The sequence below is a fragment of the Cervus elaphus genome, chromosome 22, assembly GCF_910594005.1.
Source record: "Cervus elaphus chromosome 22, mCerEla1.1, whole genome shotgun sequence".
Taxonomy (NCBI): Eukaryota; Metazoa; Chordata; class Mammalia; order Artiodactyla; family Cervidae; genus Cervus; species Cervus elaphus.
In genome coordinates, this window is record NC_057836.1 from 39,617,576 (window position 1) to 39,689,664 (window position 72,089).

A 72,089-nucleotide genomic window follows, 5' to 3' on the forward strand; every position below is an offset into this window, starting at 1 on the left:
TGGTGGGCTACAGCCCTTGGGGTTGCAAAAAAGTCAGACACAACTGAGCAACTAAACAGCAACAATATAATCCACAGCAGTGGTTTTGAGCAGAAAGATATGTCTGTTTGTGTTTCTAGCAAATATTTATTAAACACAGGCTGAAGGGCAGGTTCTGGAGACACAAAAGTGAAGGAAAACAAGATTCAAGACCTCAGCCTATGCATAGCCTTCATGTAACAATGGATTGATTATAATAACAAGGGAGAATCCTTTCTAAATTTAGAATATAAGATGAAGAATTTTTGTCTATTGTTTAATTTAGCCTCTAATACATGAGAATTAAATTGAAATAGAAGTGAATAAAGAGAAACATTTCTTCAATTTTTCATCTAGGGAAAAAAGGCTATATTTCTGGAGAACCTGATATTTATATTACAAGTTGTGGGAGTGGATACCTGAGCTTGATGGGCTACATCCTTTCCTCCATCCCTCTCCTCCCCCTGGTGACAGTGGTCCAGAATGCTGAGTCCTCAGTGGGATATGGAGGAAAATGTTCTACTTTGACACCAGAAGGGTCATGACTCGGGTCACCAGATGAGGCACAAACCCTTCAGTATGCTCTTAAAAATATCTGGTTTGCTTAGGAAATCGAAAACTATGTGAATCTCACTAACCTCTTCCTTTTTTTCCTAACACTGGAACACTTGATCTGCAGAGAAAGAAGAGTGCAATTGATGCTTAGTTGAAATTCAGTGGCAGGAAAAACATTCAACATAAGAGGAAAAAACCTCTAAAATATTCCATTTTCCTAAATTGTAAGATATACTTCACTGTATTCATGTGCGTGATAGTCATCACAACTTGAATCAAAACAGGTATTTTTCCCAAGGTCTTGGGTTATAAAAGTGTTTTTATTGTTAAATAATCTGATCAAGAGATTTCCATCAGGAATTCTGTATCTGCTGGCATATACTTGAGCTGGTCACTCAGACTCTTGAAATTTAAGCACTTTGATGATTAAGAAATAGGCCTGACACCTTCAGGGACATGAGGCATAGCTTGAAACCTGCAAACCAAAATATCTTTGTGCTTATATACTTTTTTTTCCTCTTAATCCTTAAAACAACTATGAGATATAGTGCATATTATATCCATTGTTACATATAAGGAAACTGAATCCAAGAAATAAATGACTCACCTGTAGTCACAAATTTGCTAAGAGGAGGGACTCTCTTATGAGTGAGTCACTATGAAACACAGGTGGGTTCCATTCCAAAGCCCTTATTTACTCTTCCCACTTTCCCCCTCAGCTTCTCTCCTCCTCTTTCTAATAAGAAAAATCAGGCCAACATTTTCATTTTTCAAAGGAGTCTCACATACGTGGTTTTATTTGATAACCACAGCTTCTCTGGATGATAGGAAAAGGCCATGATAGTTTCTCTGTAACAGAGGTGTGGAAACAGCAATTCAGAAACTTTCCCAAGGTCACAAACCTTTGAAATGTCAAATTAGGTGTTAAATTCAGTTTTTCAATCCCCTCTTCAATGTGATTTTCATTGTATCTCATTTTGAAACATCAAATTGACCCTAACTTAATAACACCTATATTTTTCTTTCACATTTGATACCAACCAGAGTTCTTAGCCTTCCCCCATCATTAGAAAATGACTAGAGGCCAGACAAGTGGCAGTTCACAGGTAGCGCTAAGTGGTAAAGAAATATCTGCCACAATGCAGGAGACATAAGAGACTCAGGTTGGATCCCTGGGTTGGGAAGATCCCCTGGAGGAGGGCATGGCAACCAACTCCAGTATTGTTATCTGGAAAATTCCACGGACAGAGGAGCCTAGCGGGCTACAGTCCATGGGGTCGCAAAGAGTCGGACATGGCTGAGTGACTAACACATACTCCTCTGAACAGCCAAAAGGCTGTGGAATTTTCCAGGTAACGATATTGGAGTGGGTTGCCATTCTCTTCTCCAGGGGATATTCCTGACCCAGGGATGGAACCCAGGTCTGCTGTATTGCAGGCAGATTCCTTACCATCTGAGTTACTAGGGAAGTCCCTAATAAGGACATTTAGTCTTTTTGTCTCTTTGTATCTTTTGTCCATAATTTTCCCCAACTGAGCATTTATGCAGTTATTTTTAGTCTCATATAGTATCTTTGCATTTTGTGGCTCGGAGAGGTTTGTCCAGGTACAAGCCTTGCAGCACTGCAGCAAAGGGTCTCACTCTCATCATCTGTGTGTTCTTGAGCCCTGAGTGTTCTCTTAAGGGTGATTTCCTTTCTGGTGCAGGCATGGACATTCTTGGGTATAAGGGTACAAATATCTTGGCCAAGCATGTCTAAATCTGAAACATATCAAAGCCAGTCAGAGGCAAGGCTGTTATTAGTAGTCCAGTCAGAAAGAAATTTGAGTCAAATTTATTTTTGTTCACTTTAATGTCTTGAACATTTGATTGGTTTCCACAGTGTTTTCCACTGGACTCTCACTTTGATTTTGGTTCTCCACATTCTCTACTTCCACTATTTTGGAGAGCAAATCTTTGAGCATATCTGGATCATTTCCTTCTGGATGTTTTGAAAGAGACAAGTGCAAAATAAAATATATGCACTTGTTTATGGAGTTGGCATTGCTTTTCCCAAGACTGAGAGCACTGCAGCTGTTTGTCATCTATGAATATTTCTAAAAGCCTTTCTCTCCTGTTGTCAGCACCAGTGCCAAGATTCAATTGCTCCATATTATTCCAGGGTCACCTCCTATCATTGCAAAATATAGTAAGTGATTTGGAGGTTCACTTAGGATGCTAGAGTTAAGAAGTAGATATTCAACTACCCAATCACTCCTGAGTCTAAAATATCCTAGCCAGTCCTTTTAGAATGCTTTTAGCAAGGCACTTTCCTTAAAGCAAGCACTTTCATCACTCATCTCACCATCAGTGAGATACATAAAATGAGAGTGGTGATTGAGGGCTTATGAATTGTTAGTGCTTCCTCCTTACATATATTACCTTCACAGTCCTCACAACAACTTCATCCTCACAATGCATGGTAAGTATTTTTAATCCTCATTCTTCAGAGGCAGAAACTGGGGCTCAGAGACACTAAGTAAAACTGTTAAGACTGTACATTTATAATGAGATGGATGAAACTGGAGCCCATTATACAGAGTGAAGTAAGCCAGAAAGATAAAGACCATTACAGTATACTAACACACATATATGGAATTTAGAAAGATGGTAACGATAACCCTATATGCAAAACAGAAAAAGAGACACAGATGTACAGAACAGACTTTGGGACTCTGTGGGAGAACGCGAGGGTGGGATGTTTCGAGAGAACAGCATCGAAACATGTATATTATCTAGGGTGAAACAGATCACCAGCCCAGGTTGGATGCATGAGACAAGTGCTCGGGCCTGGTGCACTGGGAAGACCCAGAGGGATCGGGTAGAGAAGGAGGTGGGAGGGGGGATCGGGATGGGGAATACATGTAACTCCATGGCTGATTCATGTCAATGTATGACAAAAACCACTACAATATTGTAAAGTAATTAGCCTCCAACTAATAAAAATAAATGGAAAAAAAAAAAAGACTGTACATTTAGTATGTGGAAGGATCACAATTTGAAACTAGGTCTAAAGTCAATGATTCTAAAGTCATTGTTCTAACTATTAGGCTACATAGATACTATGCAGCTCTGTACTGTATTGTACTCTACCATACTATTTTAGGCTATCACACTCTACACCAGACCACTCTATATTGCACCATACTACCCTGTGCTATAGTCGTCGTTGTTTAGTTGCTAAGTCGTATCCGATTCTTGCAACCCCATGTGCTGTGGCCTGCCAGGCTCCTCTGTCCATGGGATTCTCCAGGCAAGAACACTGGAGTGGGTTGCCATTTCCTTCTCCAGGGGATCTTCCCAACTCAGGAATCGAACCCACATCTCCTGCTTAGCAGGCGAATTCTTTACTGACTGAGCTACAAGGGAAGCTAATTGTGCTATAGTATATTATACTACATATATAATATTATAATATATAATAAGTATAATATAAAATATAAATATGTGCTATAGTATACTTTATTATACTATAGTGTAATACACCACACTAAGATATAATATATAAGAATATACTATGCCAAAATATATTGGCCATATAACTATATGAATATTATATTTCATTACACTATGCTATGCTATTTAGTATAATTTAATAATTTATATGAGCATCTTTGTAACTGGAACATGCACACAAGGTCATCATGGAAGAGATGTTTAACATTCTGGAATGGTCGGTTGATCACATGGTACTTAGCATTACGTGGCAAAGCTATAGCATTGGAAAACTTGTTGCCCAGGAGATGTCTAATGCTTCCTTCCATGCAGGAAACACCACAATTCTTAACTAATGTGAGGTCCATATTCACTTTGGTCTCCAAACTGAAAGATTTGGGGAAAACTCTTTCACCAAAATTATATTTTTAAACATCCATAATTTTAACAGTTTTGGAAGAACATATTCTAGTCTGGAACATGTAAAAGTATACTGCATAAATAACTCTTTTTATAATAAGGAAATTATTCTAAAGTAAAAAATAATTTACCCAGAGTTATGCGACCTCAGAAAATCAAGTTTGTGCTTTCTTTTTTCTTTCAGCTGTATCCAAATGTATATTTTTAGATGTTAAAATGATAGCACAGATACAATTTTATATTCAGCTTTCATCATATCAAGTTTTTCAAAGTATTTTAATAGAAGGATAAAAGGTGTTTCCAGTGGTCAAAGATGAAAGAGTTGGTAATGAGGCTTACCTAAGACTTGCATATCTTCTGTACCTAAAACCTATAAATACAAAGAAAAGAAAATCAACTTCATCTAATGTGTTATTTCCTTTTATTTAAGCCACAAATTTAAAGCCATATTTATACTGAGTGTAGATGAAAGCAGACAAATAAAGCCCAGCAAATAATTCCAGCTCTTCTAGTCATGAAAACTTTGACTTGTCCAAAGTTACCCATTAGCCACCTGAGTAAGTTTCACTGCCAGCCGATAACCTGTGATTATTCAGGAAATACCCTGAGAGCCAGCCAGGAAGGTATACTGAAATCAGAAGCTTCTGTCAAGTATAAGAGGCACATCAGCATATGTGTGTAAGTGCTGGAAGGACAGAAACAGCAGAGGTAATCACAGTCAAAGGAATATAGTCAAATCCTTCTTCTGCTCTTTAGACAAAAGCGAGTGAATAGATGAGCCTACTCTGTATGCTTAGTGAAGCTGGAACTTCATGGCTATGTGTGTTGTGTATCCTGTGACCATTTGCTCATCCTTCCCACAAACAGGAGCTTCCTGGGTAAACATTTATGTGAACATCCCAAAAAGTGCTTGAAAGTGAGTTAATAAGCATGTTAAAGTAGCTTAGGATATGAAAGAGCTAGAAGGGGAGTGAATAATGTCTCCTCAGGGAGCTCTCAGGGAGCCAGAACTGAGCCCCAGGGAACTGGTACCAGGTCCAGTCAGAAGCTGATATCTTCACTAATCATCTGGAAGAGGAAATCAATGGCTCATTAATAAAATGCACAGTTGAAGTGAAATGATTGATTGGATGTAAGAAAGCAGAGAAATTAGTGATGTTGATAAAATGAGATGCAACTTAGGGAAATGCTTGCTCATCTGTAACACAGAAAATCAGCATGTGAAACTCATTTAATAGGAGCAATCAGCTGGGAAAGCATCACTGCCAGTGGAAGCCTGGAGGTGATGCCAGGAAGGTTAGACAGGAGGTGGGAGGCCCAGCCAGCATGATCACAGTTTGGAAAGACCTCACGACAGCCAGACAGTGTTCATGCACTGTGGCACAGCTGGCCACAGATCCTGACACCAAGCCATAGCCTCTGAAGTCCACTCTGCTGCTACCTGTCCAGCCTGTTCTATGCCTTCTAGCTCTGGCTAGAAAGATGGCTCCATGTAGTCTTCCCCTTACTGCTCTGCGTAAGAAGTTGATGATGTCCAACACTTTGCTGCTCTGGGGTCGATATCCATGCCAAGGGCAGAGGTGTGACCCAGACCCAGGATTGAAGGTTAGGAGCATTCCTGGGTAGACCTGGGAATTGCAACCTGATCTCTGGCCTACAGCTGATTATGAGTTTTCTGAGGTAAAGTTAGAACCAACCAAGGCTCAAACTACTTTGCATTCCAGCACTTATAGGAAGTAGATCCCAAAGTCTCTGCTGTTTGCTACTGTGCATTGTATCCATCAGCTGATAAGCATACCCTAATTTTTCTGAATAAATTTGCATTTGGACTCATGCTTGTCTTGTAGTTTTGTGCTGACCTTGCTCCATCAGTTCCCTTATTAACCGTCACTCTGCTGGGCTCTTGCAGAGACCACTGCTCATTAGTTGAGAACAACAGTGTATGCTGTGGACTGGGTAAGTGGAAAATAAAACCTCTGGATCCTCATTAATATGTGTAAGCTGTCTCCTCAGTACATGGGACAAGAATCACTGCATTCCAAAATTTTTCCAAATCAAGTTAAATTTTGCATGCATTTTCATTAAGGATATTTAATATCTTAATTTACAAGAAGGTTGAGGGATATATTCAATCCAGAAAAATGAAGAAGGGCCTTTGGTCTTGTGTCCATCATGATTAGGACTGGAAAAGGTCAGTTTTCATTGGAAGGTCTGATGCTAAAGCTGAAGCTCTAATATTTTGGCCACCTGATGTAAAGAGCTGACTCATTGGAAAAGACCCTGATGCTGGAAAAGATTGAGGGCCAGGAGAAGGGGGAGACAGAGGATGACTATCACTGACTCAATGGACATGAGTTTGAGCAAACTCCCAGAGATTGTGAAGGACAAGGAAACCTGGTGTGCTGCTGTTCATGATACCTATAAGAGTTAAACATGAGTTAATGACCGAACAACAACAAATGTTGTCCCAGAGGTCTCTGAGACTGTTCTCATTTCTTTTCATTCTTTTTCTTTATTCTTCTCTACAGCAGTTATTTCCACTATTCTATATTCCAACTCACTTATCCATTCTTCTCCCTCAGTTATTCTATTGTTCCTTCTAATATATTTTTCGTTTCAGTTATTGTATTGTTCATTAGTGTTTGTTCTTTAGTCCTAGGTCCTTGTTAAACATTTCTTATATCTTCTCAATCCATGCTTCCGTTCTATTTCTGAGATCTTGGATCATCTTTACTATCATTATGAATTTTTTTTCAGGTAAATTATCTATTTCCTCTTCATTTATTTGATCTTTTGGGTTTTTACCTTGCTCCTTTAATCTGTAACATATTTCTGTTTTCTCATTTTGTCTGTCTTACTGTGTTTGTGATTTCCTTTCTGCAGGTGGCAGGATCCTAGTTCCTGTTTCTTCTAGTGCCTGCCCCCTGGTGGGTGAGGCTGGTCCAAGGCCTTGTGTAGGTTTCCTGATGGGAGGGACCGGTGCCTGTGCTCTGGTGGATGGAATTGAGTCTTGATTCTCTGATGAGCAGGACTGTGTCAGGTGGTAAGCTTTGGGGTGTCTATAAGCTTAGTATGACTTTAGGTAGCCCATCTGCTATTAGGTGGGGCTGCGGTCCTTGTCTCGCTGGTTGTTTGGTATGGGGTGTCGAGCACTGGAGCCTACGGGCAGTTTGATTAAGCCAGGTCTTGGTTTGAGATGGAGATCACCAGACAAGCTCACACCAATTAATATTCCTTGGAGCTGGGAATTCTATGTCATCTAGCATCTTGGACTTGGTGTTCTTACCCCAGAGGTTCAGACCCAACCCCAGGAAACCAAGACCCTGCAAGCCATGTGGTGCAGCCAGTAAAAACAAGAAAAGAAGAGAAGAAAACAAACAGATTTAAAAAACCAAGACAAAATGATAAAAGAAAAAACAACCAAGGACAACATTACATGCAAAAGAAGGCCAAAACTAAACTAACAAACACAAAAAAACAGAACAAAAACATAACACAAGCTAAAAAAAAAAAAAAAAAAATGAACATTAAATAAACATGCAAGAACAATAAAAACAGTACAATACAAAATGAAGACAAAACAACAAAAAAAAAGTAAACATAGAAAAAGAATTTTAAGTTAAATTTTTTTAAAAGAAAAAAGTAGGTAAAAATATGTAAAACTACAACAGAATAAAGAATAGTAATAATGCTATTTTCCTGAAGTCTCTGCTGTCAGTGTCCTTGTCCCCCCAGTGAGCCACAACCAACCTCCACTTCTCTAGGAGGCCCTCCAATATTTCTGGGTAGGTCTCTGGACCCACCAAGAGCACTGTGGGGCAGCTCAGACTCTGACCTTGTCCATCTCCTGTTGTGAACTTGCCCCCAAAGTCCACAGCTGCCAAAATTAGACTGATCTCAGTTGTGGGAGTACTTACTGTCCATTCAGATACTCCACGGATCCAGGATTTACAAAACAGCTTGTGTGGCTGCACAAAGAGATTTCTGTCCCTCTTCCTTAGTCACACAGCCCCTGAGACTCAGCTTTGGTTTGGGCCCCACCTCTAGGTGTGGGCCACACTCAGGTGTCTGTTCTCTACCCAGGTGAGAGGGGACAAAAGCAGCAGCTGGTTGGAGCTCTCGGGCTGATTGGGGAACTTATTCACACAGGCTGGGGAGGAATAAGGCAGCCACAACGAGGGTTTGTGCAAAGACCCTGAGGTGGCAGAAATTGACAGGAAAATGACAGATTGGGACATGCTCGCTCTGGGGGAGTCCCTCCAAGTACGCACAGAGGCAGGAGCTGTCTAAAGGGCAAGGGGTTGTAATGGCCCCTTGCACATTCAACAGAGATGCCTTGATTCCTAGGTAGACTATGCTTCCTCTAAGAGCATTCCTGGCCATGGAGACCCTCACTCCCATCCCCTCAGGTTGTTTCTGTATAGCCAGGAGCAGTCCTCTCCCCAGATCCACTCTCCTAACTGCATGCTTTAGCACTCGGCCCCCACCAGCACTGGCAGCTTCCTGTCTCAGGCTGGGGTGCCCAGGGCTGATTCCAGAGGCAGCTTTGATGGTGGCAGTGCTCAGGACTCTGGAGCTTGCATGGGTTGAGGAGACCTTGGCTTGATGTTTGGGTGTACCTCCTCAAATGGGATGCCCTCCCAGTGCCCACAGAGGCAAGGGGCCAGCAGGTGGAGAAGGGAGTTGCAGGGGTGACCCCATGCCTTGCACACTACTCAACAATGGTGCCTTGATCTATCGTGCTCCAGGTTTCTTCTGAAAACGTTCCCAGTTGTGGAGCTTCTTCTTCCTGTCCCTCAGGCTTTCTCTTCACAGCCAGCAGCTGTCCCCTCCCTGGGTCCACACTCTAAACCCCACTTTCCAGCACCCAGCTCCCGTCTGCATCAGGAGACACATAACTCAGGATGTGGTGCATAGGTCAAGTGGCATAGATCATATGTACAGTTCTTACTTTGTCCTGCCTTCCACAGACGGGCTGCTTCATTTTCCTCTGAGCCCCCAAAGTTTTCCCTTCTGCACCAGCTGACTTCCTCACCATGAATGGGCTTTTCCGAGTGTGGGAACCTCTCCTCACCTTCAGTTCCCCACCAGCAGTGCTGGTCTCCTTCCATTTCCTCTTTTCTTTCTTTTTTCTATTTTTTCATTCTAACTAGTCAGGTGAGGATTTTTCTCATCCTTTTAGGTGTCTGAGGTCTTCCACTAGTGTTTAGCTGGTGCTTTTTGAGAATTGTTCCATTTATAGGAGTATTCTTGATGTTCTTGTGAAGAGAGACAAATTCCATGTCCTCCTAGTCAAGATCCTTCTGGTAGCCCTCACATCACTTTAGTCCAGACGTCCTTAACCTTAATCCCTCTTTATGGCACTGAGTCCAGGATGAATATTCCTTCTTGTTTTGTGACATAAAGAGATCCAGCTTTGAGAATGCAGTGATGTGGAGGATGTCCAATATGAATTTCAAAAAATCTGGCCCAGCTGTGATGAACTTAACTTGAGAGGACCCTTCTCTTGGTTTGTCTTTGCTACTGGAACCAGAACTGTGTGTGCATGCGTGCTAAGTCATTTCAGACATATATGACTCTTTGAGACCCTTATGGGCTGTAGCCTACCAGGCTCCTCTGTCCAAGGGATGTTCCAGGGAAGAATATTGGAGTGGGTTGCCATGCCCTCTTCCAGGGGGTCTTCCCGGCCCAGGGATCAAACTGTGTCTCTTATGTCTCCTACACTGGGAGGCAGGTTCTTTACCACCAGCACCACCTGAGAAGCCTGAACCCAGAACCATTGCTTGTCAAATCATGACTGTATGACCCTTCCAACTTTCAAGAGAAAAGATTTAACATTTCAAAACTCCTTCAGCTTTTGTTTCTGTTGCTCATGATATTGAGAGGGTAACAGGCAGGAAGGCCAGGGGTCTCCAAACGGAGGAAAGAGGCTGCAAGTGCCAGACATTTTTATCTCTCCTAAGCGGCAGGAAGAAACAAACCAGCAATATGTTTTTCCTTGTCTATACAAATTTAAAAGGAGGTTTCTCTTAAAATGCTGTGTTGCCATGACACTTGGTCTCACCTGAAGCTAACTACTCTCAAACCGTGAGTTAACCAATACATTTCTTTTTCTTATGGAAATGTTGTCTTAAGCTATGTTAATGTACCCCAGACTCTATCTTCAAGTTGGTTCCGCCAAACGGCCTAACTTACTTACTCAGATATTGTTCCCTAATCTATGTAAAGGAAACTATTTGTTGGTAATCTGCCCTTCTACAAGATTCAAGGCAATCATTTTATGGCCAGGGATGAATTATCTGGTGCCATTCTAAATTTTATGACATTCCTTTCTTTTCATTAACAGACTGTGAGTGACTACATAACATACAGCTAAAGACTAGGAGGGGGGTACTCTTTTGCCCCCTTCTGATGCCTATGTCAGAAGCTTTCTCTATCTCCTTTACACTTTAATAAAACTTTATTACACAAAAGCTCTGAGCGATCCAGCCTCGTCTCTGGCACCGGATTGAATTCATCTCCTCCGGAGGCCAAGAATCCCGGCGTCTTATCGTTCAGCAACAACCTTTCAATATGAAGCCTCCACTCTAGTCAGACCACAGCCCAGTTCTCTGATTCCTGCTGCAGTGTCTTTCCCTTGGAGCCGTCACAGTTGCTGCTGCTGAGATTACATTTAATGGCAGCCTCCATTAACCTGACAGGATCCAGTCCTCCCAAACTGAGAGAAGAGGCTTAAGGCGGGAAACTGAAAACAGCCTTTATATTCCTGGCTTTTCCTGCAGGTAAATCTCTCAGAAAATTGTTGCTTTATTGTTTCCAGGCACTTGGCTCATATTATACCAACAAGCCTGGAAGGTTCTATCAGCCAATCCATCAGCTTTTACAGGATGAGGGCTTCTGGGAAACATGAAAGTCACTCAGCAAATTGGAAATGTTAATGACATGGTCCATGTAAACACCAAACTTTGGACATTTCCTTCTTGCAGCTTCCTCTAGCTAAAAATGACGTGAAACACTGTTGTGAAGGCAACTTTTAAAATAACTACATGTGAGTGTGTTTGTGTGTGCATGTGTGTCTGTGTGTGTGCTCCAAGTGGAGAATGGAGCCAAAGCCTTGGGGAATTTTAAAAGGAAATGAATCATTGTTTTCTCTCTGGAAACTGGATTCTATAAAACCCAGGATTATTATAATCTTTATTGCAGTAATGGGTCATCAGATATTTCCCCCTTTAAAACTATCTTATTTAAGCACTTTTTAGTTTTTCTCCATGTATCTGAATAGCATGAGTTGTCCAGAAAACAATGTCAATAATTTAGCTGGAAGATAAAAGCTCTAAATTTGGAATATGTTGAGAATTTTTAATATATAATGAGGAATGAACTATTATTTCCCTGAATAAAATCCACCATCACAAGGTAGCAAAAGTTCCTAAACTTCACCTAAACTGTCTCTGGTGTACGTTGTACATCAACTGCTATAAAATGCCCTGGCTTGCCATTTAGAAATTAAACTACTTCTTGGCAAGTAATTCAATACTTTGGATTTCCTTGAGGAACATAACAGGAAAAAACTGGGAAAGGCTACTTGGTAATTGGGCTTCCTTTATAGCTCAGTTGGTAAAGAATCTGCCTGCAAGGTGGGATACCTGGGTTCAATCCCTGGGTTGGGAAGAGGCTACCCACTCCAGTGTTCTGGCCTAGAGAACTGTTGAAAAGAGTTGGACACCAATGAGCAACTTTCTCTTCACTTAGTAATTATGTTGTCATTTTTGCTGCCTTTATTCCCATAAACACAAATTTTATCCTAATTCTATAATGATGTGCCTACATGTTTGCTTCCTGTATGATTCCTTGTCCACAGCAGGCACAGTGAACCTCTTAATTATTCCAATGCAGCCACAGTGAGCTTATGCCAGAAAAAAAAAATCAGAAACAAGAATTTCACACAGGCAGTTGATAGCTCCAGCTGTTGTAATTGTAAACTAAACACTAGTTGTTTTTTAAAAATAAATTGTCTAAGTTAGTATGTCATTATTGCTTCATACATTGTTAACAAGGGTGACTTGCATTTGATTTTTAAGTGTATGTTCACACAGCTTTTGGGAAACTTTCAACAAATTGTCTACATACCTAAAGAAGTTTGCATGTTTTATTTCCACTCAGAAGAAAAGAAAAAAAGTATTTTTATTTGTATAATTTTTATTAAAATGAGGTTTTAAGATGTTTATGAGGATATTTTACTCAGACTATATGGGATATGTGTGGTAGGTAAGAAGAGCTACTAAGAGATAAAAGTCTGATAGTTGCTATCAAAATGGTTTCAAAGATATTTTCTAGTTCCAATCACCCATAGTAATGGGGAGAAGGGGTAATATAGTGGAATGAAGACATCTGTAGTTTGAAAATATTCTTATTAAGATACAAATTTTGCTAAAGAGGTTGGTAAACAACATCTTTCAAAAATTAATTAAAATAATTATAGATAACATCTTCATTTGTTCATTATTAGGTTAAATCTTATGAAACTAATATTTCCAAAGGTCAGAAATTGTCAAATATGGGAAATTTTTCTTATGTTAAGCCTAATATTTTCTTCTTTTCATGTATCATTATGTATATCCTTGCTATATGTCAATATTGATGTGAGTTTATAATAAAATACAACTATAATAAATCCATAGCACAAACTGTGAAAGAACAAGGGCTATGTAACAAGGAAGTGGTCATTGTTTTGAAAATTCAGTCTAAGGGCAGCTTCCACAATCAAACAGAAAATCTAACTCAGAATTTCCTGGAAGCCAAAACAAAACTAGAACCAAAATTACATAACTCTTACCTATTAAAAGTACATAGATATTCACAGATGAAAGTCAAACTTCCTAGCTGTTAAGAGAAATATAGCAAGTGTGTGCTCAGTTGGGTCTGACTCTTTGCAACCCTACGGACTGTAGTTTACCAGGCTCCTCTGTCCATGGAATTTTCCAGGCAAGAATATTGGAGCCGGTTTCCATTTCCAACTCCAGGGGATCTTCCTGACCCAGGGATCTAACCCACGTCTCTTACATCTCCTGCATTGGCAGGTAGATTCGTTACCACTAGTGGCACCTGGGAAACACTTTCACATTAAAGGTATTTCTAAATTTAATGCCTAATATTTTTATAATGTTTTGTAGTTTATAAATATTTCTCTTAGTAATTTGATTGAACTTAACAAATCAGTTGGGGCTTCCCCAGTGGCTCAGGGATAAAGCATCCACCTGCACTACAGGAGACTGGGATTCGATCCCTGGGTCAGAAAATCCCAGAAGAGGGCATGGAAACCCACTCCAGTATTCTTGCCAGAGAATCCCATGAACAGGGCAGCCTGGCAGGCTACAGTCCATGGGGGTCGCAAGGAAGAGGACAGGACTGAAGCACCTTCACACCCACCCACACAATGAAGCAATCGGCATGTTGAAGAATGTGGAGAGGAACTGGAAGTAGTGCATTTCTGCTTTTGGATGAAGAAAGGAGGGCCTTCCCCTGGCATCCTCTGATTCATATACTCACTAAACTACTTTGGTTTCTAAAGTATGGTTCCAAATTGGAAAAAAAGCATTCATATTGTGAATTATTAAATTGATTTTCAAATAAAAATTAAACTAATGAGCACTGGGCCAGTTAAGTTGACTTCCCCCACCCAAGAATCTGGATAAACTGATATCATATTTCCAGATTTGTTGAGTTGGGAAAACAAATTAGGAAATGCAAGAAGGTAAAAGCAAAGTTGGAAATTTTTTTTATAGATTTAGTTCTCTATACATTCCTACACCACATTACAATATCAACATGTGTTAAAGAGAATAACTTTCACTTTTATTGAGATATAATTGACACATAACATTGTATAACTTTAAGGTGTACAACATTTTGATTTGCATATTGCAAAATGATTACTGCCATAGCAGTATCTAACACCTGTATCATGTTACATAATTACCATTCCTTTTCTGTGGTAAGAACATGTAAGATCTAATCTCTTAGCAACTTTCAAGTATATAATACAGTATTATTAACTATGATCACTATGCTGTACCTTGCATCACCAAAACTTATTATAACTAGGAGCTTGTACTCTTTTCCCCTCTATCCCCCACCTCCACCCCATGGCAGCCACCATTCTAGTATCTGTTTCTATGAGTTCAGCATTTTTAGATTCCTCATGTAAGTGACATCACATGGTATTTGTTTTTCTCTCTCTGACATTATTAACTTAGCTTAATGCTATCAAGTTCAATTCACATTGTTGCACACAACAGAATCTTCATCTTTCTCATGGTCAAAATATATGGATATAGATATACTGGAATGTACAAGTAGGAAGTGAAGAGATACATGGAGTAACAGGCTAGTTTGGCTTTGGAGTACAAAATGAAATAGAGCAAAGGCTAACAGAGTTTTGCCAAAAGAACGCCCTGGTCATAGCAAACACCCACTTCCAACAATACAAGAGATGACTCTACACGTGGACATCAACAGATGGTCAATACGAAAATCAGATTGGTTATATTCTTTGCAGCCAAAGATGGAGAAGCTCTATACAGTCAGTAAAAACAAGACTGGGAGCTGACTGTGGCTCATATCATTAACTCCTTATTGCAAAACTCAGACTTAACTTGAAGAAAGCAGGGAAAACCACTAGGCCATTCAGGTATGACCTTAATCAAATTCCTTATGATTATACAGTGGAAGTGACTAGATTCAAGGGAATAGATCTGACAATCAGAGTCCCTGAAGAATTATGGACAGAAGTTCATAACATTGTACAGGAGGCATTGATCAAGACCATCCCCAAGAGAAAGAAATGCAAAAAGGCAAAATGGTTGTCTGAGGAGGCCTTACAAATATCTGAGAAAAAACAAACGTGAAAGACAAATGAGAAAAGGAAAGATACCCGTCTGAACACAGAGTTCCAAAGAATAACAAGGAGAGATAAGAAAGGCTTCTTAAGTGAACAGTGCAAAGAAATAGCAGAAAACAATAGAATGGAAATCTATAGAGATCTCTTCAAGAAAATTAGAGATACCAAGGGAACACTGCGTATGAAGATGGGCACAATAAAAGACAGAAATGATATGGACCCAACAGAAACAGACGACATTAAGAAGAGGTGGCAAGAATACACAGAAGAACTGTACAAAAAAAGGTCTTAATGAGCCGAATAACCTCAATGGTGTGATCACTCACCTGGAATGCGAAGTCAAGTCCACTGCTAAAAACAAAGCTAGTGGAGGTGATAGAATTCCTGCTGAGTTATTTCAAATCCTAAAAGATGATGCTGTGAAAGTGCTGAACTTAATATTTCGGCAAATTTGGAAAACTCAGCAGTGGCCACAAGACTGGAAAAGGTTAGTTTTCATTCCAATTCCAAAGAAGGGCAATGCCAGAGAATGTTCAAACTATTGCACAATTGTGCTCATTTCACATACTAGCAAGGTAATGCTCAAAATCCTTTAAGCTAGTCTTCAATAGTATGTGAACCAAGAACTTCCAGACGTACAAGCTGGATTTAGAAAAGGCAGAGAAACCAGAAATCAAATTGCAATAGAAAAAGCAAGAGAATTCAAAAAATAAATCTACTTCTGCTTCATTGACTATGCTAAAGCCTTTGACCATGTGCATTTCCACAACAAACTGTGGAAAATTCTTCAAGAGATGGGAATACCAGACCATCTTACCTGTATCCTGAGAAATCTGTATGCAGGTCAAGAAGCAACAGTTAAAACCAGACATGGAACAATGGAGTGGTTAAAAATTGGAAAAGGAGTATGTCAAGGCTGTGTATTGTCACCCTGCTTATTTGCACATCATGCAAAATGCCAGGCTGGATGAATCACAACCTGGAATCAAGATTGCAAGGAGAAATATCAACAACCTCAGATATGCAGATGATACCACTCTGATAGCAGAAAGTGAAAAGGAACTAAAGAGCCTCTTGATGAGGGTGAAAGAAGAGAGTGAAAGAGTTGGATTAAAACTCAACAGTCAAAAAACTAAGATCATGGCATCTGGTCCCATTACTTCATGGCAAATAGATGGGGGAAAAAATGGAAACAGTCACATATTTTATTTTCTTGGGCTCCAAAATCACTGCAGATGATGACTGCAGGCACGAAATTAAAAGACTCTTGCTCCTTGGAAGAAAAACTATGACAAATGTAGACAGTGTATTAAAAAGCAGAGACATAACTGCCAACAAAGGTCCATGTAGTCAAAGTTACGGTTTTTCTAGTAGTCATGTATGAATGTGAAAGTTGGACCATAAAGAAGGCTGATCACCAAAGAATTCATGCTTTTGAACTGTGGTATTGGAGAAGACTCTCGAGAGTCCCTTGGTTTGCAAGTAGACCAAACCAGTCAATTCTAAAGGAAAGCAATCCTGAATGTTCAGTGGAAGGACTGATGCTATAACTCCAATACTTTGGCCACCTGGTGTGAAGAGCTGACTCATTGGAAAAGACCGTGATGCTGGGAAAGATTGAAGGTGGGAGGAGAAGACAGAAGATGAGATGGTTGGAGGGCATCGTTGACTCAATGGACATGAGTTTAAGCAAGCTCCAGAAGATAGTGAACGACAGAGAAGACTGGCATGCTGCAGTGCATGGGGTAGCAATGAGTCGGACATAGCAACAGCAACAGATCAATATCTCTATTTGCTGAGCTTTATCCACTCAACTTTGACAAACACCACTTGAGCTGTTTCCATATCTTGACTATTGTGAAAAACAATACAGTATACATGATAGTGAAGATATCTCTTCAATATCCTATATTCATTTACTTTGAATAAAGCCAGAAGTGTTGCCAAATAGTATGGTTTAGTTCTATCTTTAATTTTTTGAGGAATATACATACTGTTTTCCATAGAGGCTGCACCAATTTACATTCCCACCAACAGCATATGAGAGTTTCCTTTTCTCCACATCCTCACAACCAACCCCTGTGTCTTTTGTCTTTTTGATAATGGCCATTCTAACAGATATGAGGTGATCTCTCATTGTGGTTTTGGTTTGCATTTTGCTGATGGTTCGTGATGTGGTACACCTTTTCATATACCTGTTGTATATTTATATGTCTTCTTTGAAAAATGCTTATTCAGTTCCTCTGCTAAATTATTAAATTTTAATTTTTTTGCCATTGGGTTATATGAGCTCTCTCTTATCCTATATATGATTTGCACATATGTTCTCCCACTCCACAGGTTGCCCTTTCATTTTGTTGCTGATTTTATTGTTGTGTCAATTTTTAAAATTTGATGTAGTCCTATTGTTTATTTTTGCTTTGACTGCCTTCGTTTTGGTGTTAAATCCAAATAATCATCACCAAGGCTTATATCAAGGAGTTTACCACCTATGTTTACTTTAGGAGTTTTTTGGTTTCAGGTTTCACACTCAAGTCTTACTGATTTTGAGTTGACTTTTGTGTGTGATGTATGGTAAGGATTCATATTTTTGCATGTTGTTATCCAGTTTCCTTTTAAAATAAATATCTTTTATTGAAGAGACTATCTTTATTGTATGTTCTTGTTTCTTTGTCTTACACTAATCAACACATGCATGGATTTATTTCTGGGTTCTCTGTTTTTTTCTATTGATTGATGTGTGTGTGTGTTTATGTCAAGACCATGCTGCTTTTATTACTATAGCTTTTGCGTACAGTTTGAAATTAGGATGCATTATTCCTCCAGCTTTGTTCTTTATCAAGATTGTTTTGGCCACTCAAGCTCTTTTGTGGATCCATAAAAATTTTAAGGCTATTTGTTAGATTTCTGTGAAAAATGCCACTGGAATTTTGACAGGGATTGCATTGATTCTGTAAATTACTTTGGGTAACATAGACATTTTGATAATATTTTTTCAAACCATGAGCATGGAAATATATTTCCATTTATTTGTGCATTCTTCAGCTTCTTTCACCAATGTCATGGTTTTCAGTGTACAGATTTTTTATCTTCTTAGTTAAATTTATTACTGTTTTATCCTTGTAGATTCAATTGTAAATACAAATGCTTTCTTAATTTCTCTTTATGATAGCTCATTGTTGGCATATAGAAATACAACTGACTTTTGTATATGGATTTTGTATACTGCAACTTTGCTGAATTCATTCATTAGTTCTAACAGTTTTGGTGGAGTCTTTAGGGCTTTCTATATATGATATAATGTCATCTGAAAATAGAAACTTTCCTTTCTGATTTGGATGCCTTTTATTTCCTTTTCGTGCCTCATTGCTCTGGTTAGGACTTCCAGTACTGTGCTGATTAAAAGTGGTAAGACTGAACATCCTTGTCTTGATCATGATCATAGAGGAAAAGACTTCAGTTTTTCACCATTGAGCATGATGTTACCTGTGGGCTTATGATATATGTCCTTATTATATTGAGGTATTAATACATTTCCTCTATGCTCAGTTTGTTAAGATTTTTATCATGAGAGGATATTGAATTTTGTCAAATGTGTTTCCTACATCTATTTAAATGATCATGTGATTTTTAATCCTTTATCAGCATGGGGTACTACATTGATTAGCTTGAGTATGATAAACCATTCTCTCATTCTTGGAATAAATTTCACTTGAGAATGGTATATGCTCCTTTCAATATATTGTGGAATTCAGTTTGTTACTGTTTTGTTGAAGATTTTTGAATCTATGTTCATCAGGAATATTGGTCTCTAACTTTCTTTTGTTATAGTGTCCTTATCTGGTTTTTGTATCAGGGTTATGCTAGTCTTGTAAAATTAATTAGAAAGTGCTTCCCTCCTATTCTAATTTTCGGGAAAGTTTGAGAAGAATTGTTATTACTTTTTCTTTAAATGTTTAGTAGAAGTCATCAAAGAAGCCATCTTGTCCTAGGCTTTCATTTGTTGGTAGGTTTTTTATTTTGGCTCTATCTCCTTATATATTTCCATGCTCATGGTTTGAAAATAAGTAATTAGTCTGTTCACACATTCTATTTATTCATGGCACAGTCTTGGTAGATTGTACATTTCTAGAAATTTTATCTATGTCCTCTAGGTTGTCAAATTTGTTGACATAATTTCTCATAGTGGTCTTTTAAAATCTCTTGTGATTGTGTGGTGTCAGTTGCAATGTCTTTTCCTTCATTTGTAATTTTATTTATTTGAATTCCATTTTTCCTCTGGTAAGTCTACTAAAGATTTGTCTCTGCTTATCTTTAAAAAAAAAAAAAAAAAACACTTCTTTGTTTCATTGACTTTTTCCTATTGTCCTTTTAGTCTCTATTTTATTTATTTCCTCTCTGACCTTTTCTGTTTTCTTCCTTCAGCTAACTTTGAGCTTAGTTTTTCCTTCTTTTCTACTTTCATATGGTGTATAGTTAGGTTGTTTATTTGAGCTGTTTATTTCTCTTTAATGTTTTGTGGCCGAGCATATGATCTATCCTGGACAATTTTCCACACGTGCTTGAAAAGAATGTGTATTCTACTGCTGTTGGATGGAATGTTTTCAAAATGTCTTTTAGGTTCAAATGGGCTAATGTGTAATTTAAGTCCAATATTTCCTTCTCTGAAGGATCTATCTATTGCTAAAAGTGAAGTATTGAAGTTTCCTACTATTATTGCATTGTTATCTATTTCTCTCTTCAGTTCTGGTAGTATTTGCTTTATATATTTAAGTGTTCCAAAAGACAATACTTTCTGATGTTAATGAAATGCTTCTATACAACCAATAGCTTTTTCTGTGTGTTCAGATAAATCATTGGCCTCTATAAGTATTTAAGTAGAAAAGTAAAAAACATTCATAGTTTTAAAACTATAATCCTTTTAGTTTATTATCTCAGCAACACGGGACTATTGTCATGTTTAGATAAGAAATCTTGAAAGAATTGCCAACCATTGAACCAAACATATAGGTGACACATTAAGTATTTCACTTCCTTTTGAGTCAACAAGGGAAGTTATATATTCTGACTAGATGAAGGGCCTAAAGAATCTGAAGAAACAAAATCTATGTGTTTAACAATAGAAACAATGTTTTCCCATCAAGGTCACTAATATCTCCAAAATATTCTTCTAAAGATCTATTGATTGATCAAAAGTTACAAATACATATAATTTATTTATATATTCACAACATATGTAATACAAATATAAAAACTGGTCACTATCCAAAGAGTAATAATCATTTACATCTCTGACAAAATTCATTTGCCTCTCTATGAATTAAAATAATTTGCATTACTATTATTTTACTGCAAAATATAGTTTTAAAATAGCTGAAAATGATGAAAGGTATAAAATCCTACAGAATCAGATTATTTCAACCAGGATACCTAGACAATGCACATCATTTGATTGAAAGGACACACAGTAATTTTTTTCCACTTCAAAATCTTTCATATTTTTTCCTGAAAATTTTAATTACAAATTAAAAGACTTGACAACACACCTCCATGGGCTATTTCTCAACCAAAACCAGTGACAACAAAAATGTTCCCACCTCCATAATGCCTAATTCTCTACCCATGACTGTTACTAAATTTAGGTTAAATTTGCAGATTGTTATTTAAATTTTAAATTTGGAGGAATATTTTAAAATTTAAAATTATCGGCTTAACCAGGAAACAATTATAATTATTCTACTGATAGCTTGATGTCTTGAACAAATCCGTACCTCCTTTTCTGCTTATTTTCAACAGGTAGTAAAGAATGTCACAAAGACTGGTGCAAAGTAAAATATTCTTCTGCTATCTTTCCTATCATAGACCTTATTCCTTCCTTTTATTCTGGTATCAAAGGGTATTTTGCAAGATTAGGTGGAACTCAGCTCCAATAGTCCTAACAATATCAGCAGGATCTTTCTCCCAGAAGAAATTTGAAGCTTCACATAGTTCTTCAATTTGTGTCTGATTTAGGCATAAGTCACAGGTATGTCTGTGTCCAATTTAGCCAAATCTGATTATGAATAAGGGAGCTCTCAGAGATTTTAAAGACCACTTAATCTGACAATTCAATTATAAAATGAATCCCTCCTTATTACTTTGGCTAGTGTGGCATTACAGAAGATAAAAGCCATGTTTCTGTGTCAAAGGACCAAGGGTACCAATTATTGGTTGGGTGACCAGAAGCATCATGTGAATTGAATGTGAATGGTTTGTAAATTTTGACAGAAGTATCGTGTGAATGGTTGCTGGAGTGGGTCATTTGTTGACTTTGAGGGATAGGGATGGCATAGTAGAAGAATTTACTGTCAAAGTGTAAGCACCTGTATCTAAAAGAAAAGTATAATTTTGCCTCTTAACAGTCAGTGACAATTCTTTTTGTGAAGTTGTATTACTCAGGGTTCCCCAGAGAAACAGAACCAATAGGAGATAGATAGATGGATAGATAGATAGATAGATCAATAGATAGTTTATGCATACACAGAGAATGTAAGAAAGAGATTAGTTATTAGCAATTAGCTCACATAGTTATGGAAGCTGAGCAGTTCCATGATCTCTTCCCTGTAAGCTGGAGACCAAGGACACCAGTGGTGTAGGTCCAATATGAATCTGAAGGCCTGAAGACCAGGAGAGCTTATGGTGGGTGGTATAAGTTTCGGTCTGAGGGAAAGATAAGGCAAATGTCTGTGTTCAAAAGTCAGGCATAAAGAGTGAATTCTCCATTTCTCTGTCTGTTTCTTCTGTCCATGCTCTAAACAAATTGTGTGATTCCCATCCATATTGCAGAGGGAAATCCGTTTTATTCTCTGTACCGATTTAAATGCACTGTGTGCAAGGAAGGCAAATCTGTATCAAGAGTGTCTATTTTAGTAAGAACAAACACTGCCCTTTCACAAAAGCAGCAGCCCAATGTAATGAATCCACCACTGGGTAGCTGGCTGATCACTCTGAGGAATGGTGCATGTCAGGGACTCAGTGTTGATCTCTGCTGCTGATTGTATACTCAGCAGGGACTGTAGCCAGGTCAACCTTGGTAGGTGGAAGTCTATGTTGCTGAGCCAATGCATACCATCCATCCCTGTCACCATGGCCACTTGTTCATAAGTCCATTGGGTGATGACAGGATTGGCTGAGGAAAGAGGCTGATTGAACTACACAGAACAGCTCATTCTATCGAGTGAATTATTAAAATCCTTCTCTTCTGAGTCACATGTTGGTGAGCATTCACATGAGACACAGAAATCTTCACATTTTTTAACTCATTCAGAGAGGTTTCCCCAATCATATTCTTTCTAAGTCCCTGACCATCCTGTCAAACCACTGGTCATAGGCCATGAATCAGTGCACATCTGCATGTCTTGTCATTTCTCCTTTCAAGCAAAGTGAACAACCAGATGAACTGCCTGAAGTTCCACTGAGAAGGAGGATTTTTCTTCATCACTGTCCTTCAGGGATGTCCCAGAAAGGGGTTATAGTATTACAGCCATCCACTTTTAGGTGCTGCTTGCATATCATGCAAAATCTATAAACTATGTCCTAGTCTTTTCTTCTTCTGTTAACTGATCATACAGAATTCCCCTTGTGGTCATGAGAGCAGGTAGAGAGAGAAAAAACAGTATAGCAGGAGTGGGGATCAAGGACATTTGGGATGCTTCTTCATGTAACATACTTAGGCCTTCAGGGCCTACTTGGGCTTGATCATACCCAAGATCAGATACATACCACTGAGATTTGATGATGGAGTGCTGCTGTGTACACCTAATTTTATACCCAGTTCATCATGGGCAGCTCAAGTCACCATAATAACTTGGTGGCCCATGGTTAAGCATTCAATCTCTGCTAAGGCTCAATAACAGACCAGTAGCTGTTTCTCAAAAGAAGACCAGTTATCTACAGAGGATGAAAGGGTGTTGGCCCAAAATCCTAAGGACCTGCACTATGATTCTCCTATCTTTGCTGTTGTTGTTTAGTCGCTAAGTTGTGTCTGACTGTTTTGTGACCCCATGGACTTTTAGCCCTCCAGGATCCTCTGTTCATGGAATTTCCCAGGCAAGAATACTGGAGTGGATTGCCATTTCCTTCTTCAGGGGATCTTCTTGACCCAGGGATCAAACTGGCATCTCCTGTATTGACAGGTGGATTCTTTACCACTGAGTCACTGGGGAAACCCATGATTCTCCTATAAGGACCTGCCAAAAGCTCCAGTGTCCCTATCTACCAACACTTCAAGGACCACTGCATCTGCTGGGTCACATAGCCCAAGTGACAAAGCAGCTTGCACAGGATCCTGGACCTGTGGCACAGTCTCTTCATATTCTGGCTCCACTCAAAACTAGCCACTTCTTGGGTCACTCTGTAAATGGGCCACAAAACACACTCCAAATGAGGAATATGTTACTACAAAAATCCATAAACCTAGTAGGCACTATATTCTTTCTTACTTACAGGGAAAGCCAAATGCAATAACTTATTCTTCACCTGAGAAGAGTTATCTCAACATGCCCAAACCACTGGAATCCTAGAAATTTCACTGAGGTAGAAGATTTCTGAATTTTTTGTCAGATTTATTTCTCACTTTCTGAGATGCAAATGTCTAAAATAAGTTTAGAGTTGCTTCTTGCTCACTAAGTCCAATTGGCATAATGTCGCCAATTTAAAGGACCAGTGTGATATCCAGTGGAAGAGAAAGGTAATCAAGATGCTTACAAACTAAACGGTGACATAGGGCTGCAGAGTTGATATACCCTTGAGGTTAAAAGTGAAAGCAAACTGTTTCTGGTGGTTCTTAATGACAGGCATGGAGAAAAAGGCACTTGCTAGATCAATAGCTGCACACCAGGTTCCAGGGATGTGTTAATTAGCAATAAAACCACATCTGGTACAGCAACTGCTGTACCTAGTTACCTAGTTAAGCTTATGACAATCTACTGTCATTCTTCAAAATCCATTTGCCTTCTGGATAGGCCAAATAAGTGAACTGAATGGAGATTTGGTAGAAACCACAACTCTGGCATCCTTCAAGTGCTGGAGGGTGCCACTAATCTCTGCAATCCCTTCAAGAATGCAGTATTGCTTTTGGTTTACTCTTCTCCTGGGGCTAATGGCTTCCAATTGGCCTTTCCCATCATAACAGCTCTCACTCCACAGATCATGCGACCAATGTGAGGATTCGGCAAGCTGCTGAGTGTATCTATTACACTATGCATTCTTGACCTGGGAAATAACTACAGGACAGTTTTGAGGACCCACCAGTCCCACTGTAAGAAAGACATGAGCTAAAATTTCATTGATCACATGAACTACATAGTCCATGCAACAGATAAACCACAGTGATATTTGGGGGAGGCGGGGCCTGGAATTACTGTCATTTCAAAATTAGTGTCTAGAAGTCCTCCAAAGCTCTCATTATTTCCTTTTCCCCACTGTACATTTACCCTGTAGGTCCTTTTGGGGAGGGCTGGGAGAAAGACCAATGGTATACATTTTGGCAGTGTACCAAGATCCTTCTTCAAGAAGATCCTTCCTCTCCCCTCATTCAAAGAGTTCTGAGTTTATAAACTGTCTCGAGTGAGGAAATTGCTTGAGGGGCCATGACTGTTTTTACAACTCAAGTTAGACATTTTTTTCAGTCAACCTAACATTTTTCTGCCTTTATAGATCAAATAAGAATGTATTAGGGACTTCCCTGGTGGTCCAGTGGCTAAGACTCCATACTACCAATGCAGGAGGCTTGGGTTCAATCCCTGGTCAGGGAACTAGATCCCACATGAATCACTAAGACCCAGCACAGCCAAATAAATAAATAAATAAACTTTGTTAGCTAGGTCTTCTGAATAATTTGCTGCAGCTTTTACATCAGCACTTGCTGCTTCATCTTGCACTTTTATGTTATGGTGACAGCTTCTTTCCTTGAATCTCATGAACCAACCTCTGTTAGTTTCCAACCTTTTTCTGCAGCTGCCTTTGCATCCAAAACTTTGCTAACTGTTCACTGCAAGAGGCCCAGCTACAGTGCCATCACCATTCTCAAGCTTTATAGAATTGAAGAGAGTTAAGGTCTTGAACCTTGGAAGGAAAGCTGTGACAAACCTAGAAGCATATTAAAAGCCAGAAACATCAATCTACTGACAAAGGTCCATAGAGTCAAAGCTATGGTTTTTCTGGTAGTCATGTATGGATGTGAGAGCTGGATCATAAAGAAGGCTGAGCACTGAAGAACTGATGCTTTCAAATTGTGTTGCTGGAGAAGACTTAGAGTCCCTTGGAGTGCAAGGTGATCCAACTAGTCAATCTCAAAGGAAATCAATCCTGAATATTCACTGAAAGGACTGATGCTGAAGCTGAAGCTCCAATACTTTGGCCACCTGAAACTCCAATACTTTGGTCACCTTTTCATTGGAAAAGACCCTGATGCTAGGAAAGATGGAGGGCAGGAGGAGAAAGGGGTGACAGAGGATGAGATGGTTGGATGGCATCACTGATTCAATGGACATGAATTTGAGCAAACTCTGGGAGATAGTGAAAGATAGAGAAGCCTAGCATGCTGCACTCTATGGGGTCACTAAGAGTCAGACATGACTTAATGACTAAACAACAAACAGCAACAAGGTCTTGCTATTCACAAATTAAAGTTTGACTTACAGGAATGTTGCAGCTGGTTTGATGTTCTATGCAGACCACTACAACTTTCACCATATCAGCAACAAAGCTATTTCACTTGTTTATCATTTGTGAGTTCATTGGAGTATCACTTTATTCAGAAGATCTAGCTAACAAAATTAATACTAATCAACAGATACTAAAAGTAGGCAAACAGCCTTTGAGGGCTCATAGCTAGAGAGAAGTCAATGCCTGGCTTCAAACCGTCAAACAATAGGCTAACTCTCTTATTAGGTGCTAATACAGTTAGTGATTCTAAGTTAAAATCAATATTCATTTGCCGTTACAAAAATCCTAAGGCCCTTATTTTTTCCCCTCAGTTTTATTTATTTATTTATTTTACTTTACAATATTGTATTGGTTTTGCAATACATTGACTTGAATCCACCATGGGTGTACATGTGTTCCCCATCCTGAATCCCCCTCCGACCTCCCTCCTCATCCCATCTTTCTGGGTCATCCCAGTGCACCAACCCCGAGCACCCTGTATCATGCATCAAACCTGGACTGGCAATTCATTTCACATATGATAATTCACATTTTTCAGTGCCATTCTCCCATATCATCCCACCCTCGCCATCACAAATGAAAGAGTTAGAAATTCACAAGACCAAATAAATAAATGAAGAGGATATAAGCAATCTATTTGAAAGAGAATTCAGAATAATGATACTAAAGATGTTCCAAAGACTTGAAAATAGAATGAAGAAAATGCAAGAAATAATTGACACAGTCAATAAAACACCAAGGACATAGAAGAAATAAAGAATAAGCAAGCAGAGATGAATAACAAAACTACTGAAATTAAAAATACTCTAGAAGGAACCAATAGCAGAATAACTGAGGCAGAAGAATGGATAAGTGAGCTGGAAGATAGAATAGTGGAAATAACTGCTGAAGAGAAGAATAAAGGGAAAAGAATGAAAAGAATTGAGGATAGCCTCATATACTTTGGGGACGATATTAAATGCACCAACATTCAAGTTACAGTAAACTCAGAGGAAGAAGAAAAAAGAACAGCATTGTGAAAATTCTTGAAGAAATTATAGTTGAAACTCCCCCAACATGGAAAAAGAAATAGTCGATCAAGTCCAAGAAGAACAGAGAGTTCCTCACAGGAGAAACCCAAGGAGAAACATATCGAGAAATATTACGAAAGCTAACAGAGATTAAACACAAAGAAAGATTATTTTAAAAAGCATGGGAAAAGCAACCAGTAAGCTACAAGGGAAAACCCATATGATTAACACTGGATCTTTCAGCAGAAACTCTGCAAGCCAGAAGGGAGTGAAAGGATATATTTTCATTCCCAGCAGATCAAGCTGGTAATTACAGAAATAATGGAACATACACACACACTTCCATACACACATATATCATTAAAGGATATATTTAAAGTACTAAAAGAAAAAAAAATCTGCAACCAAGATTATTTTACCCAGCAAAGATCTCATTCAAAATTGATGGTGATGGTGGTTTAGTCACTAAGTCGTGTCTAACTCTTGCGACCCCATGGACTGTAGCCTGCCAGCCTCCTCTGTCCACAGGGATTTTCTAGGCAAGAATACTGGAGTGAGTTGCCAGTTCCTTCTCCAGGGGATCTTCCCAACCCAGGAATCGAACCCAGGTCTCCTGCATTGCAGGCAGATTCTCTACCAACTGAGCTACAAGGGAAGCCCATTCAAAATTGATGGAAAAATAAAAAGCTTCACAGACAAGCCTAAGTTGAAGAACTTAGCACAACCAAACCAGTCTTATAGCAAATACTAAAGGGACTTACATAGCTAGTAAACAAACACAAGAGAAAGAAAATACCTATAAAAATAAACCCAAAGCAATTAAGAAAATGTCAATATTAGAACATGTATATCAATAATTACCTTAAATATAAACAGATTAAATGCACCAACCAAAAGATACAGACTGACTGAATGCATACAAAAGCAAGATTCATATATATCCTGCCTATAAGAGACCCACTTCAGACCTACAGAAACATACAGACTGAAAGTAAAAGGAAGCAAAAAGATACTCCATGTGAATGGAAACCAAAAGAAAGCTGGAGTGGCAATCCTTGTTTCAGACAAAATAGATTTTAATATAAAGAATATTATGAGACAAAGAAGGACACTACATAATGATCAAGAGAATCAATCCAAGAAGAAGACATAAAAGTTGTAAATACTTATGCACCCAACATAGGAGCACCACAATACATAAGGCAACCACTAACAGGCATAAGAGGGGAAATTGACAGTAACACAGTATTAGTAAGGCACTTTAACACCCCACTTACACCAACAGACAGATCATCAAAACAGAGAATCAAGAAGGAAACATTGGACCAAATCTAATGAAACATTAGACCAAATGGACCTAACTGATATCTTCAGAACTTTCCTTCCAAATGATGGTGTGATCACTCACCTAGAGCCAGACATCCTGCAGTGTGAAGGCAAGGGGGCCTTAGGAAGCATCACTACGAACAAAGCTGGTGGAGGTGATGGAATTCCAGTTGAGCTATTTCAAACCCTAAAAGATGATGCTGTGAAAGTGCTGCACTCAATATGCCAGCAAATTTGGAAAACTCAACAATGGCCACAGGACTGGAAAAGGTCAGTTTTCATTCCAATCCCAAAGAAAGGCAATGCCAAACAACGTTCAAACTATCGCACAGTTGTACTCATCTCACATGCTAGCAAAATAATGCTCAAAATTCTCCAAGCCACGTTTCAACATTACATGAATTGTGAGCTTTCAGATGTTCAAGCTGGATTTAGAAAAGTCAGAGGAACCAGAGATCAAATTGCCAACATCTGTTGGATCATCACAAAAGCAAGAGAGTTCCAGAAAAACATCTACTTCTGCTAATTGACTATACCAAAACTTTTGACCGTGTGGATAACAATAAACTGTGGGAAATTCTTCAAGAGGTGGGAATACCAGACCACCATACCTGTCAGATGAGAAATCTGTATGCTGGTCAAGAAGCAACAGTTAGAACCAGACATGGAGAAACAGACTGGTTACAAATAGGAAAAGGAATATGTCAAGGCTATATATTGTCACCCTGCTTATTTAACTTATATGCAGAGTACATCATGGGAAATGCCGAGCTGGATGAGGCACAAGCTGAAATCAAGATTGCTGGGAGAAATATCAACAACCTCAGATATGCAGATGACACCACCCTTATGGCCGAAAGTGAAGAAGAACTAAAGAGTGTCTTGAGGAAAGTGAAAGAGGAGAGTGAAAAAGCTGGCTTAAAATGCAACATTCAGAAAACTAAGATCACGGCATCCAGTCCCATCACTTCATGGCAAATAGATGGAGAAACAATGGAAACAGTGAGAGACTTTATTTTGGGTGCTCCAAAATCACTGAAGATGGTGACTGCAGCCATGAAATTAAAAGACTCCTTGGAAAAAAAGCTATGACCAACCTAAACAGCATTTTAAAAAGCAGAGACATTACTTTGCCCACAAAGCTCCGTCTAGTCAAAGCTATGGTTTTTCCAGTAGTCATGTATGGATGTGAGAGTTGGACTATAAAGAAAGCTGAGAACTGAAGAATTAATGCTTTAGAACCATGGTGTTGCAGGAGACTCTTGAGAGTCCCTTGGAGTGCAAGGAGATCAAACCAGTCCATCCTAAAGGAAATCAGCCTTGAATATTCATTGGAAGGACTGATGCTGAAACTGAAGCTACAATACTTTGGCCACCTGATGTGAAGAACTGACTCATTTGAAAAGACCCTGATGCTGGGAAAGATTGAAGGCAGGAGAAGAAGGGGATGACAGAGGATGAGATGGTTGGATTGCATCACTGACTCGATTATGATGAACAGGGAATCCTGGCGTTCTACAGTCCATGGGGTCGAAAAGAGTGAGCAACTGAACTGAAAGCTGCCAGAGTGTGAAATCATTTGATGAAAATTGGAAATGTTCAGCTCCAAATTTTCAATCTCATTCACTAATTTTTAAGTTACCAAAAAATGGATAAAATGCTGCCTGTCGGAATATTTTTATTCCAGGTGAATTTAGTGAGTGTTCAACTACTCAAACAATTTGCCTCAAATGCTTTGTTTGGAATAAATTTGGGTGGAAAACAACCAAATCAGTGGTGAAGAAAGCATTTTACAGTTTTCTATTTGGATGTCAAATTCCAGGTAACTAACATCTACCAAGGTTACATTTCAAATCAAAGAGTTAACAAATTTTCAAACTTCAAGATAGATGGAGTAATAAGAACCCTGGGATATCTAACTTGTTTACATATATATATAATTAATGTTTAAAATACAAAATACAAAAATCAGACAGGTAAGTTTAGCGAGAGAAATTGAGCAGTTCTTTGCATAATGAGGGCAGGAACAGTTCAAACAGATGCAAAGACCAGAAAATAATATTCAAAACCAAGTGAAGATGAATTTGCTCTGCCTCTCCCGCATCATCTCTTTAGAAAATAAAATTAGGAAAAATATTTCAGTAATCAACAGACCCCAAACCCAACCAAAAATCGAACCTGAGACTTTAAAGGCGAGCAGAGCAATGGACGGTAAAGAAAAACAGCCGGTGAACGAACCGGGGCAGGGCGGGCAGGAAGCCCACCTCAGGGAGACCCTCTATCGGTTTTCAGAAGGACTCATCGAAGCTCCAATTGCCTGCAGTTTTCACCTGCGCCCCGAGGCTGCAACAGCGGGACGCGGGGCGGTGGGGACAGAAAGCCGGGGAAGCAGACAGCCGAGGCGGAGACGGGACAGGAGCGCGGAGCCGGACAAAGAGCGTGGCCCGGGGCCGCCGCTGTTGTCCGGGGTGCTGAAAAGCCGGGGACGTCCCGGGCGGCGGCGGCGGCGGCGGCCACTTGCCTCTCCCGGAGCGCGGGCGGGGGTTCCGGCTGCGCACCTGCTAAGCCCGTCCTGGCCCGGGGCCTGGAGGTGCCCGCCGGTGAGGTCCCCACAGCAGACCCTTAATGGGGAAATGATGAGGGGCGGAGGGCATCGCGGGCACAGCGGGAGGACCCCGGTGCCCCTTCCCCGCCACTCCGGGCGGCCCCACGCAGCGACCTCTCCACTTGCACGCGGACTCTGGCCGCCTCTTACCGCCGCGCCGGCGGGCGGAGCGCCAGACCAGCGGGGCACGGGCGGAGGGTGCGGGGCGCGGGAGGAAAGCGGCGCCGGTCCCGGGATTGGGGGATGGAGACAATGGCGAGCGGGACGAACGCAGTGGGGCAGAGGACCTGGCGATGGCCCGAGGAGGCGGGGAGGGACAGCTGGGCCGGCCATGCCCGCGCACCGTCCGGGCCCCGGCCGGGGAGGATGCTAGACGCCCGGGAGAAACCAGGACAGCGGCGGCGGCGCGATGGTGGTGACCAGCTCTGCCCGAGGCGGCGGCGGGGACCGCGCGCCCTCCCGGCGGCGGGACTGCGGACTCGCGCCGGCAGGAGCCGCGGCGCTGTTGGCCGGGGCGAGCTGCCTGTGCTACGGCCGCTCCCTGAGGGGCGAGTTCGTGCACGACGACGTGTGGGCGATCGTCAACAACCCCGACGTGCGGCCCGGAGCCCCGCTGCCCTGGGGCATCTTCTCCAACGATTTCTGGGGCAAGGGCATGGCCGAGAACACCAGCCACAAGTCCGACCGGCCGCTCTGCGTCCTCACCTTCAAACGTGCTGGTGACAGAAGTTGCGAGTCTGGCTAGAGGAGAGTTTCTCTCTCTTGCTGCCCTTTCTCCTCCACACCTCCCTCCTGTCGAGACTGTCCACACCACTCTGCTCCGTGGTCCTGGTGCCGCGCTTCTTTGAGCTCCTGGGGCAGTTCGGGAGGAGAAGTTTGGGGAGTTGGGGCGTTTTCGCCAAGTACCTTCGCTCTAGGAGATGGCTCTCTCTGGATAGAGCTGAGAGCAGGCTCACCTCCTTACCCCCATCTTGGGCCCCACAGTGACTAAGCGGACCAGCCCCCGCACAGCCTCTCCAGAGGGGTATGCGGATGGGGCCGAGGGCCAGGGGTAGAAATACTGTTACCAGCGTAGTGATTTCTTAGATTCATCATACCTAAGAGTCATCGTACCTAGAGTCATCATACCTAATCGTATGGATATGACCTTACTGTCAAATCCATACCTGCCAAGGTCAATCCACAATCAGAGGGGTTCTCTCCAAGTCTTCTATTAGTGAACTGTTTTCCATTATAGCCTTCTCTAAGGAGTGTTCACGTTTATTTAAAGTAAAACAAAAAAGGGGGGGAGGGGTGTGGCCGTGGAATACTGTTTTAGGTCGGATTAAATGGAATGAAAGGACCTGTGAATAGTCTGCCCATGGGAATTAACGCACCTCTCCTCCACCACCCACCCCCAGCACTCTAGCAAACACACATCTCTATATGACAACTAGATTATTACTAAAACTAATTGCTCAGCAACCAATTATAAACAAGATATTTGGCATTGATATAATCTAATTTTAAAATATTTGCTGATTTCCTCTTATGAGGGCTTTCTTCTGGGACTTGCCACCTTCTACATTGGATTAGTGAAGTTCTTTGTCCTTGATTTTCACATCCTTTCTTTGGTGCAATTGTTCATGTGAATACTAAGGTGACAATAGTGACAATAACTACTCCTAAACTTGGTCATGAGTTTGGACTCCTCTTAACCACTCCCCCTCCCCCTTTTCTCACGCTCCCTCTCCCCCCTTTCCTTTAAAGCTCTGTGAAGATGCCATGCTTTCAACTTGAACTACAACGATGAACCTTGCTATAACCTACAATAATATTTGCACTGGCGCATTTGTTCCTGTGAATCACTTCCTTTGGTACTTCAGAGACGTGAAGTAGTGATGATTTGCTGATTTGTTCCTGGTACTAGAGGGAATATAGAAGAGCAACCAGAATGATAAAGAGCCAGAGGGACTTAGTTTAGTGGAAAACACGAAAAACCAGATGATGTTATTTATTGGTTGAGTGATCTAAGAAGACTCTGGAAACCACTTACAAGATTTAGACCAGTAACTTTAGAGAAAGAAGAAGGGGCTGCGTGTTTAGTATTGGGCTGTGAAAACTCACTGAGAAAGTATTATAGAACCCATCATTTGAGACACCAGGAACAAGTGATGAAGGCGTACATTTAAGCAATTTTAGCTTAAATTGCAAATGGATATTCAGTTACAAGAGAGCTGGGTTCAGCTGGAAAGCATGGCAGTTAGTTCTCTGCATCCTGCCCTAAAACTTATAGATTTCTGGGCCCCCTCCAGCTCCATCAAGTGAAAATTTATAGAGGATACCTCAGAGGACCTGCTTCACAACAAGCACAGTAGGTGATTCCCAGATACTCAAAACTCAGAAACCACTGGTTATGGTAATTGTTGTTGTTCAGTTGCTCAGTCATGTCTGACTCTTTGCAACCCCATGGACTGCAGCACACCAGGCTTCCCTGTCCTTCACCATCTCCCAGAGCTTGCTCAAACTCATGTCCATTGAGTTGGTGACATGATACTACCATCTTGTCCTCTGTCGTCCCCTTCTCCTCCTGCTTTCAATCTTGCCCAGCATCAGGGTCTTTTCCAATGAGTCCCTTCTTTGCATCAGGTGGCCAAAATATTGGAGCTTCAACTTCAGCATCAGTCCTTCTAATGAATATTCAGGATTGATTTCCTTTAGGATTGACTGGTTTGATCTCTTTGCTATCCAAGGGACTCTCAAGAGTCTTCTCCAATGCCACAGTTCAAAAGCATCAATTCTGTGCTCAGCCTTCTTCATGGTCCTACTCTCACATCTATACATGACTATTGGAGAAATCATAGCTTTGACTATAAGGACTTTTCTTGGCAAAATAATGTCTCTGCTTTTTAATATGCTGTCTAGGTTGGTCATAGCTTTTCTGGCAAGGAGCAAGCATGTTTTAATTTCATGGCTGTAGTAACCATCTGCAATGATTTTAGAGCCCCCAAAAATAAAGTCTGTCACTGTTTCCATTGTTTCCCTATGTATTTGCCATGAAGTGATGCAAGCCAATGCCATGATCTTGGTTTTTGAATGTTGAGTTTTAAACCAACTTTTTCACTCTCCTCTTTCACTTTCATCAAGAGGCTCTTTAGTTCTTCTTCGCTTTCTACCATAAGGGTGGTGTCATCTGCATATCTGAGATTACTGATATTTATCTTGATTCCAGCTTGTGCTTCATCCAGCTGGGCATTTTGCATGATATACTCTGCATGTAAGTTAAATAAGCAGGGTGACAATATACAACCTTGACGTACTCCTTTCCCAATTTTGAACCAGTCTGTTGTTCCATGTCCGGTTCTAACTGTTGTTTGTTGACCTGCATACAGGTTTCTCAGGAGGCAGATAAGGTGGTCTGATATTCTCAGTTCTTGAAGAATTTTCCACAGTTTGTTGTGATCCACACAGTCAAAGGTTTTAGCATGATCAAAGAAGCAGAAGTAGATGTTTTTCTGGAACTTTTTTGCTTTTTCTATGATCCAGTAAATGTTGGTAATTTTATCTCTGGTTCCTCTGCCTCTTTTAAATCTAGCTTAAACCTGTGGAAGTTCTTGGTTCATGTACTGTTGAAGCTTTGGTTGGAGAATTTTGAGCATTACTTTGCTAGCAAGTGAGATGAGTGCAATTGTGCAGTAGTTGGAGCATCCTTTGTCATTGCCTTTCTTTGGTATTAGAATGAAAACTGACCTTTTCCAGTCCTATGGCCACTGCTGAGTTTTCCAAATTTGCTGGCATATTGAGTGCAACACTTTCACAGCATCATCTTTTAGGATTTGAAACAGCTCAACTGGAATTCCATCACCTCCACTAGCTTTGTTCATAGTGAGGCTTCCTAAGGCCCACTTGACTTCACATTCCAGGGTGTCTGGCTTTAGGTGAGTGATCACACCATTGTGATTATCTGGGTCATGAAGATCTTTTTTTGTATGTTTCTTCTGTGTATTCTTGCCACCTCTTCTTAATATCTTCTGCTTCTGTTAGGTCCATACCATTTCTGTCCTTCATCGAGCCCATCTTTGCATGAAATGTTCCATTGGTTTCTCTAATTTTCTTGAAGAGATCTCTAGTCTTTCCCATTCTGTTGTTTTCTTCTATTTCTTTGCATTGTTTAGTTAGGAAGGTTTTCTTACCTCTTCTTGCTATTCTTTGGAATTCTGCATTCAGATGGATGTATCTTTCCTTTTCTCCTTTGCCTTTTGCGTCACATAGATCACTTCAGGTTATGGTAATAGCTAACACTTATTTGTGTAGCAGTGTTTACTGTTTTAAATATTCAACCATTTTATTCCTCAAGAATTATCATGGAACCCCAAGAATTAGGTATTATTAGTGATACAGTTTTACAGATAAAGGAAACTGAAGTTCAAAGAGGGTCAGTAACTTGTCCAGCTGATACTACTATGAAGCATCAGAGCCAGGGTTGCCCTCGCCTGCAGTCTGGCTTCTCACTCCAGGCTCTTCACCATACCAGGGGGCCTCTCTGAGTACAGTTAAAATTGAAATCCTGTTGGCCTCATAGGATGGAACAGCCAGGGGAAGTGGTTTACACTCCCTTTTTTATTAAAGGTGAATTCACATGTCACATTTTCTTTTTGTTTGTAAACAGAACAGAATGAATGGTTTAAGGTCCTGGGTGTGCACATGAAATATGTGAGGGCACCTATAACTGGAAAATGCTGATTTATTTTCTGACAACTTGATCATGGAATTTATGTCTTTTTGTTTCAGCAGTTAATGGCTAGGAGAGATTTGATTTTGAAAAGCAGCTCCTTCATTTGAAATAGTGAAAAACCTTTATGAGAATTTTTGTTGCTTTTCAAAACACTAGGTTGAGATTGCCTGCCTGCAAGAGGACTTCAGTTCAAGGCTTAAGAGACTAGACCTCAAAGAATTTTCCAAGTTGGCATTCTTTAAATGGTAACTCATACTTTAAAAATTTTGAGTGTTTTTTTTTTGGGGGGGGGGAGGGAGTGGGGTTTTTTGGTGTCATGTTACTAAAGAGGATTCTTTTTTCAACTGTTATGTCCATATTTTTCAACTCATACTATTTAACATAGAATAATCATATTTATAATGATGAACCAAGGCACTCTAAGAGCTTGAATTGTTAACTACCTTATCACAAAAGAAGATTCTGCCCAAAGGAAGCTTACATGCTAGTGGTGGAAGGCAAAGGATAAATGCTTATAAGAGCATGTTGGCCTACTACTCCAGACCATGGAGAGAATAAATATTGTAGAAAAACACTGAACACAAGAGCATACAGAGTGAGTTTCTTAAAATGAACAAATATATAAGTTAACATTGGAAAAAATAGCATTGGGATAACATTGACAGTTTGACGCTCAGTGGAGAACGTCCACTCTAGTGCCTCTTTCCTGGTCTCTTGTATCAAGTTTCCCAGGACACATCTGCCTGGCATCCTGTTTGAACATTCCTGATTCCTGACCTGAGCTGTTTTCTCTCCCTCAGCCTGGGCATGTTATCTAGTCATCCACATGAAGGAATGGAAATGCAACTCAGTCTATTTAAATCCCTTTCCCATCAATGGGAATGAGACTTTCCTGCTGGTTGGGAGCCTTAGAAATCCCCCAGGGAAATATGAACACATCATATTCTTCCTGTGTGTTAATGTGGATTTACCACTAGCCCAGGGAACCATGTATTTACATGCACATTTCCTGTTTAAGGAGGGTAACTATCTGCAGGGTTTACAGTGTACAGGCCCCTTGGAAATGTTCTCCAAGTGATTTTAAATAAATAGAAATGAGTTGCTGAAGCATGTCATTTATTCTGGCTATCTCCCCAGGGAATGCTGAACTGATGTTATGTTGAAAACTCTCTTCACACAAGGAGAAAGTTTTCTGGGAGACTTGGTGAAGAGGGGAGGTGGGAAGGAAAGGGATGAAGAAGGCAGACCAAGGCAGGGCCTTCCAAGACCTAGAATCAAAATTTAGGGACTGTAGGAACATCAGGATGATGTAGAACATTCAAATGAAGAGACATTCAAAGTGTTTCAAGCAGAGTTTCTTAACTTGTGCCCAAAGGGAGGTAATCTTTGAATTCCTTGAAAATACAGGCAAAATGTTGTTCATGTGAGTACTTGTGCATTTCTCTGGGGAGAATATTGTTAGCTCTCATTGCACATGTTAGTCACTCAGTCGTGTCCAACTCTTTATGACCCCATGGACTAACCCCTTCAGGCTCCCCACTCTGTGGAATTCTCAAGGCAAGAATACTGCAGTGAGTAGCCATTCCTTTCTCCAGAGGATCTTTCTGACCCAGGGATCAAACCTGGGTCTTCTGCATTGAAGGCAGATTCTTTACCATCTGAGCCACCAGGGAAGCTCCCAAAGGCATCTATAAGAAGCAGCTTGATCTTCAGTCATCCAAGGGAGAGCAGTTGCTTTTGTATTCCTTGGCACAAGTCTCTCTTCCAGGGTACAGTCTTTTTGTTTTTTTAAACCTGAGCTATTTTTCAAAAAAGAATGAAAGGGAAAGATGTACTGTATCTCAAGCACCAGGCTTCTGAGAATGTGACGAAGATAACACATGTCTGTTTTTCCCTTTCTCTTCATACACAATTCCCATGATTTTTCAGCCCATGTGCCCAAAACCTTTCTCAGAAACCAGCACCCTCACCCTCTGGCATCTGTGAGCTCACTGTGCCCCTCTTTCTTGGGCTGCTTTCCAAGGAGGTAAGCAGAATCTTACATGGAGCAGAGGATATTTACATTCATATTTGCCACTGTCTGGAAGACTCTCAGTTTGTAAGAGGTTGTTATCAAAATTATTTCAAGGAAAAAAAATTATTTTCCTACTACCTGGCCTATTTTTTAGTTAGAAAAGAACACTAACCCAAATAGAGTTGGAAACTCAAAAAACTGAGAAACAGTCTTTTCCAGCTTCCAGCTCAATACAATAGTTATTCATCCATTCAATTAACTTTCATTTAGAGCCTACTCTGTGTTAAGTGTGGAGGATACAACGATGACAAGATAAACTATGAAAAATCTGCCCATGATCTATTAAAAGAGATAGTTAAGGAGTTTTAAAAGCTGGTTACATACTTTAATGGGGGTCTGTTCAAGGTGATGTGGGACCTGAGATACTTTCCTCTTTAGATAGTATTTCAGGTGTACTGTCATCAGGCTTTTATATGGACATTTTTGGTACCTCAAACACCTATCCCCCAGTTTAAGCATCAATTCTTTCTTTGACTGAAATGAAATTGCTTCCTGGATACCAAAACATTGAGTATAAATACCCAAAGGGTCAATCTGGTATATAGTCAAGCTAAGTGTTGGATGTATTCTTTCAATTCAGGGCAGTTTACATAAAGAAGTGAAAGTGTTAGTCACTCAGTTGTGTCCAACTTTTTGCTACCCTATGGACTGGGCTCTTGCCAGGCTCCTCTGTCCATAGGATTTTCCAGGCATGAATACTGGAGTGGGCAGCCATTCCCTTCTCCAGGGGATCCTCCTGACTCAGGAATCAAACCTGGGTCTCCAGCACTGCGGGCAGTGCTGTCTTTCTTTACTGTCTGAGGCACCAGGGACTCCCTCGAGAACAATAATGCATGTATAATAATAAATGACAGCTTCTAATTGGGACTGGGGCAAACTATGGACACCTGCCTTATCTGAATGAGTGCCTAAATAATCTGTGCAGGCTGGCTCAGGGTTACCAGTTCTACTATTTCAAGAGAGACCAGAAATAATTTTTTTAATTTAAAACATGACTTCTAGATGTTGGCTTATTAAACATTTTCAGTTCAGTTCAGTTCAGTTCAGTTCAGCCACTCAGTCATGTCCAACTCTTTGCAACCCCATGGACTGCAGCACACCAGGCCTCCCTGTCCATCACCAACTTCCAGAGTTTACTCAAAACTCATGTTCATTGAGTCGGTGATGCCATCCAACCATCTCATCCTCTGGCATTCCCTTCTCCTCCCACCTTCAATCTTTCCTAGCATCAGGGTCTTTGCAAATGAGTCAGTTCTTCGCATCAGGTGGCCAAAGTATTGGAGTTTCAGTTTCAGCGTCAGCATCAGTCCTCCCAATGAATAGTCAGGACTCATTTCCTTTAGGATGGACTGGTTTGATCTCCTCGCTGTCCAAGGGACTCTCAAGAGTCTTCTCCAACACCACATTTCAAAAGCATCAATTCTTTGGTGCTCAGCTTTCTTTATAGTCCTACTCTCACAACCATACAAGACTGCTGGAAAAGCTATAGCTTGGACTAGATGGCCCTTTGTTGGGAAAGTAATGTCTCTGCTTTTTAAAAAGCTGTCTAGGTTTGTCATAACTTTCCTTCCAAGAAGTAAGCGTCTTTTAATTTCATGGCTGCAGTCACCATCGGCAGTGATTTTGGAGCCCCCCAAAAATAAAGTCAGCCACTGTTTTCACTGTTTCCCCATCTATTTGCCATGAAGTGATGGGACCGGATGCCATTATCTTAGTTTTCTGAATGTTGAGCTTTAAGCCAACTTTTCACTCTCCTCTTTCACTTTCATCAAGATGCTCTTTAGTTCTTGGCTTTCTGCTGTAAGAGTGATGTCATCTGCATATCTAAGGTTATTGATGTTTCTCCCAGCAATCTTGATTCCAGCTTGTGCTTCATCCAGCCCAGCATTTCTCATGATGTACTCTGCATATGTTAAATAAGCAAGGTGACACTATACAGCCTTGATGTACTCCTTTCCTAATTTGGAACCAGTCTGTTGTTCCATGTCCAGTTCTAACTGTTGCTTCCTAACCTGCATACAGGTTTCTCAAGAGGCAGGTCAGGTGGTCTGATATTCCCATGTCTTTAAGAATTTTCCAAAGTTTGTTGTGATCCATGCAGTCAAAGGTTTTGGTGTAGTCAATAAAGCAAAAATAGATGTTTTTCTGGAACTCTTGCTTTTTTGATAATCCAATGGATGTTGGCAATTTGATCTCTGGTTCCTCTGCCTTTTCTAAAACCAGCTTGAACATCTGGAAGTTCATGATTCATGTACTCTTGAAGCCTGGCTTGGAGAATTTTGAGCATTACTTTGCTAGTGTGTGAGATGAGTGCAACTGTGCTGTAGTTTGAGAACTCTTTGGCATTGCCTTTCTTTGGGGTTGGAATGAAAACTGATGTTTTCCAGTCCTGTGGCCACTGCTGAGTTTTCCAAATTTGCTGGCATATTGAGTGCAGCGCTTTCACAGCATCATCTTTTAAGATTTGAAATAGCTCAACTGGAATTCCATCACCTCCACCAGCTTTGTTCGTAGTGATGCTTCCTAAACCCCACTTAAGTTCGTATTCCAGGATGTCTGGCTCTAGGTTAGTGATCATGCCATTGTGATTATCTGGGTCGTGAAGATCTTTTTTGTATAGTTCTTCTGTGTATTCTTGCCACCTATTACAGCTAATCAAAATAAGTTCACAGACTAGACCTGCCCCTCGAGCAGCCTATTTGCCACATCTGAATAAATCATGATCTTAATAGTGCTAAAGAAGGAACTTCTCCATTGAGAGCTACTCAAACAAATATACTCTTTCAGTATTTCACGCATTCATTCACGCATTCTTCCGGGCTTCCCAGGTGGCGCTAGTGGAAAAGAACCCGCCTGCCAGTGCAGGAGGCATGAGAGACACGAATTTGATCCCTGGATCAGGAAGATTCCCTGGGTGAGGGTACGGGCAACTCACTCCAGTCTTCTTGCCTGGAGAATTTCATGGACAGAGAAACCTGGTGGGCTACAGTCCGTAGGGTTGCAGAGTCAGACACGACTGAACCAACTTAGCACTCACGCACTCATTCATTTTTACATTCATGTATGAAACTTAGTTACTCAGTCTTTGTGACCTCATAGACTGTAGCCCGCCAGGCTCTTCTGTCCATGGGATTCTCCAGGCAAGAGTGCTGGAGTGGGTTAGCCATTCCCTTCTCCACCATCCATGTATGCTTTCTGATATTATTGAGTGCGTACTGTAAGCCAAGCATTGTGCTGAGTATTAGCGGAAAATATGATAAAGACCCCTGCCCCTCCAAATTTGCTCTTTTGTCTATCTTTCATCTCTATGCTGAGCCTTTTACAGAAAACTCAAGCCTTTGAAAGTACATGCTTCTCCTTATCAACACCTGATTTTAAGTGAATGGCCTAATTGGTGAGGAAGACTTAGCCTGAAGAAGTATAAAACAGTGTCAGTTTGGCTACCCTAAGGGAAATGAGCCTGAATGTTTTTCACTGAGGATGGGAATTTGTCATGTCCTTCTCTCCAGGGTCTCTCAGATTCTTTATGGCAACCCACCACATACAGACCCTCCTGACAGGGAATGTGGAAGATTTAGTTGTACTTTCCTATTGGTCAAGTCTACTGCCCTTTGGATATATATACCCAGGAGTGGAACTGCTGGGTCATATGGTAGTTTTCTTTCTATCATTTTTAGTCTCCTTCATCAGTATCTTATCACTTTCAGAATATAGGTCTTTCACCTTCATTTACTCCTAAACATTTTATTCTTTTTGATGAAATTTAAAACTATATTTTTTCTTGACTTCTCTTTCTGATAGTTCATTATTAATGTACAGAAAAGCTACAGATTTCTCTATATTAATCTTGTATCCTGAAAATTTACTGAGCTTTTTATTAGTTCTAATATCTTTTGGTGGAAACTTTAGGGCTTTCTGTATGTAGTATCATGTCATCAGCAAATAGCCACAGTTTTATTTCTTCTCTTCCAATTTGGATGCTTTTTATTACTTTTTCTTGTCTGATTACTAAGGTTAGGACTTGAGTATGATGTTAACTGTGGGTCTGTTTCAATGGCCTTTATTGTATTGAGATATATTCTCTCTATAACAACTTTGATGAGAACTTTTTTATCATAAATTTGAAATTTGTCAAATATTTTTTCTGAGTCTATTGAAATGACCGTGTGGTTTTAATCCTTCCTTTTGTTAATGTAGACTATCATATTGCTTGATTTGTGAATATTAAACCATCCTTGCATCCCTGAAGTTAATTCTTCTTGATAATGGTGTATGATCAATTTTCTATGTTATTGAATTCTGTTTACTAATATTTTGTTGATGACTTTTGCATCTATATACATCAGAGATAGTGATCTGTAATTTTAATTTTTTTTCTAGTATCTTTGGTTTTGGTATCAGGGTAATGGTGGCCTCATGGAATAAAGTTAGGAGCATTTCCTCCTCTTTGATTTTTTGGAATATTTGAGAAGGATAAGTATTACTCTTTTTTATGTTTGGTAGAATTCTCCGGCAAAGATGTCCAGTCCTTGAGTTTTGTTTCCTGGGAGTTTTTTGATTACTGATTCAATCTCATTACTAGTGATGGCTCTGTTCAGATTACCCATTTATCCCTGATTTAGTCTTGGAAGATTGTGTGTTTCCAGAAATTTATCCATTTCCTCTAGGTTGTCCTATTTGTTGATATATAACTGTTCATAGTATTCTTTTAAAAGTTTTTCTATGACTTTGATATTAGTTGTAATTTTCCTCTTTTATCTCTTATTTTGTTTATTTGGGTCCTCTTTTTTTTTTTTTTTTTCTTGATGAACCTATAGTTTTTTTTTTGTTTGTTTCTTTTTTTGTTATTTATTTATTTTTTTTTATTAGTTGGAGGCTAATTACTTCACAACATTTCAGTGGGTTTTGTCATACATTGATATGAATCAGCCATAGATTTACACGTATTCCCCATCCCGATCCCCCCTCCCACCTCCCTCTCCACCCGATTCCTCTGGGTCTTCCCAGTGCACCAGGCCCGAGCACTTGTCTCATGCATCCCACCTGGGCTGGTGATCTGTTTCACCATAGATAGTATACATGCTGTTCTTTTGAAACATCCCACCCTCACCTTCTCCCACAGAGTTCAAAAGTCTGTTCTGTATTTCTGTGTCTCTTTTTCTGTTTTGCATATAGGGTTATCATTACCATCTTTCTAAATTCCATATATATGTGTTAGTATGCTGTAATGTTCTTTATCTTTCTGGCTTACTTCACTCTGTATAATGGGCTCCAGTTTCATCCATCTCATTAGGACTGATTCAAATGAATTCTTTTTAATGGCTGAGTAATATTCCATGGTGTATATGTACCACAGCTTCCTTATCCATTCATCTGCTGATGGGCATCTAGGTTGCTTCCATGTCCTGGCTATTATAAACAGTGCTGCGATGAACATTGGGGTGCATGTGTCTCTTTCAGATCTGGTTTCCTCAGTGTGTATGCCCAGAAGTGGGATTGCTGGGTCATATGGCAGTTCTATTTCCAGTTTTTTAAGAAATCTCCACACTGTTTTCCATAGCGGCTGTACTAGTTTGCATTCCCACCAACAGTGTAAGAGGGTTCCCTTTTCTCCACACTCTCTCCAGCATTTGTTGCTTGTAGACTTTTGGATAGCAGCCATCCTGACTGGTGTGTAATGGTACCTCATTGTGGTTTTGATTTGCATTTCTCTAATAATGAATGACGTTGAGCATCTTTTCATGGATTTGTTAGCCATCTGTATGTCTTCTTTGGAGAAATGTCTGTTTAGTTCTTTGGCCCATTATTTGATTGGGTCATTTATTTTTCTGGAATTGGGCTGCAGGAGTTGCTTGTATATTTTTGAGATTAATCCTTTGTCTGTTGCTTCATTTGCTATTATTTTCTCCCAATCTGAGGGCTGTCTTTTCACCTTACTTATAGTTTCCTTTGTAGTGCAAAAGCTTTTAAGTTTCATTAGGTCCCATTTATTTAGTTTTGCTTTTATTTCCAACATTCTGGGAGGTGGGTCATAGAGGATCTTGCTGTGATTTATGTCGGAGAGTGTTTTGCCTATGTTCTCCTCTAGGAGTTTTATAGTTTCTGGTCTTACATTTAGATCTTTAATCCATTTTGAGTTTATTTTTGTGTATGGTGTTAGAAAGTGTTCTAGTTTCATTCTTTTGCAAGTGGTTGACCAGTTTTCCCAGCACCACTTGTTAAAGAGGTTGTCTTTTTTCCATTGTATATCCTTGCCTCCTTTGTCAAAGATAAGGTGTCCATAGGTTCGTGGATTTATCTCTGGGCTTTCTATTCTGTTCCATTGATCTATATTTCTGTCTTTGTGCCAGTACCATACTGTCTTGATGACTGGGGCTTTGTAGTAGAGTCTGAAGTCAGGCAGGTTGATTCCTCCAGTTCCATTCTTCTTTCTCAAGATTACTTTGGCTATTCGAGGTTTTTTTGTATTTCCATACAAATTGTGAAATTCTTTGGTCTAGTTCTGTGAAAAATACCGTTGGTAGCTTGATAGGGATTGCATTGAATCTATAGATTGCTTTGGGTAGAATAGCCATTTTGACAATATTGATTCTTCCAATCCATGAACACGGTATGTTTCTCCATCTGTTTGTGTCCTCTTTGATTTCTTTCATCAGTGTTTTATAGTTTTCTATGTATAGGTCTTTTGTTTCTTTAGGTAGATATACTCCTAAATATTTTATTCTTTTTGTTGCAGTGGTGAATGGTATTGTTTCCTTAATTTCTCTTTCTGTTTTTTCATTGTTAGTATATAGGAATGCAAGGGATTTCTGTGTGTTACTTTTATATCCTGCAACTTTACTATGTTCATTGATTAGCTCTAGTAATTTTCTGGAAGAGTCTTTAGGGTTTTCTATGTAGAGGATCATGTCATCTGCAAACAGTGAGAGTTTCACTTCTTCTTTTCCTATCTGGATTCCTTTTACTTCCTTTTCTGCTCTGATTGCTGTGGCCAAAACTTCCAACACTATGTTGAATAGTAGTGGTGAGAGTGGGCACCCTTGTCTTGTTCCTGATTTCAGGGGAAATGCTTTCAATTTTTCACCATTGAGGGTGATGCTTGCTGTGGGTTTGTCATATATAGCTTTTATTATGTTGAGGTATGTTCCTTCTATTCCTGCTTTTTGGAGAGTTTTAATCATAAATGGGTGTTGAATTTTGTCAAAGGCTTTCTCTGCATCTATTGAGATAATCATATGGTTTTTATCTTTCAATTTGTTAATGTGGTGTATTACACTGATTGATTTGCAGATATTAAAGAATCCTTGCATTCCTGGGATAAAGCCCACTTGGTCATGGTGTATGATTTTTTTAATATGTTGTTGGATTCTGTTTGCTAGAATTTTGTTAAGGATTTTTGCATCTATGTTCATCAGTGATATTGGCCTGTAGTTTTCTTTTTTTGTGGCATCTTTGTCTGGTTTTGGAATTAGGGTGATGGTGGCCTCATAGAATGAGTTTGGAAGCTTACCTTCATCTGCAATTTTCTGGAAGAGTTTGAGTAAGATAGGTGTTAGCTCTTCTCTAAATTTTTGGTAGAATTCAGCTGTGAAGCCATCTGGTCCTGGGCTTTTGTTTGCTGGAAGATTTTTGATTACAGTTTCGATTTCCTTGCTTGTGATGGGTCTGTTAAGATCTTCTATTTCTTCCTGGTTCAGTTTTGGAAAGTTATACTTTTCTAAGAATTTGTCCATTTCATCCAAGTTGTCCATTTTCTTGGCATAGAGCTGCTGGTAGTAGTCTCTTATGATCCTTTGTATTTCAGTGTTGTCTGTTGTGATCTCTCCATTTTCATTTCTAATTTTGTTAATTTGGTTCTTCTCTCTTTGTTTCTTAATGAGTCTTGCTAATGGTTTGTCAATTTTGTTTATTTTTTCAAAAAACCAGCTTTTAGCTTTGTTGACTTTTGCCATGGTCTCTTTAGTTTCTTTTGCATTTATTTCTGCCCTGATTTTTAGATTTGTTTCCTTCTGCTAACCCTGGGGTTCTTCATATCTTCCTTCTCTAGTTGCTTTAGGTGTAGAGTTAGGTTATTTATTTGGTTTTTTTTCTTGTTTCTTGATGTAAGCCTGTAATGCTATGAACCTTCCCCTTAGCACTGCTTTTACAGTGTCCCATAGGTTTTGGGTTGTTGTGTTTTCATTTTCATTCATTTCTATACATATTTTGATTTCTTTTTTGATTTCTTCTATGATTTGTTGGTTATTCAGAAGCGTGTTATTTAGCCTCCAGGTGTTTGAATTTTTAACAATTTTTTCCCTGTAATTGAGATCTAATCTTACTGCACTGTGGTCAGAAAAGATGACTGGAATGATTTCAATTTTTTTGAATTTTCCAAGACCAGATTTATGGCCCAGGATGTGATCTATTCTGGAGAAGGTTCCGTGTGCACTTGAGAAAAAGGTGAAGTTGACTGTTTTGGGGTGAAATGTCCTTTAGATATCAATTAGGTCTAGATGGTCCATTGTGTCATTTAAGGTTTGTGTTTCCTTGTTAATTTTCTGTTTAGTTGATCTATCCATAGTTGTGAGTGGGGTATTAAAGTCTCCCACTATTATTGTGTTACTATTAATTTCCTCTTTCATACTCGTTAGTGTTTGCCGTACATATTGCGGTGCTCCTATGTTGGGTGCATATATATTTATAATTGTTACATCTTCTTCTTGGATTGATCCTTTGATCATTATGTAGTGTCCTTCTTTGTCTCTTTTCACATCCTTTATTTGAAAGTCTCTTTTATCTGATATGAGTATTGCGACTCCTGCTTTCTTTTGGTTTCCGTTTGCATGAAATATTTTTTTCCAACCCTTCACTTTTAGTCTGTATGTGTCTCTTGTTTTGAGGTGGGTCTCTTGTAGACAGCATATATAGGGGTCTTGTTTTTGTATCCATTTAGCCAATCTTTGTCTTTTGGTTGGGGCATTCAACCCATTTACATTTAAGGTAATTATTGATAGGTGTGGTCCCGTTGCCATTTACTTTGTTGTTTTGGGTTCACATTTATACAGCCTTTCTGCATTTCCTGTCTAGAGAAGATCCTTTAGCATTTGTTGAAGAGCTGGTTTGGTGGTGCTGAATTCTCTCAGCTTTTGCTTGTCTGTAAAGCTTTTGAATTCTCCTTCATATCTGAATGAGATCCTTGCTGGATACAGTAATCTAGGTTGTAGGTTATTCTCTTTCATTACTTTCAGTACGTCCTGCCATTCCCTTCTGGCCTGGAGGGTTTCTATTGATCAGCTGTTATCCTTATGGGAATCCCTTTGTGTGTTACTTGTTGTTTCTCCCTTGCTACTTTTAAGATTTGTTCTTTGTGTTTGATCTTTGTTAATTTGATGAATATGTGTCTTGGGTTTTTTCGCCTTGGGTTTATCCTGTTTGGGACTCTCTGGGTTTCTTGGACTTGGGTGGCTATTTCCTTCCCCATTTTAGGGAAGTTTTCAGCTATTATCTCCTCGAGTATTTTCTCATGGTCTTTCTTTTTGTCTTCTTCTTCTGGGACTCCTATGATTCAAATGTTGGGGCGTTTCACATTGTCCCAGAGGTCCCTGAGGTTGTCCTCATTTCTTTTGATCCTTTTTTCTTTTTTCCTCTCTGCTTTCATTTATTTCCACCATTTTATCTTCTACCTCACTTATCCTATCTTCTGCCTCTGTTATTCTACTCTTGGTTCCCTCCAAAGTGTTTTTGATCTCATTTATTGCATTATTCATTTTTAATTGACTCTTTTTTATTTCTTCTAGGTCTTTATTAAACATTTCTAGCATCTTTTCAATCTTTGTCTCCAGGCTATTTATCTGTAACTCCATTTTGTTTTCAAGATTTTGGATCATTTTTATTATCATTATTCTAAATTCTTTTTCAGGTAGATTCCCTCTCTCCTCCTCTTTTGTTTGACTTGGTGGGCATTTTTCATGTTCCTTTACCTGTTGGGTATTTCTTTGCCTTTTCATCTTGTTTAGATTACTGTGTCTGGAGTGGGCTTTCTGTATTCTGGAGGTCTGTGGTTCCTTTTTATTGTGGAGGATTTACCCAGTGGGTGGGGTTAGACGATTGGCTTGTCAAGGTTTCCTGGTTAGGGAAGCTTGCGTCAGTGTTCTGGTGCATGGAACTTGATTTCTTCTCTTTGGAGAGCAATGGAGTGCCCAGTAATGAGTTTTGAGATGGGTCTATGTGTTAGGTGTGACCTTGGGCAGCCTGTATGTTGACGTTCAAGGCTATGTTCCTGCGTTGCTGGAGAATTTGTGTGGTATGTCTTGCTCTAAAACTTATTGGCTCTTGGGTGGTGGTTGGTTTCAGTGTAGGTATGGAGGCTTTTGGATGGTCACTTACTACTTAAAATTCCATGTAGTCAGGAGTTTTCTGGTGTTCTCAGGTTTTGGGCTTAAGTCTCCTGCCTCTGGATTTCAGTTTTATTCTTCCTGTAGTCTCAGGACTTCTCCAACTATACAGCACTGATAATAAAACTTCTAGGTTAATGGCGAAAAGATTCTCCCCTATTAGGGACACCCAGAGAGTTTCACAGAGTTACATGAAGAAGAGGAGAGGGAGGAGGGAGATAGAGATGAGCAGGAGGAGAAAAGGGGGGACTCAAGAGGAGAGAGACAGATCTACGCAGCTGTCTGTTCCCAGAGTGTTCTCCATAGCCCAGACACCTACAAAGATTCACAGAATTGGATTGGGAAGAGAAGGGGAAAGGAGGAAATAGAGGTGTTCTGAGGTAGAAAACAGAGAGTCAAGATTGGGAGAGAATAATCTTCGGTTTAAAAATAGGGCTTCTCTTCTTTTTTTTTTTTTTTTTTAACCAGACAAATTCAGTTTCTTTTCAGGAAAAGAATAACAGACAATGTTTAGGATGTCAAAAGAATCAACAAATACCACTGTCTAGAAGCCACCCAGAAATTGTTTCTGTTGTCAAAGCCTCTTGTTCTTCAGAAGTCACCATCTACCCGCTGAAGATTTTATATGCAGATACCAAATAGTGTGAACTTTAACTTGTACTTTTTCCATCAGCTTTTGGCTTGGAAGTTTCCTCCTTTGCTTGTGTGGAATCCTTGGCTTTCCCACCGTTCCTGGGGGCTTTGGCACTGGCAGCAGGCTTCTTGTCTTTGTCCTCTGATGCTTTGGGTTTCTTTGATGCCTTTGGCTTCCCTGGTGTGCCCTCCTTGTCATCATCCAAAAGATGCTGGTATGCAAGTGGGATGGTGTCATCTCTTTCTCCCAGCTTGTCTCTGTGTTCAGCTTTGGCTTTTTCCTTGACTTTATCTTCTACGGGTTTATTCTCATCTGGATCAGGCTGTCTTTGCCCGAGACTGTCAGAAAGTTGATCCAGGGCATCGTCAAGTTCTTTGTTGTCACGCTGCGTGGTGTCGGGGGGTGGACTGGCCGCCTGGGTAGTTGGAGCTGGGGTTTGGGAAACCACCTCAGAGACGACAGCTGAAAGTTTAGCATCTTCAAACTGAGGTGATGACGTGTCTGAGGGGACAGTGAAGTCCTCGGACAGAGCATCCAGGAGGAAGTCGTCACTCACGGGTGGGAGCGGTTCCTTGACCTCTTTTGGCAGCAGTGGTTTTCCGTCTTTATCCTTGGCTTCTTCTAATCTGTAATCAGGAGGAATTGTTTCTTCTTTTTCACCAAGTTTTTCACGATCCTCTTCTTTGGCTTTCTCCTTGACTTTATCCTCCACAGGCTTTCCGTCTTCTGGATCTGCTTCCTTTTTGCCCAGGCTTCCAGCCAAGGCTTCAACAGCATCATCTGGCACCATGCCCTTCGCTGGAGCTGCCGCGGGCGGAGCCGACTGCACGGAACACATGGAAGTCCGAGGCACGTCCTCTGCCACAGGCACGGGGGCGGTGGCCGGAGACGCCTCTGTTTTTTCAGTTGGCTTAGATTGTTTTTCTTTACACTTAGACCGGTCAAAATCTTCTGAAAGTTCATCAATGAGTTCTGATTCACTCACGGGCTTGGGTTTTTCTTCAGCTTCTGGCAAGAGTGGTTTTCCATCTTTATCCGTGGCTGGTTTTAATCTATAGTCCGACGGGACTGTTTCCTCATCTTCACCACATTTCTTTACTTTCTCTTCTTTGGCTTTTGCCTCATCGACCTCCTTAATAGAGCTGGGGTCGAGCTCCGGCTCCGGCTTCCGGGTGCCCAGGGAGGCTGACAGGGCCTCCAGGGTCTGCTCAGTCATGGCGTCCTCTTCCACTTTCCTTTTTTTCTCTTGGGGTGGAGCAGCACTTCTGATTACCCCCGCTGACTGAGCCTTTAAAGCCTCTTCTGTAGATTTCTCTTTCTTAGTTTTCTTTCCATCAGCTGCAGGGGAACTGCAGGTGAAGTCTGATGACAAGGCATCGATGGCATCATTGGGCCCCAGGGGTTTCGAGGAGTCTAGAGGAGGGGCTGCGATCCCGTCTTTTTTATTCAAAAGTTCCCTATATTTTGGAGGCTGTGTGACTTCTTTTACCCAGTTCTTCTATGTAGGTAGAACTCATCAGATCCGAAACTTCCGGTCCAGTATATGCTGGCTTATCTTCTTTCGTCTCTTCAGGTTCTCCTAAAGTGTCTACTAAGTCATCCAGAGCAGTATCCATGTCTGACTTTCCAGATGGTTTACTCGGTTTGGATTCAGCTGGTACGGCTGATATTAATGATTTATTTTCTTTATTCTTGTCAGCTGGTTCGGCAGACGCTGCGGCCACACCAGCAGGAACGGTGCTCTTGCCACCACCGGAAATCTTGTCCTGGGACTTGGTCTTTGGTTTTGTTGATTTCTCTGATGGTGGCTGCTCGCTTGGTTTGGAAACGGCTTTTTCCTTAGGAGCATGCTTGCTCCCGGTATCTGAGGAGTGCTTGGGTGGGCTTTTTGGCTCTGTGTGTTCCTTTGGCTTTACTTCTTGGGCTTTTTTCTCGTGAACCGCAGATGGCTTAGATGATTGCGGCTTCTTCTCAGGCTCTGTTTTTACAGGCTTGGCTTCTGTGGGATTCATACTGGAAGACTTGCTGGCGGAGGCAGAGGAAGCAGCCACTCTGCGTCCGGCTTCGGAGCCCCGGAGACTTCAGCCGGGCTTGGGGGACGTTTGCATTCCCGGTGGCGCTCGGCCCCCGCGGTTTCAGTTTGCAGCCACAGCAGAGTGCGCGGAGAGGGACCGGGCTTCTCTTCTTCTTTTTTTTTTTTTTTTGTAAGGTTATAGTGTATTGAAAATGAAAATTAAGGAGTAGTAGAGGAGTACTAGAGGACTTTAAGAAATAAGAGAAAAAGAAAAATAGAAAATAGAAGAGAAAAAGGAAAGAGAAAAAAAAGGAAGAAAAGAAAAAGAAAAGAAAAAGGAAAAAAAAAGAAAGAAAAAAAAATTTTTTTCCCTAATTAAAAAAATCGTAAAAATCTATGAAAATGAAAGTTAAGGAGTAATGGGGGAGTAATAGGGAATTTTAAAGGAAAATAAAAGAGAAAAAATAAAAAAGAAAAAAGAAAAAAAGAAAAAAAAAATTTTTTTTTTTCTTACTTAAAAAAAAAAAAAAGTAAAAATATATCTAGGAATTTCTCTGGAGGTGTTGCGGTCAGTGTGGGTTCGGCTCAGTTTCAGATAGCTCCTCGTTCCAGCTTACACTTCTCGATATTTACAGGCCCCTTCCGGTGTAGTCGGTGTTTTCTACAGGGATTTTAATCTGTTGCACCAGTCCCTTCTGAAGCGGTTCCCTTTGTTTATTTGGCTTCTGTTTGCCGGTCTCTTCAGAGCCTCATTTCCGCCCTGACACAGGTGGGCGTAGGTGGACTCTTATTCAGGTAGCTAGTTCCGTCGCTCTGCGGGGAGGGGCTGGCGCTGCAGGAAGAGGAGCTGGCGCTGTGGGGACGGGCTGGCGCTGCGGGGAGGGGCTGGTGCTGCTTTCTCCGTCTGCGCTGCTCAGGCTCCCAGCCGCTCCATATGGAGCGCACCCCGCGCTGCGGACGGTTCCAGCCCTCGGGTGTTCCACAAAAGCCCAGAAGGAAAAGCTGCGCCTGCTCTCTGTGCCTTCCCCGTCAGAGCGGTCCAGGCAGCGAGGGGCTTGGTGGGCGCACTCTCCCCAGGTGTGGCGTGCCCACTCCCCTCCGCGGACCCAGTCTCAGTTTCCGCCGGCGCCAGTCGGGTGCGTGCGCCTTCTGCCCTCCGCGTCCCCAGCCCCAGTCCCCGCCCTTGCCGGTCGGGTGCCTGCGCCCTGTGTCTCACCGCGACCTTCCCCTCCCCCCTGCCTCCTGCCGCCGGCGGGGCCGGGCCGTCCTCAGCCTGTGAGCTCTTCTTTGGACTTTCTCCGTCCCTGTGTTCTGCGAATGGCTTGCAGTGTGTTCCGGCCGGTTAATTTTCTCTCTCTCTTTTGGTCTCCCACAGTTCAAGTTGGCAACTCACAGAAGCTCCCTCCGATTGTCCTCAGGGCACTCAGGCCCGGACCCTACCCCAAGCAGTGCCGCGCAAGACTCCCCTCCTGGGACGGATCTCCGTCCTTAGCTCTTTTGTCTCACTTTTTATCTTTTATATTTTGTCCTACCTTCTTTGGAAGACAATGGGCTGCTTTTCTGGGCACCTGATGACCTCAGCTAGCGATCAGAAGTTGTTTTGTGAAGTTTGCTCTGCGTTCAGTTATTCCTTTGATGAATTTGTGGGAGAGAAAGTGGTCTCCCCGTCCTACTCCTCTGCCATCTTAGTTCTATCCCTGAACCTATAGTTTTTTGATGGCCAATAGTTTATCAGATTCATTTAGCCTTTCAAAAAAAAACAGCTCTTGGCTTCATTTGATCTTTTCCATTGTTTTTGTTTGTTCACTTGTTTCTATTTTATTTTTGCTCTGATCTTTATTATTTCCTTCCTTCTGATTTTGGGCTTTGTTCTTCATTGTCTACTTCCTTTATATGCTAGGTTAGGTTGTTTGAGATTTTTCTTATTTCTTGAGGAAGGCCTGTATCAGTATAAACTACTGTTTTATAACTGCCTTTACTGTGTCTCATGGACTTGGGAAAGTTGTGTTTTTATTTTCATTTGTCTCAAGATATTTTCAGATTTCCTCTTTTATTTCTTCTTTTACCCATTGGGTTTTTCAGTAGTGTCTTCTTTAGTGTCCATGTATTCATGTTTTGTCCATTTTTCTTCCTGTAATTAATTTTTAGTTTGATATCATTATGGTCAGAACAAATGCTTGATATAATTTCTATCCTCTGAAATTTCTTGTGACTTGTTTTATGGTGATGTGATCTATCCTGGAGAGTGTTCCATGTATGCTTGAAAAGAATGTGTATTCTTCTGTTTTCAATGGAATGTTATAGGTATCTATTAAGTCCAATTGGTCTAATATGTGACTTTTCAAAGATCACTGTTTCCTTATTGATTGACCATTTTTGGCCTGGATGATTTGTCCAATAATGTAAGTGGGGTGTTAAAGTCCCCTACAATTAATTGTATTATTGTCAGTTTCTCCCTTTAGTCTGTTAAATATTTACAATATATATAGGTGCTTCTATGTTAGATATATACATTTATGTTAACCAACCTTATAGCCTCTTCTCAAGTTGATCCCTTTATAATTATGTAATGCCTTTCTTTGTCTTTTGTTATAGATTTGTTTTAAAATCTACTTTGTCTGATATGATTATTGCTACCTCCACATTTTTTGTCATCTCCATTTTCATGAAATATCTTTTTCCATCCCCTCACTTTCTATCTGTGTGTGTCTTTATCTCCAAAGTGAATCCCTTATAAACATCATATATATCTATAGGTGGGTCTTATTTTTTTGTTTTTTAATTTATTTTTAATTGAAGGATATTTGCTTTATAGTAGTGTGTTGGTTTCTGCCAAATATTAACATGAATCAGCCATAGGTATACCTATGTCCCCTCCCACCTTCCTCTGCATGCCACCCCTCTAGCTTGTTGGAGATCCCATGGGTCTTGTTTTGTAATCCAATCAGTCACCCAATGTCTTTTGATTAGAGCATTTAGCAAATTGACATTTAAAGTGATTATAGATAGATATGAACTTCTTGCCATTTTGTTACTTGTTTTCTTGTTGTTTTTTATGTCATTATTTTCCATCTCCATATTTAGTCCTTAACTGTTTATTGCAATTATAACTGATTTTTACAATTTTAGACTTTTAATCATCAGACTATCTTATTTAAGTGGCTGATCCACACCACTTACTAAATGTTTGCCATTACTAATGGAATTTTTTTCCTTTCCTATAAATTCTTACTTCTTGTTGTATCCTATTCTTTTTCATTTAAAGAAGATCCTTTACTACTTCTTTTAAGATTTGTTTAGTGGTGATAAATTATTTTAGTTTTTGCCTGTCTGAGAATCTCTTTTTCTGTCCTTGAATTCTGAATGATAATATTGAGGGTTAAGATATTCTAGGTCATAGGCTTTTTACCCTTTCAACACTTGAAATACATCATGCTACTCTCTTCTGGCCTGCAAATCTCCTGCAGAAAAATCATCTGATACCCTTTGGGGGTTACCTTGTATGTGACTCTTTGTTTTTCTCTTGCTGTCCATAGAATTCTTTCCTTATCTTTAATTTTGCCATTTTAATTATGACATGTCTTCATGTGGGTCTCCTTGGATTTATCTTATTTGGGATTCTTTGTTCTTCCTGTACCTGGAAATCTGCTTCTTCCTTCAGCTTTGTGAATTTTTCAGCCATAGTTTCATCAAATACATGTTTTTACTCTTTTCTCTCTCTCTTTTCCATCTGGGGCCCCTATAATGCAAATGTTAGAATACTGGATGTTCCAAATGTCCCTTAAACTGTCCTCATTTTTTGTTTTTCTTTTTGTTATTCTGATTGGGTGATTTCCATTATCCTATCTTTTCAATCACACGTGTTCTTCTGTATCACCTATTCTGCTGTTAACTCCTTCTAGTGTGTTTTTTATTTCAGGTATTGTATTCTTCAGCTCTGGCTGATACTTTTTATATTCTCTAGCTCCTTATTAAATTCTCATTGTGTTTATTTATTCTTTCCCTAAGTTCAATTACTATTCTTACTACTAATGCTTTGAACTCTTTATATGGTAAATTATTTATCTCTGTTTCATTAGGTGTTTTTGCAGGATTTTTTTTTTTTACTTGTTCTTTCATTTGAAACATATTTCTCATTTTTAATTTCTCTGTCTCTATGAAATTAGGTGGAACAGTTTCCTGTCCCAGGCTTGAAAGAGTGTCCTTCTGTAGGAGAGTTCCTATTCAGTCTGCATGTGCCCAATGCCTTTGGTGGGCAAGCTGACTGGATCTGATATGAGCAAAGGTCCCATCTTGCCCCAGGTGTACTAGCAGCTATCACCTTGGTGAGAAGAGGGGTTGGAGATAGAGAGGTTAGAGCCAGAGCTAGGTGTGAATTGGGGCTTCTCCTATCCTCAGGGCCATCACTACCCTATCAGGAAAAGGTTGGTTCCCAAGGTTCTGGAGCAGAAACCCTGAGATCTGGTCTGAGCTGGTTCTAGTCCCTCTAAGTATATGCTCTTCCCACTCTTGGCAATGACACTCTCACCCCAGAGGGGAGCAGTGCTGGAGCAAGAGGGGCCAGAATGGGGGTTCAATGTGGGCTGGAATGTACACTGGGATGGTTCTGACATGTCAAATAGGGTTCCAGACCACTCTGGATTTGCTGCTGCCAAGGCTTCCCTGGTGACTCAGATGGTAAAGACTCTGCCTACAATGTAGGAAACCCAGGTTCAATCCCTGGGTTGGGAAAATCCCCTAAAGAAGGAAGTGGCAATCCACTCCAGTATTCTTGCCTGGAAAATCTCATGGACAGAGGAGCCTGGCAGGCTACAGCACATGGAGTCTCAAAGAGCTGGACACAACTGAGTCACTAACACTTTTGTTCACCTTCATGAGTGCCAGCAGCGTCCACCCTGACCCAGTTCAGGTACAGTGCTAAGCCTAAGCCTGCTCTTTCCTCCTCAAGTGTTCACACTCCTTGGCAATGGCAGCCTTCTTCTGAGTGGGGAGCTGCTCAGGAACTAGAGTGACCTGGCATGTGTGGGACAGTTGTAAAAAACTGGCTCGTAGTTTCCTGGGAGTAAGCAAGTACATGTGTGATCTTCAGAAGTATCGTCTCAGTTTCTTATAGCCCTCCTATAAATCCTACTGGTTTTCAGACAAGCTAAGGGGATTCTTCTCAGTTTCACACCCCATGCTGCAGTACTTATTATATGGCTCAAACCCCACTCCCCAGGGATGCTCTCTGAGCCCATGTAACCCCCTCCTCTTCTGAGTCCCCTCCTAGGGGTGTGGAACCCAACATTATCACTTCTCCTCCCTACTGTACACTGTCTGGATCTTTTTTGTCAGCCTTTATTGCAGAAGAGTCTCTCTGCCAGTCACCAATTTCTTTTCAGTGAGAATTCCACATATAGGTGCATTTTTGATGGATTTGTGGTTGGTGAGCTCAGCATCCCCCTACTCTGCCATCTTGATCTCCAACCCTTGGCAAAACCTATTTTGACAGGCATAAACTATCTATTTCTAAGCAGTAAATGTGATTTTACACTGTCTTATGGCTCTTGAGCTCATATATACCTGTGACAAATCTGTCTTCAAGAATCGTGGACTTGCTTTTATAAAGTATTTCTTTTCACTTTGTACTATATTCCCACTGAGGAACTCAATGAAATGATGGACTAAAAAATAAGTACAAGCTAATTTGATGTTTTTCTCTACTTGAAGTAATAGCTGGTGGCCAGGGATTTTTTTTGTAAGTCAGTAAAATTGTCTTTATCTTCCTAAATAATATACCATGTAACTGCTTGGAAACTTTCTTTTGTGATCACAACCGCCTTTATCGAACATCCAAGATGACCAGGATTTTTAAAATTATTAAACATCCCTATCATTAGAAATATGAATAAGACCCACAGTCTTTTGTTGCAGAAAATTGATATCCCAGGGTTTTTTTAAGCATTGAACATCATTTGAGGTGCCTATGATAATTCTGACTCATTATTCTTGTCCTAAATTTATATTTTACTTTGTCCTTGTGCTGCCTTTTCATTCATAGTATTTATGATGCAGGATTATGAATGTTCTGAGAGGACCTTGAGAAAGTTAGTATCTCATTCTTCAAGTTATAATGACAGACTTTGTGATCTAGACATTGTTTTCTAAATTATTTTATAAGAAGTCAAGTTATTTTGTGGGGACAAAAAGTGACTGATTTATAAGTTAGAGATATTCTGGTCCTACAACCCTCTTTTGATGACGTACTAAAGTGGAATTATTCAGCTCCCTTTACCAATCACAACACCATAGGCAGCCCATTCTCAGGAAACTAGAATGGGTCCCAGACATCTTAGGGAGGACAAACACTTCCCCAGGGGCACATGCGCCTGACATTTTTAGAAAATCAGTTCCCACAGCATTAACTTCCATCTGCACACTCTCCTAAAACTGACCTGTCTGAGAATGTGCCTGTGGCCATGGCACCATGATGGTTCTCTTATCCCTCTTCCCTGCTGACAGCAAATTTTTCTTCTTTATGTATATATATCATCATCCTTACTCAACCAATTAGTAATCCCTTACCTTTGACTCTGGTATAAAAACCTGAGACAAGCAAAAGGATAATTTGAAGTATTGGGGTAAAAAAAAAAAAAAACCTTCCTTAATCAAGACCCCATAAAACAAAAGTAAACCTCATTTCTTTCTCCCAGTCTCTTTCTCAAAAGGATAAAAATGACATTAGAAATAGGGTATTTGGGCCGGTATTGGGATGTTTTAAATTCAGAAGGGAGACAGTTCTCCTGGGAATGTGTATCATTGGTTTATTCAATTTAAAAACACAAAACAGGACTTTGTGACAGAAAGCACATTAGTTTGCAATTGGTTTGATAGCGGAGACTGCCTTTTTCAGCTAAGCTGGTAGATGTCTTTCATAAATTGAATGAGTTAAATCTTCAAATTTTGATGAAAATATTTAAATCATAATACTTGTATAATATACAAAAAAATAAATATATTAACAGGACTTGTTTAAAATATTTCATATTTTTAAAGTATTAATTTGGCAGAGGTGTTTCCATTTTACAATCCATTCTAAATTTGTTGGATTAATCAAGGTGTCTCCAGGTGAAGAAGTAACAGACCTTAGTAAAAACTCCTTTAATAAAGATAAAACCTTATGGAGTACTTTCCAGAAACTGGGCAAATGAAAGACTCTCATGACAGAGTTACAAATCACTTTATGTCAGATGGGTTCCAGTAATTTGCTTCCTACAAAGGAATTGAATTGTCAGCTGCCACCACATTAAAAAACTGCTTCTGATGATAAATCACTGTGTGAATTTTGGCATTCTGAAAGGCGTTCAAAAGAATGAAGTAATTGCTGGAATACAAGTTCCCCTATTCTCATACACATGAGCAGCTGGTAAAGAAATATTTAGTAATATTGTTGGTTGTGCCTACTGTTTTGTTCTAGCAGTAGGTAACATTCACCCACAGATACAAGAGAAACATCCCCCAAAGTGCATTTTTACACTTAATAAAATTGTATTATAAAAATGTCTTTATCAGTTTAGTTCATTCACTCAGTCATGTCCGACTCTTTGAGACCCCATTGACTGCAGCATACTAGGCTTCCCTGTCCTTCACCTACTCCCAGAGCTTACTCAAACTCATGTCCATCGAGTCAGTGATGCCATCCAACCATCTCATCTTCTGTCGTCCCCTTCTCCTCCCACCTTCAATCTTTCCCAGCATCAGGGTCTTTTCAAATGAGTCAGTTCTTCACATCGGATGGCCAAATTATGGAGTTTCAGCTTCAGCATCAGTTCTTCCAATGAATATTCAGGGTTGATTTCCTTTAGGATTGACTGGTTTGAATTCCTTGTTATCCAAGGGACTCTCAAGAGTCTTCTCCAACACCACAGTTCAAAAGCATCAGTTCTTCAGCGCTCAGTTTTCTTTATGGTCCAACTCTCACATGCCTACATGACTACTGGGAAAACCATAGCTTTGATGAGACCTTCATTGGTAAAGTAATGTCTCTGCTTTTTAATATGCTGTCTAGGTTGGTCATAGCTTTTCTGGCAAGGAGCAAGCATGTTTTAATTTCATGGCTGCAGTCACCATGTGTACTGATTTTAAAGCCCAAAAAAATTAAGTCTATCACTGTTTCCATTGTTTCCCCATCTATTTGCCATGAAGTGATGGGACCCAAAGCCATGATCTTAGTTTTCTGAGTGTTGAGTTTTAAGCCAACTTTTTCACTCTCCTCTTTCACTTTCATCAAGAGGCTCTTTTTCTTTGCTTTCTGCTGTAAGAGTGGTGTCATCTGCATATCTGAGGTTATTGATACTTCTCCCAGCAATCTTGATTCCAGCTTGTGCTTCATCCAGCCAGGCATTTCGCATGATGTCTTCTGAATATAAGTTAAATAAACATGGTGACAATATACAGCCTGGGTGTACTCCTTTCCCGATTTGGAACCAGTCTCTTGTTCCATGTCTGGTTCTAACTGTGGCTTCTTGACCCACATACAGATTTCTCAGTAGGCAGGTAAGGTGGTCTGGTATTCCCATCTCTTGAAGAATTTTCCACAGTTTGTCATGATCCACACAGTCAAAGGTTCTGGCGTAGTCAATAAAGCAAAAGTGGATTTTTTTTTTGGAACTCTTTTGCTTTTTCGATGTTTCCATTTTACAATCCATTCTAAATTTGTTGGATTAATCAAGGTGTCTCCAGGTGAAGAAGTAACAGACCTCAGTAAAAACTCCTTTAATAAAGATAAAACCTTATGGGGTACTTTCCAGAAACTGGGCAAATGAAAGACTCTCATGACAGAGTTACAAATCACTTTATGTCAGATGGGTTCCAGTAATTTGCTTCCTACAAAGGAATTGAATTGTCAGCTGCCACCACATTAAAAAACTGCTTCTGATGATAAATCACTGTGTGAATTTTGGCATTCTGAAAGGAGTTCAAAGAATGGAGTAATTGCTAGAACACAAGTTCCCCTATTCTCATACACATGAGCAGCTGGTAAAGAAAAAATTAGGAATGTTGTTGGTTGTGCCCACTGTTTTGTTCTAGCAGTAGGTAACATTCACCCACAGATACAAGAGAATCATCCCCCAAAGTGCATTTTTACACTTAATAAAGTTGTATTATAAAAATGTATTATGTGTGTACATGTATGTGTGTGTGTGGAATGATCAGATCTGTATCAACAACAACAGTAATGACAACTTAATCTAAATTAAAATTTTTTAACACTTAGAGCCTTACAGCTATAGGAAATAGAATTTTTAATTTACATGCATATTTATGATGTTGAGAGATGAAGCAATTAATAAGAGATATTCCAGGATAAATATATATATTAAAGCAAGCTAAAATGCTGTGAGATAAATAGAACAGAAATATTTCTTTAAAGAGAAAAGAAAGGATATAAAATATCCCAACTGTTAACAAAAAGCTTGTTCATGTTTGTGCAAATAGAAGATGATGGGGTTTCATATCACTATGGCATTTTGAGTCCACTGGGTACATTTAACACAGTGACATTAAAGGTTTATTTTTAAATGTCAGATATACCATAAACTGAAATCCTTTTATTTAAAATTATCATGTAAATTTAAATATTAACCTAAAAGATGAGAGAAGATGCATAGATTCTTAAAATAAAATAAAAAAAAAATTTGAGGCAGAAAGGTAAAATGCTTCTGCTGTAAACTAGTATTTCTGATGGAGTGTCATTGGCAGCATGTCACCTTGCTTTAAATGTCAGCATTATACTTCTGACAAGAGATAGTTTTAGTTGCAAATCCATGTTTAGAGTACCTTGGAGTCAATTATTAGAAGAAAGAACAAATGAGCAGAGCAGGTAACCATCTGAATTCAATACCTACAGAGATGGGATGAGTGAAACTACAGATCACATTGAGCAGCAGGATCACAAGCTGGTGGAGTTTAGGTCAATTTCCAAGGAAAAAGGAAAACCCTATTAATAAAATAATCTTAATTTTTTTCATCACACTTTAGTACTAAATGAGAAAAATCCATGGGAATTAGATGAAAGGGGCAATGGAGACAGGGAGCAGATACTCATTTAGGGAAGGGTGTTAGAGAAGATGGGAGAGGTCTCAGAAGAAGTCCAGAAAATTGTTTCATGAGACAAATTACACTGGAAAATTAAACCCAAGAGGCTCATTTGAAAAAAATATACCTCAGTTCATGTTACAAGGAGAAGAGAGAAAACGGAAAAGAGATGCACTTTGCACAGAACATAAGGATAAATTATATTTTAAAAATGAATTATTAACCAGAGTATTTCAATAGCCAGTTACATAACAAACTGCCAACCACAGCACTAGTTTCTGCAAAAACCCCTTGGTCAATAAAGAGTTATTTAGAAAGGTAGTATGCTGATGACATGCTATCCTTTGTGAGAATGTTTTTGTTCAGTTGCTCAGTCATGTCCAACTCTTTGTGACCCCATGGACTGCAGAACACCAGGCTTTCCTGTCCTTCATCATCTCACAGAGTTTGCTCAAACTCATGTCTATTGAGTCGGTGATGCCATCCAACCATTTCATCCTCTGTCGTGACCTTCTCCTCCTGCCTTCAATCTTTCCCAACATCAGGGTCTTTTCCGATGAGTCAACTCTTTGCATCAGGTGGCCAAAGTATTGCAGCTTAAGCTTCAGTACCAATCTTTCCAATGAATATTCAGGGTTGATTTCCTTTAGGATTGACTGGTTGGATCTCCTTGCAGTCCAAGGGACTCTCGAGAGTCTTCTCCAGCACCATAGTTCAAAAACATCAATTCTTTGGTGCTCAGCTGTCGAGACCAGCTCGACAAGCAGGGTTTCCGAAAGCGCAATATGGCGAGAGAATGAGAAATGAGACACAAGAATTCAAAGAAAAGCAAGGATCAGGGTACCAACACTGCTCCAAGGTGAAGGTGCCGAAACTGAATCCAAGCCAGCTTTATTATACTTTCAGCCATGAGTGAAAGAATATGCGAGGAGTTAAACTATAACTCATGTGGCCTTCAGGGCCAAAGAACAAAATGATCATTAACCATTGAGTAACTAGGAAACAGTAATCAATAACAAATCAGTAACTAAGACTAATATTCTTATCTACAGATTTTCCACCAGATACATAAAACATGTGACTCTGAGACACCAGTTGAGAAAGAGTCTGGGGTCAGTTTTCTGAACCCAGGATCATATCTTGTTTTCAAGATTATGAACTGTTCCCTCTGGACTTGTTCCAAGAGTCTCATGCCTTATAGCATCCAGTTTATCAATAATTATAAATTTCTTTTGTGGCCCTTACCAGGGCCTGCTTTTCTTTTATTCTTCCTGTCTCCTACACTCAGCCTTCTTTATGGTCCAACTCTCATACCCATACATGACTACTGGAAAAACCATAGCTTTGACTAGACAGACCTTTGTTGGCAAAGTGATGTCTCTGCTTTTTAATATGCTGTCTAGGTTGGTCATGGCTTTTCTTCCAAGGAGCAAGCATCTTTTAATTTCATGGCTGCAGTTATCATCCACAGTGGTTTTGAGCCCAATAAAATAAAGCCTGTCACTCTTTCCATTTTTTCCCCATCTATTTGCTGTGAAGTTATAGGACCACATGCCATGTTCTTAGCTTTTTGAATATTGAGTTGTGCACTTACCTGGACTTTTTCCTTCACCAGCAAGATAGAATTAATATAGATATAATTTAATAAAGAATTGAAGATCATGTAGAAATAAAGGGGTACTGAGAATAATTCCCCTTTGTTGAGTTGGAAACAACAACAACAACAAAAAAAAAACTAGATCATAACTAACAAAAGGAAAGATGGGAAATTTTTTAAAATCTCTTTTTATTCATGTGACTTCACCAGAGTATTCATCTGCCATACTAATTAGACACTCAACCACTATTTAGTAAGTGCCCACCGGGTACAAGTCACCCACAGACTGATCCCTGCCCAGGAATTGTTTACAGTCTCATAGGAAAGAAAAAGAACACAAAAATAGCTACAAGAAGTAGCAGTTTGTTGTGACATAAAGAAGAACTTCAGCAGGGAGAGAATTTGATTCCAACTTGGGTAACAGGAAAGAGCTTATTCATTTGCTCATTCTTCCCACAAATATTCATACACATATTTCCTGCCAGCATAGACTGCTTGGTGCAGCAGAGACCCCATCCCTGCCCTGATGTCAATCCTGGGGATACCTGGAGGAGTTTCCTGAAAGTGCTGATGGCATCTGAAATTTGCCCAGCTCAGTCCACCTGCCTGGCAATGGCAGCCTCCAGGTTGAAGCAGAAATATGTGTTACTTATTTGCAAGTATTTTCCTCTGACTGTGAGTTGATCAAGGCTTTTATAATCTTCTCAGTATCTCATTAGTATTTCTTCATTCTAAAGTCCACCTGTTCTAGTGTGGCATTTAAGGCTCTTCATATTCTAGTCTCAATTTCTTTTCTACCTTTGCCTCCCATGGCCCTCCTCCCATTTTCATTCACTCTGTGTCTTAGTTTGTGCCTCCCCTCCTGGAAACTCCCCATATTGCTTTAGATCCCTGTTCCTTAGCTCTTGCTGTTTCTTCTGTCTGGAGTGCATCTTTTTACCCTTCTGCCCTCAAACGAATGTTTCCTTCACTTCTGCTTTCTTAAGTCTCAGTTCATAGGCCAACTTTTCCACGAAGCCTTCCCAGGTCCTCCAGTCCAAGCTCCTCCCAATCTTCTGTCCTCCTGTGGCAATTATTTTTTCTCTTGATGGCATGTGCCATTTCCTGATAGCATACTTAATACTCTTCTTTGCCTCCCCACTAGGAGGCGAACTCCTTGAAGCAAGTTGTTCCCCTCTCACTGGCACAGCACTGGACAAGTAGGAGGAAGTTGAAGAAAGTTTGTTGACGGGAATGAAATACTAATTTGAAGATGGTGACATCTGCTAATGTGAGTCAGGTATCAGCTTACATCCACTGATGACAAGCACCTTATTTTTTAAAGCCCTAACGTCCCCACAGTTCCCAGCACAAACTGGAGCACAGGGTAAGTGTTAAATGAATGGTTAGTGCTCATATCTGAATGTCAGGTGTGGCTGAAGAGGCCACATGTATAGCTCCTTCTCCTTCATGGTAATTGGCTTTAGGTCGGGCGTCAGCATTAGCATCTCTGACATATTACTTTATTCTCCAAGTCTCTACTCCAGGGGATGCTCCATTCTTTTAAGAAGATATATTTATCTTTATTTTCAGCCACACTGCACATGTAAACTCTTAGTTCCCAGACCAGGGATCAAACCCATGCTCCCTGCACTGGAAGCTCAGTGTCTTAAGCACCAGGCCTCTAGGAAAGTTCCAGTGATACATCCTTCACAGCAGGGTTCATGAGGCTGGCACATTCCACTGCTAGTGAGGCTTTCCAGTAATGCCTGGCTGGACCACAGGGTGAGAAGCAGGGCCTCAGGGCATCACTGAAGCCTGAGCCATGCTTGCCCAGTTTATGATTTCCTCATTCCAACTTGCTGCCCGAGGGGCCCTTGCACATGCAGTGTTCCCTTTACAAATCCACATGTGCAAGGGAGAGTGTTCATCCAAGCCCAGGCACGTGCTTCACCCCAGGACCTCATCACTGATGAGCCCAGTTCTCTGTTTAACCTTTAGGAGGCCTGGCAGGTGATGCTGAGCTAAGTGCCTGTATATAGATGGAACAGATTGGGCCTCACAGCTCATAATCATTGCCTTCAGCCTGAGGGTCAGAGTTAGGTCTTCAGTCAGTTCAGTTCAGTCACTCAGTCATGTCCAACTCTTTGCGACCCCATGAACTGAAGCACGCCAGGCCTCCCTGTCCATCACCAATTCCCGGAGTCCACCCAAACCCATGTCCATTGAGTCGGTGATGCCATCCAACCATCTCATCCTCTGTCATGCCCTTCTCCTCCTGCCCTCAATCTTTCCAGCATCAGGGTCTTTTACAATGAGTCAGCTCTTCACATCCGGTGGCCAAAGTATTGGAGTTTCAGCTTCAACATCAGTCCTTCCAATGAACACCCAGGACTGATTTTCTTTAGGATGGACTGGTTGGATCTCCTTGCAGTCCAAGGGACTCTCAAGAGTCTTCTCCAACACCACAGTTCAAAAGCATCAATTCTTTGGCCCTCAGCTTTCTTTATAGTCCAACTCTCACATACCTACATGACTACTGGGAAAACCATAGCTTTGATGAGACCTTTGTTGGCAAAGTAATGTCTCTGCTTTTTAATATGCTGTCTAGGTTGGTCATAGCTTTTCTGGCAAGGAGCAAGCATGTTTTAATTTCATGGCTGCAGTCACCATGTGTACTGATTTTAAAGCCCAAAAAAATAAATTCTATCACTGTTTCCATTGTTTCCCCATCTATTTGCCATGAAGTGATGGGACCAGAAGCCAAGATCTTAGTTTTCTGAATGTTGAGCTTTAAGCCAACTTTTTCACTCTCCTCTTTCACCTTCATCAAGAGGCTTTTTAGTTCCTCTTCACTTTCTGCCATAAGGGTGGTGTCATCTGCATATCTGAGGTTATTGATACTTCTCCCAGCAATCTTGATTCCAGCTTGTGCTTCCTCCAGCCCAGTGTTTCTCATGATGTACTCTGCATATAAGTTAAATAAGTAGGGTGACAATATACAACCTTGATGTACTCCTTTTCCTTTTGGAACCAGTCTGTTGTTCCTTGTCCAGTTCTAACTGTTGCTTCCTGACATGAATACAGGTTTCTCAAGAGGCAGGTCAGGTGGTCTGGTATTCCCATCTCTTGAAGATTTTTCCACAGCTTATTGTAATCCACACAGTCAAAGGCTTTGGCTATGGTCTTACACCATGGTGATATCACACTCCCCTTCTCTGCCTTCCTAATTTTCTAACTGTTCGCAGATTCACAAATCAATGGACTGTGGTTCTACCAGGAGCTCTGTGGTCATAGCTTTCAGCTCTCTGCTCTCAATGACAATATTTTTCTGTCTTCAAGGTTTTTTGGGGTGTAGGTAAGTAGAGAATTTCTTTTTATACAAGATGATGTAAATCTATATGTACGTATATAATTTAATTCCTTTTTATTTAAATTTATGATTAGTTTATTACTCAGGGTAATAAAGATAATTTAAAGTAATATCCACGTGAAATTTAAATTAATAAAATGATTTTTCCAAACACAGTAAAACAGGTGAAATAGTTATGGCTCTGCCCTCTTCCTTGAAAGTGGAAAGGAGGAGAGAGGAAGCCATCAAACTTTATAGAGCATCTACTTTCTGTGTGTTCTCTCTTTAAATACAAATACAAATTATGTGAGGTAGGAGATGGGAGGTGTTCTACTCATTTTAAGATGACAAGCTGAGGTTAAAAAGTTTAAGGTAAACTTGTCTATGGGCAGACAACTGGCAGGTGATGGTGTGTGGATTCAAACCGTTATTTGAATAACCAGGCAGAAATATGTGTCACTCACTTGCATGTATTTTCCTCTGACTGTGCATTGACCAAGCACTTTGCGTAATTCTCAGTATACCATTTCAGTTCAGTTCAGTTCAGTCGCTGTCGTTTCTGACTCTTTGCAACCCCATGAATAGCAGCACGCCAGGCCTCCCTGTCCATCACCAACTCCCGGAGTTTACTCAAACTCATGCCCATTGAGTCAGTGATGCCATCCAGCCATCTCATCCTCTGTTGACCCCTTCTCCTCCTGCCCCCAATCCCTCCCAGCATCAGAGTCTTTTCCAATGAGTCAACTCTTCGCATGATGTGGCCAAAGTATTGGAGTTTCAGCTTCAGCATCAGTCCTTCCAGTGACCACCCAGGACTGATCTCCTTTAGTATTCTTTATACAAGCACGAGGACTTCCCAGGTGGCACTAATGATGAAGAGCCTACTTGCCACTGCAGGTAGATGGAAGAGACACAGGTTTGATCCCTGGGTTAGGAAGATCCCCCTGGAGGAGGATATGGCAACCCACTCCAATATTCTTGCCTGGAGAATCCCATGGACAGAGGAGCCTGACAGGCTGCAGTCCATAGGGTCACACGGTTGAACATGCATGCATGTTATACATACATGCGACTTAGCATGCATGCATACTAGCACCAACACCCATGCTCATTAAACTATCCTGCCTTTTTAACATCGAAGTGAGCAGGTTTATCTTATAAGGATAATTGCCAATATATTTCCCAGAAAATTATTATCTGCTATTAATCAATCATTGGTTCTCCATTCCTGCTCTTTTCTGTCACCTGAGCTCTTTCCTTTGGTGAACTCTGGTTCACCCTTTAAGAATTAGCTCAAAGTGTGACCTCATCTTTGAAGCACTTCCTGAACCATATCCCACCTCCAAATAATTCTTGACAGAATTATTTTGCTCTTCCATTACGTAGTTCTTTATAAATGTGCCTTAATTTTATCATGGCATTATGATTAGTAATTTATGCCTCTCTTCTCATCTCATTATTTTAAACACCCTAATACCTTAGAACCCAGGAAGCTGACTATACTGAGTGTTTGCTCAAAATCTACTTTTGAAAAACTGAGTGAATAAATTTTGATGAGGTAAATTGACTCTCCAGTAGCAAGAAGTTTAAAGTAAACATTAAAATCATGCACCATCCTCCCTCAACCCCTCCTTATGTAAAGCCATTGTTAAATGTATATGACTATGAGCATCTGTCCAAGACAGGTATACAGTTCTTCTGCAGGGCAAGGATTAGAGAGCTTCCTGGGGATCAGAGACGGGACATTTGAGCAAATGATTCTGGTGTGCTTCCTGGAGGGATATCTGATTCTACTTCCTGAAACTTAATCTTTAGCTTAGCTAACTGACCCACATCTGTACAACATGCTCCATGAATGATCCAGTGTCTCTAAGAACACTGTTCTAAACAAGTTTCTAATTATATGAAGGTGGTGCTGTGGAAATCTTCAATCAACATAATGCTACAGTCCCAGATTACCAAAGAGGATCGACTGCACTCTTTAGTTTGACTATGTTCCTTCAGACTTTCCCAGTGGGTAGTTATTGTATTATAGAAGCTCCATGAGGCCAGGGGTGATGAGGTCTGTGTACTGTAACAAGTTATGTGACTGAAAGTGTCTATTTTGTGTACTGTTGTGTATCATTTTAGAAGTGAAGACATTTCTAAATGAGTTAATCTGTAACTTTTTCATTGAAATTATGCAATGTCTCACTAGAAAATGCATATTTATCAAATATTACAACTATAATTTTAGGGATGTATGGAACTGTAGCAGGTGAAGGAACCAGAGTAAGATGACCAAACTATAGAACTTCATCTCAAAACAAGAGGAGGAGACGAATGTTCCACTTCTAAAGGGAACAGTCCCATTTCTTGATATGAAAACAGTTTTATTTTAAAAGTAAAAGAAAAGTTCAGAAATGTCTCTTCAAAACTACACTTAGAAGTAAAAATGTTACCAAACTGGCAAATGTTCATTGAAAAAAATTAGAAAATACAGATAAACCACCCCCAATTGTGGTCTCAAAACCATAAAGAACTGTTGTTAGTATTTTATTATGTGTCTTTAGTGAATGGGTTTCCCTGATGGCTCAATTGGTAATTGCAGGCTCTGCCTGCAATGAAGAAGCCAAAGGTTCAATCCCTGTGTCAGGAAGACCCTCTGAAGAAGGAAATGGCAACCCACTCTGGCATTTTTACTTGGGAAATCCCTTGGACAGAAGAGCCTGGTGGGCTACATACAGTTCATGGGGTCGAAATGAGTTGGACACAACTGAAGTAACTGAGCACCATGCAGTATGTATGTACATTCTTACTAGAAAGACTATAGTGATAGTTACTAATACTTACTGAACATTTAATATGTTCTTATCATCTTAGATGCATAGTTAGTTAAACCCCAATAACCTTATATGGTAGTTTCTATTATTCAATCTATTTTACACATGGTAGAATTGAGGCACAATTTTCTTAGTTTGCCTTTTAGAGTACATGACTGTGTCCTGTTACACAGAGCCTGTTACCAGAGCCCATGAGAGCATGGTGTGAATATTGTTAATATTTGGAAAGCAACTTATCCACTTAAAAACATATTGTGAACATCTTACTGTGATGGCTCAGCTGGTAAAGAATCCACCTGCAATGTGGGAGACCTGGGTTCAATCCCTGGGTTGGGAAGATCCCCAAGAGAAGGGAACAGCTGGCTACCCATTCCAGTATTCTAGCCTGGAGAATTCCATGGACTGTAATGGAATAGTTCATGGGGTCACAAAGAGTCAGACGCTACCGAGAGACTTTCACTTTCACTTTCCTGTGTCATTAAAATTATATATCTGCATCAGTTTTAAATGATTGTGTAGGACGTATTTATAAACATGCATCTCAACTTATTCATGCCCTACTGCAGGGTATCCAACTATTTCAATCTGGAAATTTTAAAAAATTTATGCTGTACATTCTTGAAGCTAAATCATTGCTCATCTACCTAATGTTGAGGTTAGCATAGAGTTAAATTGCTTAATAGAGCTGTATTTACAACTTGTTATTTCTTAGCAACCCACATTTCTTCTTGTAGTAAAAGAATCTGTCGTTTTTCAGGAGTATGGGCCAGTATTGTGTTGGGGAATGTTTTCTGTTCATGGTTTACACCACTCTTCTTTCTGCTGCTCAGTTTGTTTCTGGGGACCCGCGAGATGCAGGTGAGAAGGGCATCATGGTGTTTGGACTGTACTTGGTTTTCAATCTCAAAGCAAAAGAAACCATAAGTTACTTGGCTGTTTTGATATCAAGCAGGAAGACTGTACAGAGAAGTTTTCTTAAAATGCTGCTTTTCAAATTCTCATTGAAAATATAAATAGGAATAGAACTTTTTTCAAATGTGATCTCATAGGGGGCCCCATCATAATAAAAATAAGAATTTTGCCAGTATAAATTTATTTTATAAATTCAGGTTTCAACATTTATTTTTCATAAAATTCATATAAAGAATTATGAAGTTTTTTTGGTGAACAAAAATTTTGGAGTTAAAAATTACCTGTAGGCTACAAATGTATTATTTGTACCTAGTTTATTTCAGTTTTTATTTTGGTTAACCATGATTGAGAAAACTCTCAGTTCATACAGATAAGTAATAGCAAAAGTTTTTTTATAGCTTATCATGAATTTCTTCATAGTCTTCAATTAAAAAGATCCAAACATTTGAAAAAGATCAAATAAGAAATTTTTATTTCAGAGTTGTGTCCTTGAATAACAACTGCTCACCAGACTTATAATGGAAATGGTAGTAGAAAACCACAAATATCTATAGCAATCATTGCAACTATTTATCATAAAATGTTGTCAAAACATATGTTCACTAGCTTGATTGTAATAATCACAACATACATGTTTATCAAAACATCGGTTAACTGCACATTGATTGTATACAATTTTTATTTGTCAGTTATGCAAAGAGATGACAAGAAAGAGAAATCCCGGGCTTGGCCAACTGAGGGGAGTCATTGAGCTGGGATCATGGGAGGGCAAGGATGTTGACCCAGGATTTCCCAGCCTAGTGATGATTGTTCCTGACAGGTGGACAGGTAGCCTGCTTTTGTGATAATTCAGCATGAAGATTAGGTGTAACCATGTCTTTTAAAGATCTGTCCTGTAACCTGTCTGATTTGGCTTTGAATGAGTGAGCACAGAGGGAATGTTCTTGTGTTTGTCACCTGCCACAATCACAGAGACTCACTTTCTACAATGAGAAACTACACATCCTTTGGCTTAAGCTCTTTTTCCCCATTCCCAAACCCTTGAGCACTCTCCGGGTGCACTATCTGACCTATATTCTCTTCACAACCTTCTTCAACCTTCCTCCTCCTTCCCCAGATTGAGCCCTGGGCAGCTTCTCCTGGTTAGACTAGAAGACAGCCAGGCACATTATTGTTAACGTAAAAGCCCAGGATCATTATGCTTGTTAGAATTTCACAAAACACACCAGAAGAACAGGTGATACTTTGGAGTTACATGTTATATTCCAATAAGAACTTTATTTAGTAGCCTATTTTCATTAAAAAATTAAATATATGCATTTTTACCTGTAGGTAATTAGTGAAAATAATGGCAGAGGTACATGCCAAGTTTATGCACATACTGCAGTTTTCTTCATCTATTAAACTCATAAATAGCAGCCATTTGACATGCAGATTTTGAAGTTTTTAATGGTAATAATTAAAGCCTTAAATCTTTTAAACTTTTCGTTTTTGCAATTACCTTTGTTTTCCTGCCTTGTCAAATGAAGAATTTTATCTGGGAAGAAAAAAAAAAAAAACTGTTGGATTTTTGGTTTGTTTGTTTGCTTGAAGCTCCTATGTCTTTATTCTCCTTGACATGAAGATAACAGTGCTATTGAGGGCCTGGAAACTGGGATGAGTCATTACATTCTGATCACCTTCCTGCCTGGGCGTGTGATTCTTGGAGAGTGTTTAACAGCATGATGCTCTGTAAATCCTAGCGGGTGAAGCACACGCAGGAGCCAGTTATCACACTGACCCTGGCTCGTGCCTGGCATACATGTGATGGCAAAGCTTCACCAGTGCCTGAGAGCAGTGAGCCAGAGGGCCTCCCCTCAACTTATATGAGGATGCCTCTCCTCTCTTTTCTCTCAACTGATAGGAGTAATTGTACTGCCTGGCTAACTTTTTAGAGGGTGACCTATAAACCCTCCTTGCTTCTCATTTTTTTCTTGTATCCACATTGTCTCTGTGTCCTAACTTCTTTCAACTTTGACTCACTGACAGCAGAAGGATATGACAGCTGACTGCAGCTGTGCCCGCTCTCTCATTATTCAGTCCCAGAGCTATTTTAATGTCCCCACTGAAGTCTTGTCTCCTCTGGTCTCGGGACTCTCCAGCCCACTCTTAGCCACACCCCTTTCTCTTCTTTCACCTGTCACTATGGAGTCAGGCCTTTCTCCAAGGGAATAATTGTTTCTTTGTCTCTGAATAATCCTTCTTGACCTTCTTCATAATAAATTAGCAGAAGTCCTATGGAAAGAATAATATTGCTGATATGTAGCTTAGAAGGCCCACAAAGCATAATTTCAATTTCTGTGCTTCTCAAACCATATGAAAAGTGAAAGTGAAACCCAGCAACTCTGCCTATATGGAAGCATTCATTCATTCAGTATGTACCCTGTGTGTTTCCTGCTCTGCTGGTCATTAGGAGTCAAGCCAAATACAAGACAGATGATTCCTGACCTCAAAGAACTTCTAGTTGACTGGATAATGCAGATA

The 72,089-nt window shown here is 40.1% G+C and overlaps 1 protein-coding gene across 1 annotated transcript; it reads right to left on the minus strand.

The window, feature by feature from the left end:
* Positions 1–48,626: 48,626 nt before the first annotated feature.
* Positions 48,627–50,921, minus strand: LOC122680627 (calpastatin-like). The gene is given in 2 exon segments (XM_043882214.1): positions 48,627–50,297; positions 50,299–50,921. Coding segments are annotated over 2 exon segments (2,091 nt in total). The 3' UTR covers positions 48,627–48,829.
* Positions 50,922–72,089: the final 21,168 nt, after the last annotated feature.